At 43.6% G+C, this 60,948-nt stretch overlaps 1 protein-coding gene across 2 annotated transcripts; it reads right to left on the bottom strand.

Moving 5' to 3' along the window:
- Positions 1-3,003: 3,003 nt before the first annotated feature.
- Positions 3,004-41,329, bottom strand: SLC25A43 (solute carrier family 25 member 43). Of its 2 annotated transcripts, none has more exons than XM_068533612.1 (5): positions 40,991-41,329; positions 34,297-34,538; positions 30,715-30,887; positions 8,195-8,341; positions 3,004-7,375 (listed from the first exon to the last, which is right to left on the bottom strand). In XM_068533612.1, exons 1-5 carry the CDS (start codon positions 41,263-41,265, stop codon positions 7,175-7,177), a joined length of 1,038 nt encoding a protein of 345 aa, XP_068389713.1. In that variant the 5' UTR covers positions 41,266-41,329; the 3' UTR covers positions 3,004-7,174. The 2 variants fall into 2 exon arrangements, with proteins under 2 accessions (XP_068389713.1, XP_068389715.1); XM_068533614.1 differs by having other exon boundaries at positions 8,207-8,341.
- Between the last annotated feature and the right edge of the window lie 19,619 nt (positions 41,330-60,948).

The raw sequence follows: 60,948 nt of genomic DNA, 5'->3' as shown, positions 1-60,948 counted from the left end.
AGAGATAAACTGACACCAAGCATTGTAAATGGATGACCACAACAAAAGCAACAGTGATTTCAATTACCACACACGAAACACACTCATACTATGTCATAATATTGACATTCAGTCCAGTAATCCTCCACTGTAACAGCTCCTTTACTTTGCAGTGAAAACTGATTTGTATATTTTTTGCCTCTGAGTCCTTGTGGGATTTTTTTTTTATTCAAACAGAAAGTCACAAAATTTATAATCATCCTCATCAGTTCACTCAGTCCCATGTAATTAATTTTTTTTTCATCTTGATCTTTTGTTAGCACTTTTATGAATTCATCAGTTTTCCATTAGAGTTCTGAAAATGCTTATTCATTCAGTTCAGCAGTATAGTCAGTTACCAGAAACCTGTACTTGTCAGTCTTTTCCATGAATTCCTTGAAGATGAAACCCTTTTATAGGAACATTTTTGCAAAAGCATCAGAGTACACCCAGAACTGTCTGTAAATGACAGAAGACTTAAAAATGACCACGGTTAAAGATCTGATGAAAGTTCATAATAATGCAATTGACAAGGAAATTTAGTTATTTCTGAGATATACATATTAAGGTAATAACTAGAATTATGACTTATAACATTATACCAGAACATGTAAGATTTTTAGAAATTTCATGTAATGTCTGAAACATTTACATTAACATATTTCCATACAAATAACCCAAAGAAAGTTTAGTATTAGTTGTTTTTTTGGTTTGTTTGTTTTTTTATACTGCAGGTTCTTATTAGTCATCAATTTTATACACATCAGTGTATACATGTCAATCCCAATCACCCAATTCAGCACACCACCATCCCCACCCCACCGTGGTTTTCCCCCCTTGGTGTCCATACGTTTGTTCTCTACATCTGTGTCTCAACTTCTGCCCTGCAAACCGGTTCATCTGTACCATTTTTCTGGGTTCCACATACATGCGTTAATATACGATATTTGTTTTTCTCTTTCTGACTTACTTCACTCTGTATGACAGTCTCTAGATCCATCCACGTCTCAACAAATGACTCAATTTCGTTCCTTTTTATGGCTGAGTAATATTCCATTGTATATATGTACCACTACTTCTTTATCCATTCGTCTGTCGATGGGCGTTTAGGTTGCTTCCATGACCTGGCTATTGTAAATAGTGCTGCAATGAACATTGGGGTGCATGTGTCTTTTTGAATTATGGTTTTCTCTGGGTATATGCCCAGTAGTGGGATTACTGGATCATACGTAATTCTATTTTTACTTTTTTAAGGAACCTCCATACTGTTCTCCATAGTGGCTGTATCAATTTACATTCCCACCAACAGTACCAAGAGGGTTCCCTTTTCTCTACACCCTCTCCAGCATTTGTTGTTTGTAGATTTTCTGATGATACCCATTCTAACTGGTGTGAGGTGATACCTCATTGTAGTTTTGATTTGCATTTCTCTAATAATTAGTGATGTTGGGCAGCTTTTCATGTGCTTCTTGGCCATCTGTATGTCTTCTTTGGAGAAATGTCTATTTAGGTCTTCTGCCCAGTTTTGGATTGGGTTGTTTGTTTCTTTAATATTGAGCTGCATGCGTTGTTTATATATTTTGGAGATTAATCCTTTATCCGTTGATTCGTTTGCAAATATTTTCTCCCGTTCTGAGGGTTGTCTTTTCGTCTTGTTTATGGTTTCCTTTGCTGTGCAAAAGCTTTGAAGTTTCATTAGGTCCCATTTGTTTATTTTTGTTTTTATTTCCATTACTCTAGGAGGTGGATCAAAAAAGATCTTGCTGTGATTTATGTCAAAGAGTGTTCTTCCTATGTTTTCCTCTAAGAGTTTTATAGTGTCCAGTCTTACATTTAGGTCTCGAATCCATTTTGAGTTTATTTTTGTGTATGGTGTTAGGGAGTGTTCTAATTTCATACTTTTACATGTGCTGTCCAGTTTTCCCAGCACTACTTATTGAAGAGACTGTCTTTTCTCCATTGTATATCTTTGCCTCCTTTGTCATAGATTAGTTGACCATAGGTGCGTGGGTTTATCTCTGGGCTTTCTATCCTGTTCCATTGATCTATATTTCTGTTTTTGTGCCAGTACCATATTGTCTTGATTAATGTAGCTTTGTAGTATAGTCTGAAGTCAGGGAGTCTGATTCCTCCAGCTCTGTTTTTTTCCCTCAAGACTGCTTTGGCTATTCAGGGTCTTTTGTGTCTCCATGCAAATTTTAAGATGATTTGTTCTAGTTCCGTAAAAAATGCCATTGGTAATTTGATAGGGATTGCATTGAATCTGTAGATTGCTTTGGGTAGTGTAGTCATTTCCACAATATTGATTCTTCCAATCCAAGAACATGGTATATCTCTCCATCTGTTAGTCTCATCTTTAATTTCTTTCATCAGTGTCTTATAGTTTTCTGCATATGGGTCTTTTGTCTCCCTAGGTAGGTTTATTCCTAGGTATTTTATTCTTTTTGTTGCAATGGTAAATGGGAGTGTTTCCATAATTTCTCTTTCAGATTTTTCATCATTAGTGTGTAGGAATGGAAGAGATTTCTGTGCATTAATTTTGTATCCTGCAACTTTACCAAATTCATTGATTAGCTCTAGAAGTTTTCTGGTGGCATTTTTAGGATTCTCTACGTATAGTATCATGTCATCTGCAAACAGTGACAGTTTTACTTCTTCTTTTCCAATTTGTATTCCTTTTCTTTATTTTTCTTCTCTGATTGCCGTGGCTAGGACTTCCAAAACTATGTCGCATAACAGTGGTGAGAGTGGACATCCTTGTCTCGTTCCTGATCTTCGAGGAAATGCTTTCAGTTTTTCACCATTGAGAATGATGTTTGCTGTGGGTTTGTCGTATATGGCCTTTATTATGTTGAGGTAGGTTCCCTCTATGCCCACTTTCTGGAGAGTTTTTATCATAAATGGGTGTTGAATTTTGTCAAAAGCTTTTTCTGCATCTATTGAGATGATCATATGGTTTTTATTCTTCAATTTGTTAATATGGTGTATCACATTGATTGATTTGCGTATACTGAAGAATCCTTGCATCCCTGAGATAAATCTCACTTGATCGTGGTGTATGATCCTTTTAATGTGTTGTTGGATTCTGTTTGCTAGTATTTTGTTGAGGATTTTTGCATGTATATTCATCAGTGATACTGGTCTGTAATTTTCTTTTTTTGTAGTGTCTTTGTCTGGTTTTAGTATCAGGGTGATGCTGGCCTCATCGAATGAGTTTGGGAGTGTTCCTTCCTCTGCAATTTTTTGGAAGAGTTTGAGAAGGATGGGTGTTAGCTCTTCTCTAAATATTTGATAGAATTCACCTGTGAAGCCATCTGGTCCTGGACTTTTGTTTGTTGGAAGATTTTTAATCACAGTTTCAATTTCATTACTTGTGATTGTCTGTCCATATTTTCTGTTTCTTCCTGGTTCAGTCTTGGAAGGTTATACCTTTCTAAGAATTTGTCCATTTCTTCCAGGTTGTCCATTTTATTGGCATATGGTTGCTTGTAGTAGTCTCTTAGGATGCTTTGTATTTCTGCAGTGTCTGTGGTAACTTCTCCTTTTTCATTTCTGATTTTATTGATTTGAGTCCTCTCCCTCTTTTTCTTGATGAGTCTGGCTAATGGTTTATCAATTTTGTTTATCTTCTCAAAGAACCAGCTTTTAATTTTATTGATCTTTGCTATTGTTTTCTTTGTTTCTATTCCATTTATTTCTGCTCTGATCTTTATGATTTCTTTTCTTCTACTAACTTTGGGTTTTGTTTGTTCTTCTTTCTGTAGTTCCTTTAGGTGTAAGGTTAGATTCTTTATTTGAGATTTTTCTTGTTTCTTGAGGTAGGCTTGTATTGCTATAAACTTCCCTCTTAGCACTGCCTTTGCTGCATCCCAGAGGTTTTGGATCGTTATGTTTTCATTGTCATTTGTCTTTAGGTATTTTTTGATTTCCTCTCTGATTTCTTCAGTGATCTCTTGGTTATTTACTAACATATTGTTTAGTCTCCATGTATTTGTGTTTTTTACGTTTTTTTCCTTGTAATTGATTTCTAATCTCATAGCATTGTGGTCAGAAAACATGCTTGATATGATTTCAATTTTCTGAAATTTACTGAGGCTTGATTTGTGACCCAAGATGTGATCTATCTCAGAGAATGTTCCATGCGCACTTGAGAAGAAAGTGTAATCTGCTGTTTTTGGATGGAATGTCCTATAAATATCAATTAAATCTATCTGGTCTATTGTGTCATTTAAAGCTTCTGTTTCCTTATTTATTTTCATTTTGGATGACCTGTCCATTGGTGTAAGTGAGGTGTTAAAGTCTCCCACTATTATTGTGTTACTGTTGATTTCCTCTTTTATAGCTGTTAGCAGTTGCCTTATGTATTGAGTTGCTTCTATGTTGGGTGCATATATATTTATAATTCTTATATCTTCTTCTTGGATTGATCATTATGTAGTGTCCTTCCTTGTCTCTTGCAACATTCTTTATTTTAAAATCTATTTTACCTGATATGAGTATTGCTACTCCAGCTTTCTTTTGATTTCCATTTGCATGGAATATCTTTTTCCATCCCCTCACTTTCAGTCTGTATGTGTCCCTAGGTCTGAAGTGGGTCTCTTGTAGACAGCATATATATGGGTCTTGTTTTTGTATCCATTCAGCGAGCCTGTGTCTTTTGGTTGGAGCATTTAATCCATTCATGTTTAAGGTAATTATCAATATGTATGTTCCTATTACTGTTTTCTTAATTTTTATGGGTTTGTTTTTGTAGGTCCTTTTCTTCTCTTGTGTTTCCCACTTAGAGAAGTTCCTTTAGCATTTGTTGTAGAGCTGGTTTGGTGGTGCTGAATTCTCTTAGCTTTTGCTTGTCTGTAAAGCTTTTGATTTCTCTGTCGAATCTGAATGAGATCCTTGCCGGGTAGAGTAATCTTGGTTGTAGGTTCTTCCCTTTCATCACTTTAAGTATATCATGCCACTCCCTTCTGGCTTGTAGAGTTTCTGCTGAGAAATCAGCTGTTAACCTTATGGGAGTTCCCTTGTATGTTATTTGTCGTTTTTCCCTTGCTGTTTTCAATAATTTTTCTTTGTCTTTAATTTTTGCCAAGTTGATTACTATGTGTCTCGGTGTGTTTCTCCTTGGGTTTATCCTGTATGGGACTCTCTGCCCTTCCTGGACTTGGGTGGCTATTTCCTTTCCCATGTTAGGGAAGTTTTTGACTATAATCTCTTCAAATATTATCTCTGGTCCTTTCTCTCTCTCTTCTCCTTCTGGGACCCCTATAATGCGAATGTTGTTGCGTTTAATGTTGTCCCAGAGGTCTCTTAGGCTGTCTTCATTTCTTTTCATTCTTTTTTCTTTATTCTGTTCCGCAGCAGTGAATTCCACCATTCTGTCTTCCAGGTCACTCATCCGTTCTTCTGCCTCAGTTATTCTGCTATTGATTCCTTCTAGTGTATTTTTCATTTCAGTTATTGTATGGTTCATCTCTGTTTGTTTGTTTTTAATTCTTCTAGGTCTTTGTTGAATTTCATTTCTTGCATCTTCTCCATCTTTGCCTCCATTCTTTTTCCGAGGTCCTGGATCATCTTCACTATCATTATTCTGAATTCTTTTTCTGGAAGATTGCCTATCTCCACTTCATTTCATTGTTTTTCTGGGGTTTTATCTTGTTCCTTCATCTGGTATATAGCCCTCTGCCTTTTCATCTTGTCTGTCTTTCTGTGAATGTGGTTTTTGTTCCACAGGCTGCAGGATTGTAGTTCTTCTTGCTTCTGCTGTCTGCCGTCTGGTGGATGAGGCTATCTAAGAGGCTTGATGGGAGGGACTGGTGGTGGGTAGAGCTGACTGTTGCTCTGGTGAGCAGAGCTCAGTAAAACTTTAATCCACTTGACTGTTGATCGGTGGGGCTGGGTTCCCTCCCTGTTGGTTGTTTGGCCTGAGGCAACCCAACACTGGAGCCTACCTGGGCTCTTTGGTGGGGCTAATGACAGACTCTGGGAGGGCTCACACCAAGGAGTACTTCCCAGAACTTCTCCTGCCAGTGTCCTTGTCCCCACGGTGAAACAGAGCCACCCTCCGCCTCTGCAGGAGACCCTCCAACACTAGCAGGTAGGTCTGGTTCAGTCTCTCCCGGGGTCACTGCTCCTTCCCCTGGGTCCCGATTCACACACTACTTTGTGTGTGCCCTCCAAGAGTGGAGTCTCTGTTTCTCCCAGTCCTGTCGAAGTCCTGCAACCAATTCCCACTAGGCTTCAAAGTCTGATTCTCTAGGAATTCCTCCTCCCATTGCCGGACCCTCAGGTTGGGAAGCTTGATGTGGGGCTCAGAACCTCCACTCCAGTGGGTGGACTTCTGTGGTATAAGTGTTCACCAGTCTGTGAGTCACCCACCCACCAGTTATGGGATTTGATTTTACTGTGATTGTGCCCCTCTTACCATCTCATTGTGGCTTCTCCTTTGTCTTTGGATGTGGGGTATCTTTTTTGGTGAGTTCCAGTGTCTTCCTGTCGATGACTGTCCAGCAGCTTGTTGTGATTCTGGTGTTCTCGCAAGAGGGAGTGAGAGCAAGTCCTTCTACTCCGCCATCTTGTTTTCCTCCTCGACAGTGGTAACTTTTAAATGTTAAATGTTTTCATTTAGTTTCTGATAAGGCATAATTTACACCATGGTGTGTGCACTCAGAAGTCAGCAAAGATTATGAGTTCCAGGACTGTATCAGGAATTCACTCCAGGAAGCCTGGAGTGAATCTGGGTGAAACTAGGCTGCTGTGGGTTGGTGTAAGCTGTGAGCCTGTGGCGGAGCTCCCGGCGTGGTATCTGCCCAGCCACTTCAACTACATGTTGCTCTGAAGAGTCATGGCAATGCCCTTCCTTTGGTGTTGTGTAAATTGCCTACTTACATTCAGAGTGTAGATTGCACATTTCACTACTGCTAGGTTTTGTTGTAAAATCTGGTGGAATGCCATTGTGCGACGGTCATGTTGGGAAACCCTCGGTGGCGTAGGTGTTTACAGGGCCATCAGTTTGGAGCTCAGGTATGGCCGAATCTTCTCATTTCCAAGAGCAGCAGACAGGAGCACCCTCTTGTCACTCCACGCGTGCACAATTCTGAGGCTACATTTCTCTCTGATTGCAACACACCTTCAGTCAGTGCACTTCTAGCTCCATTCAGTTTTAAAGAGTTGGTTTTTTAGACTTTAGTTGTCCAGTTTTGAAAAACTTCTTTAATTCCCGTAATTCCTGGGGCTTCAAACTCTGATCCACCCCTGGGGTCAATTTATAGCTCAGAGGAGACATGATGTAGCCATTTTGGTAAAGACAGATTCTCTTGCAGAACTCAAAGGTGCCAAACATAACTCCAAAATATGGAACTATCTGTTTAAAAAGAAAATGAAAATCATGTTAAAATCTTAAAACATCAGTGTGTCTGCAATCAACTTGGATCAGGGTAAACTAAGATAAAGGCTGTAGACAATACAACATGGTCATTCTTTTTTGGAATCAGGGAAGATGGCAAAATGCAAGCTGGCCCAGTGAGTGTTGGGGAGAGGAATGGCAGAACCATTGAAGGGCACGCCCTGGGGAAGCCTGGGTCTGGGTTGATATGCATGTAGGCAGCCTGACACTGCCTGTCAACTTATGCTTGTCCTTTTTTTGGCTGCGCCTCGCGGCTTGCAGGATCTTAGTTCCCCAACCAAGGATCAAACTTGGGCCCAGCAGTGAAAGCACCGAGTCCTAACCACTGGACAGCTGGGGAATTCCCAACATGTGCTTGTCTTGATTGGAATCAGGAATCACTTGGCATCAAGGTTAGTCCAAGGTTAGTCCACAGTTCTTAACTTTTTTTTTTTTTGGTCATGGAGTTCTTTGGGAAAATGATGAAAGTTATGGATCCTCTCCGCAGAGGGATGCACAGATGCCCATATAGACATATTTTTGCATACAATTTTAGGATAGGGGGTTAAGTTCCCTTTGGAGTCCATGAACCTACATGTTGGGAACCTTTACACTAAATGCTCAGCTCCTCTGGGATGGGGTGTCAGATGCCCCAACACTGCACAGGGTCCCCACTCTTCAGGGCTGACAACCAGCCTGCATTGTGCTAGAGGAGATGTTTCCACGCAAACTGTAGGGGGAGCAGCAAAGGCACAGAACAGGGTAGAAGTGAAAGAGGCAGACAAGCAGTAGACTCACCACTCCTCTCACCTTCAGTAAGTTGGCTGCCAATCCATTCCAGAGCCCCAGGACCCCTTGGGCTTTCACTATCTGCCGGAAGCAGTCCACTGCTCCTGAGAAATGGACATCTACTCCTCCACAGTGGGGAAGGTAGGGGCTCTGAGCCTGGCAGGAAACAGAAGATGGGATGAGGTGATTTAGTCACTGGGAAATAACGGTTCTAGTCAAGTAGCCAAGGTCTCAAGTCTGGGCTCTGGATGCAATGTCCTGGCCAAGATGATGACAAAGAATGGTTGCCTCAGGGCTCTACCTGTTCCGTGGGCTTAGAATGAATATTTGCATGCAGTAAAGCCATGACACCCCATTCACATATTTGTGGCTATTTTTTCTTGGAAGGAAGCAGCCATTTGGGATGGACTCAACTTCACACTTAACATTGCCTCCCAAACTATGCCCTTTGGATGTGGTAGACACCTCTCAGGCCCTTCATCTTTTTTAAGTGCCTTCTGTTTCCTTGTCTTAACTGATTCCTCCTCTGTGAAGTTCTCAAGTGGGGGCTGCTCATCTCCCCACATCACAGATGTCCCAGGCTGGGGAGCAGAGGGCAGGGCATTCTTCCAGCTCCCTCTTTCTGTTCCCAGACCCTGACTCTGCTGCTCTCATGCCAAAAGCTCTCAGCTGGGGCTCGTGCCACTGAACCACACTCCTGGTCCCTGCTCTGAGCTACTGGCCTCCTGGCCACTCTTCCACATTCACTGAGGCCTGTGACACCTGGTAGCTCCCCATCTTCCACACTCACCACCGTCGTAGGGAACTTTGGCATCTGTAGTCACAGGCCATCCCATACCTAGTTTCTGGACCTCGGCTTCAGTGATCCTCACCTTTACACCCCTTTGGCCACCCCATGGATTTCATCATCACCCCCAGTACCATCCTGACTGACCACCAAAATGCCCCGTCTTTGAAAGTAACTCTTTTGTCCTTTAGAAAAACAATTTTACGATCAGATGAAATAACTGTTCAGTATACCATCTATATGCAAATGGACTCTATTTGTTCACTGTGAGGGGGACAGCCCCTCATAGCTGGCTTTCAGAAATGGTGACAAGTTTACCTCAAGCTACGCACCTACTTTGGTTCGTTTCTGAAATGTCTAGCTGAGGCTAGTATAGCATTTTATTGCAATGGAATCAAGCTCTTCCATGTGGGAGAGGCAGTAGAGTATAAGAGTCGGAAAAGCATAAACTCTGGCGTCGGACAGGCTGGGTTCTAGCCCACGGCTGCCTCACTTACTTACTGGCCATGTGACCCTGGGCAACTCACCTAACCTTTTTGAGACTCAGTTTCGTTATTTGGAAAATAAGAATAGTATCTGCTGTGAGAATGAATGAGATGTGCATGCAAAGCACTCAGTGGTGTCAGGCACATGGAAAGGATCAATAATTATGAGCCAGTGCTGCTATTACTATTATGTAGAAATTATTCTAAATATCAATCAAATCCCTTACGTGACCTATTAGTCCTCTGTCTCCACTTCTGAAATCTTACACTTGAGAACTGCTCGGACCCGTGTCCTCATCCACCCAGCTCCCCCGCTCCCTGGTGCCTCTTAACCGTCAGCGTTCAGATCACTAACCCCTCTAGTCACACGCCCTCTCCCTTGTCTCCCAGGCCACCACTTCCCTGCTGACTTCACGGTCCTCCTTTTTTGTCCTCCCAGCACTTCTTTTTGTTCCTAGTCTCGAAGTCCTTTGTCTTTCAGCTGATCTCCACGCCCCCCTCCCCACCAACCCCTTCTCTGCTCCAAGCCGCTGAACATGAATCCACAAAGGGGCAGGTCGGTGCCACCAAAGCTTTGAGGTCTCTAACCTCTGCTGGATCCTCATACTGGAGAGCGAGCCCTGGAAGCATCCTTTCCCATTCCTCACAGTGGCTCTTCCCAACCTTACCACACCCCTCAACGCCCCGCACGCCACACCGTGTCCTCCGCCCTAGACAGGCGACCCTGCCTCCCAGTTCGTAGGGAAAATAGATCATCTTTTCTTCCCACTGGTGCCCTGGATCTCACACCTTTGAATTCCTCTTGGGCACCTTTCCCAAGAGACCTGATTTTCCCCCCTAGCAGAGGAATAAACTCAAGTCCCTCCCAAATTAAAAATGACTCCTTCCTCCAATCTTTGTCCTATAGACACTGCCCAATCTCATTCCCAAAGTAACATACAGTAAAGTTACCTTGTTTTGGTGTAGAGTTAGTTGTATGAGTTTTAACACATGTACAGATCTGTGTGACCACCCTCACAATCAGGATACAGAACTGCTCCATCAGCCCCCAGAATTCTCCTGTGCTGCCCCTTTATAATCAAGGTCACCCCCAGCCCCGGGCAGCCACTGATCTGTTCTGTCCCTATAGTTTTGCCCTCTGAGAATGTCATATAAATGGAAACATACAGCATGTAACTTTTTTGAGACGGGCTTCTTTCACTCAGCACGATGCCTTTGAGAGTCACCATGTTGAGTTCATCACTAGTTTCTTCTTCTTTATTGCTGAGTCGTATTGCATTGTGTGGATGTTTGGTTATCCATTCACCTGCTGAGGCACAACCCTTCCCACCTCCCCACTCACTGCTCTACCCACTCACTGTGGCATCTGTCTCCATGACTTCACTGAACTGATTCTGACCAGGCCTATATCTTTTCCCTGCCTTTTAATAGTTGGTGTAATTATTTACTTTCTTTACTGGTCTGCTCCTACCCCCAACTAGAAGTTCAGCTCTGTAGGAAAAGGGATTTCTGTTCCCCATCAGGGCGAAGGGTGAACTTTGGGGTTTGGCCTTCCCTTTGAGGTACAGTAACAACCAAGCACAGACCAGAGTATGAGAAACAGGATATGAAATGAACAAGCTGAGTCTCCAGCCTGGAGTTACAGGAACCAAAATGGTCAGGGGGTTTTAGCGAATGTCTTATTTTAAAGCGTTTACCTTAGCACTGTTCCGACTCGGCCTCCTTTCCTTGTTATCCCATCGAGAAAGAACTGCTGTCAAACAGATATTAAGCCTCCTTTCCCTTAGAAAGAATCAGCCTAATCACAAGACTTGAAGCTCCTCCTGCTACTGTAAGACTGAAATGTTGAAAAAAGGAGATTGTGTTCATGTAGGAAATTAACTGTCTTATTCTGCTATGAGATAATATTATTGATTTATTATTTTCTGCCGGTTTCTGGTAAAACTGCAAAAAGCCCCCAGTCATGAGTCAAGGTAATAATTTTGCAACCTGAGAGCCCCTACCACAACTAAAACAGAAGACACTAACCAAGTGTCTAACTCATGTATAACTCATATACATGAGTTATATGACAGGTCAGTTATAATCAACTTGTGATGAATTGGGGGCCATCTGTAGTCAATCTTAGGACCCTAACAATCTTCCAAATGTCTTTCCTTCACTCCACCTTCACCACCAAGCCACCATCAGTGCTCACAGGGACCACCGCAGCAGCTTCCTTAGTAGTCTCCTTGGGACATAAAAGGTTTGAAACTCCTTACCCTCCCTCTCTATAGAGCGGCTAGAGTGATTAAAAAAAAAAATCAACTCATTTTATTCACCTGCTTAAAATATTTTAATGGCTTTATTAAAGCCACTTAGGATAAAATATAAATTTCTCACTGTTGTCTGTAAGCTGCAGTGGTAATATAGTGATAAATATTTAACAACTGGTTCTGTGGGCGGGGGAAGCCCTGAGTTGTAGCATTTGCTGACCTCGATGGTGTAAGTACTCCCACCGTGGCAGATTGCAGGCTACCAACTGTGAGGTCAGCCAGCTCCCAAATTTGCTGCAATTTAATAATCAGCTCTCCTGAGCCAGTAGGAGATGGCTGTAGCACACGACTCAGGCTCAGGCCCTGAGTGACCTGCCCCCGTACATATTTTCAGTTTCATTTTGTGTCACTCTCTTGCTCACATACTACACTTCAACTGCACTGGCCTTCTTTCTGTTCTCCTCTGCCCCCCTCTCTCCTCTGAGCCACAGGATCGTGTAACCAACTATCTACTTGACATCTCCACTCGAAAGTCTAACAAACACCTCAAACTTTATATGTCCTACTCAGAACTCCACCCCATCCCTGACTGTCTCTAGTTGTCCTCATGTCAGGAAATGGCACCGCCATTGACCTATTTGATCAGGCCCCAAACTGGAGTCACCCTTAAGTTCTCTTCATCCCTCACCTTCTGCTATCTCATCTCTCACCAGCTAGTGCTCCAAACGTATCCCAAATCTGTCCACTTTTCTTTCTTCCCACTATCATCGCCCTTGTCCAAGCCACATCATCTTTCACCTTCACCACAACCGCTGCTAGCTCGTCTACCTGCCCTTATTCCCCACAGAGCGGCCAGGGTGATCTGATCTGGTTACTCCTTGACTTCAACTCTTCAGGGTGCCCCTGTTGCCCTCAGAATGAAGTCCAGACTCTTTCATCTGGCTTACCAGGCCCTCCATGACCTGGTCTCTGCCTGCTTCTCAGTCTGATCTCCTGCTCCTTCCTGCATTACATTCTATGCTTCAGACACTTTTCAGTTCCACTGCCAGTACCTCTCATCTCTCTTGAGTGAGGACGAGACTTTGCTTACCCATCCCTCCGTCTCCAGTCTCTGCCCTCTCCCTCCTGCACACAGCGGCCAGGTACCACTCAAAACTCATCAGGTGCTGTCATTGCTTTGCTTCGAAACCTTCACCAACCCCCAATTTTCCAAAGAAACACTTCCAGAAGGAGTGTTTTCCAAAGAAAACTTAACAGAATTCGAAACTCTCTACAGTTTGGCCCCCACCTGTCTTCCCAGTATCATTTCCCACTATCACCCCGTGATGGTTAGTTTCATGTGTCAACTTGGCTAGGCCACCGTCAGTACCCAGCTATTTGGTTAAATACCAGTCTGGATGTTACTGTAAAGGTATTTTGTAGATGAGATTAACATTTAAATCACTAGACTTTGTTAATATGATAAATTAGGAGTTGGGGATTAACATATACATAGTACTGTGTATAAAATAGATAACCAACAAGGAGCTACTGTATAGCACAAGGAACTATACTCAATATTTTGTAATAACCTATAAGGAAAAAGAATCTGAAAAAGAAGATATATAAAATGGAATCACTTTGTTGTACACCTGAAACTAACACAACATTGTAAATCAGCTATATTTCAATTAAAAAAAAAATGAATCACTAGACTTTGAGTAAAGCAAATTACCCTTCATAATGTGGGTGGGCCTCATCCAATTAGTTGAAGGCCTTAAGAGGCAAAAAGACTGAGGTGCCCTGAGAAAGAGGGAATTCTGCCTGCAGTCTGCCTTTGGACTTGAACTGCAACATCTCCAGTCTGCTGGCCTACCATGCGGATTTCAGACATGAGCCAAGTAACGAAAATCCATCTCTCTCTCTCTCTACATATATACATCCTATGGGTTCTGTTTCTCTGGAGAACCTTGACTAATACCTACCCCCACCCCAGGAGCCCTACGTCCAGTCACACCCATTACCTCCTGAACATTACGTATACTTTTTCTGATGGGCAAAATCCTCCTCACCCAGGTCCAGGTCAGATGCCACCTCATCTTGAAACTTCTTGATTCGGCGATTGGAACTGCTTGTTTCCTTGCTCCCTCTTCCTTTGTCTCCCTCCCTCCTTTTCTTGAAATTTACCTCTCTCTGTGTTTTTTTGTTTGTTTGTTTTTTGGCTGCGCCATGCGGCATGCAGGATCTCAGTTCCCCGTCCAGGGATCAAACCCGCGCCCCCTGCAGTGGAAGCGCAGAGTCCCAACCACTGGACCGCCAGGGAAGTCCCTGTTTTTTTTAAAATAACACTTTTTATTGTGGAAAATATCAAACATATACAAAAGTGGAGAGGCTAGTAAAATGAATGGAAAGTTCCACCACCCAGCTTCAACAATTAGCAGTGTATTGACAATCTTTTTTCATCTCTATCCCTTGCAAGACATCATTTTAATTTATCTGTTTAATTTAAATTTAGTTATGTTTCTCGAAAATACAATGGCTTCTTCTCTAAAATATAAAATAAAGTATATTACATATATAGAAATATATGATACCATTACTACACCTATGATATTTCCTTAATATTATCATGTATCTAATCAGTGTTCACATTTCCTGGATTGCCTTATAATTAGTTTATAGCTTCTTCGTTTGAATCGAGGTTATTTTCCTGTTTTGTGCTCCCTTAGTTATTGGTTAGACCTCTGCTGTGGTCCAGGCTACCTGGTATGAGTTATCTGGATGCAATCTCTGGGCTGGCAGCCAGCAAGCTCATGGGAGCAGGCACTAGGCCTTCCTCACTGTCCTAGCTCTTTGGGGTCTAATACCCTTCATTGCACATACTGGGCACTCGTTAAATGTCAAACAAAATTCCCCTTAATATCAGTGTCACTAGTAGTTTTTCCCAAATACAACTGTTTACCCGTGACCAGGCTCAAGTAAGCCACATGGACGGCCATGAAGTAAAATAATGGCCAATATTTACAGAGTGTTAGGTGCCAGGCATTACACTGAGCATTTGACATGTACCAGCTCGTTTAATCCTCACAGAAGCCCCATGCAATAGGTAGTATTATCTTATTAGCCTAATTTTATAGAGGGCAAAATGGAGCCCGAGACAGGATAAATCTCCCAAATCACAGACTGTATGAAAAAAAGCATCAACCTGAATTTGGGTCTGTTTGACTCAGATTCAAGCTCTACCCCACTAAGCTACACTGGTTCCTGATGCCCAGGACTGCGATGACTACCTCAGCCCTCGACAGACTTGTTTCCACACATCGTCCTTGAATGTGGGTGCCACAGCATGCACACCAAATGAATTCTTTATGCTAAGACTGGAGCTCATGGTGTGGTATGACTAAATACCTCTACAACTGTCATACTAAACAGATACCCAGATCACAAAGGCAAACCATATTGCTGGTTGCCCCTTGGACTAAATGTTTGTGCGCCCCCAAAGTTCATATGTTGAAGCCCTAACCCCCACTGTGATGGTATTTGGAGGTGAGGGCCTCTGGGAGGTGATTAGGTCATGAGGGTGGAGCTGTCATGAATGGGATTTGTGCCCTTATAAGGAGACACACAAGAGAGATAATGTCTCTCACTCCACCATGGGGGAAACACAGCAAAAAAGTGGCCATTTGCAAACTGGAAGTGGGTTCTCACCAGACACCAAATCTGCTGGCACCTTGATCTTGGACTTCCCAGCCTCCAGAACTGTGAGAAATAAGTGCTTGTTGTTTAAGCCACCAAGTCTATGGATTTCTGTTACAGCAGCTCCAACTAAAATACCCCCAAAGAAAGAAGGAACGGTAAGGCTATATAGCAGTGCTTTTCAACCTTTAGCTGCATGTTAGACGAAACAGGGAAGCTTTTCAAAACCATCAGTGATTGGGATCCACCCCCAGAGACTGAGATTTAACTGACCTAGGGTGAGGTCTGGACGTCAGCATTTTTGGCAAGCTCCTCACATGAGTCTGATATGCAGACAGGTTGAGGATCACTGGTGTAGGCCCTCCATAGCACAAGGCAGCTCAGGCTGAGACCTGAGCCCATCAATCAGCTGCTGACAGTGAGAACGCCTGGGGAAAGCACATGGGTCCTGAGGCCAGACTGCTTAGATGGAGACCTCACTTTGCCACTCACTAGCTCTGGGACTTTGAGCAAATGCCTTGACCTTCCTGAACCTCAATTTCCTCATCTGTAAAATGGGACAATAATAATAACACCTACCTTATAGGATTGTTGTCAAGATTAAATGAAACATATGTAAGGTGCTTAGAACAGCATTTGACATATAGTAACCACCATTATCATTATTATTTAGTATTTAAACTTGGAGAAGAGGAATTCCCTGGTGGTCCGGTGGTTAGGACTCTGTGCTTTCACTGCCGAGAGTGCAGGTTTGATCCCTGGTCAGGGAACTAAGATCCCGTAAGCTGCTCAGCAAGGCCAAAAAAAAAAAATAAAAATAAAAATAAAAATAAAAAATCGGGCTTCCCTGGTGGCGCAGTGGTTAAGAATCCGCCTGCCAATGCAGGGGACACAGGTTCGAGCCCTGGTCTGGGAAGATCCCACATGCCGCGGAGCAACTAAGCCCGTGAGCCACAACTACTGAGCTTGCGCGTCTGGAGCCTGTGCTCCGCAACAAAAGAGGCCGCGACAGTGATAGGCCCGCGCACCGCGATGAAGAGTGGCCCCTGCTCGCCGCAACTGGAGAAAGCCCTCACACAGAAACAAAGACCCAACACAGCCAAAAATAAATAAATAAATAAATTCATTTAAAAAAAAAAAATCCCCAAACCCCCCAAAAAAACCAAAAACCAAAACTTGGAGAAAATTATGCTGAAGACTAAACCAACCCAGTAGACTAGAACGCTAGACCGCCATTTGCCCGAACCGTATCTTCCTAGCAAAGAGACACAAAACATGTCAGGTTACTAGCTACAAGGCTCTGAAGTTAAATCCTCCCTCCACAGAAACCCAGGCAACTATCCCATGGCGTCTAGTTCAGATCTGCAGCTGCCAGGATGGGCATGCAGCATTCTGCAGCAGACATCATCTGAGAAAGCCGGGTCCTAGTCCTGACTCTGCCACTATCTGCATAACCTTGACCAAGTCCTTTAGTTCTTTGAACCTTAGTTTCCTCACACGTCAGGTAAGGAGACTGGAACTAAATGAACTTGAAGGCCCTTTCTTGCTCCTCTAATCCATGCTGTTGGTCCTACTCAAGGCTCCTTCCTGCCCCTAGGACTTCAAACCTGCCGTTCCCTCTGCCTAGCTAAGTCTCTCTTACTAATCAGACTAAACACCACTTCTTCAGAGAAGTCTTCCCAGATCTCCAGCCTAAGTCAGGAGCCTAGTAAACACTTTTGGTCACCCTGTACTTCTCTTTTCTGGCACGTGACACAGTTTGTAATGATTTAGTGTATAATTATTTCTTTCATGTCTCCCCCACCTCACAGACTATAAATACCATGAGGGCAGTGACCATGTCTATCTATCTTGTATGTGGTTGTAGCCCCCAAATCTACCAATATGCCAGGCATCCAGTATGTGCTTAATACATACTGAAGAAAAGGAGGAACGAACTTGCAGTTGATAGAAATGAAAGGTAAATGCTTCAAAGCAATGTGCGTGATTGTTTCTGTGATAAACTCCATAGAGGCCTTCCAACAGAGGCAACATTTTAGGTTGTTCATTCTTTCCATGAGTTCTGAAATAATTAAACAATATTTATGAAGATGTAAAACTCATATACCCTCGACCAAAGCAATCCTATTTCTAGGAATCTATCCTACAGATATATTTGCCCCTGTGGGAAATGATGTGTTACGAGGATTTTTGTTGCAGCATTGTTAGTAACAGCAGCAAATTGGAAATAATCTAAATGTCCATCAATAGGGGGCTAGTTAAAGAAACAGTACATCAGACTATGGAATACTATGTCACCATTTAAAAATATGTGGCAGCTCCATCTGGACTGATAAGGTGCCATCTCCAAGATACATTTTTAGGTGAAAAAAGCAGCGCAGAAGAGTATATGTAGCATGCTGCTGATTATCTAAAAACAAAAAGAACATAAATGTGCACGTTTATGTGTATCTTTGCATGGACCACCTTTGGAACGACCAGGTAAGAAACTGGAAACAACCAGTGTTTTCTCTGCGGTGAACTGGGAGTCCCAGGGACAAAGGTTGGGGAAGGCTTACTTTTCAATGGACACTCTTTGTACCTCTTGGATTTTGTATCATATGCATATGTTACCTATGCAAAAGGTAGAATATTAATTTTAAAAGAGCATTAATTAAGACAATGAGAAGACAAGCCACAGACTAGGAGAAAATATTGGCGAAAGTCATATCTGATAAAGGACCGTTATCCAAAACATACAAAGAACTCTTAAAACTCAACAATAAGAAAACAAACAACCCAATTACCACTACACACCAATTAGAATGGCCAAAATCCAGAACACTGATAGCAACAAATGCTGGTGAGGATGTGGAGTGACAGGAACTCCCATTCATTGCTGGTGGGAATGCAAAATGGTACAGTTACTTTGGAAGGCAGTTTGGTGGTTTCCTACAAAACTAAATATATTCTTACCATAGGAGCCAGCAATTGTACTGATTAGATTAGATCTTAGTACTTACCTAAAGGAGGTAAAAAAAAAAACTTATGTCCTCACAAAAACCTGCACATGGATGTTTAAAGCAGCTTTATTTATCATTGCCAAAGCTTAGAAGCAACAAGATGTCCTTCAGTATGTGAATGGATAAATAAACTGTGGTATCAGACAATATCATTAAGCATGAAAAAGAAATGAGCTACCAAGCCACAAAAAGACACAGAGGAAATGATGGATATACATCATTATACATTTGTCCAAACCCACAGAATGTACACCACCAAGAGTGAACCCTAAGGTAAACTACAGACTTTGGGTGATTCTGATGTGGTGATATAGCTTCATCCTTGGTAACAAATGCACCCCTCTGGTGGGGGCTGTGGGTAATGGGGGAGGAGGCCGTGCACGTGTGGGGAAGGGGTACGTGGGAAATCTCTGCACCTTCCTCTCAATTTTGCTGTGAACCTAAAACTGCTCCCAAAAACCCCCAAAGTCTTAATTAAAAAAAAAAAAAGCATTTAAAAGGAGAGACCAAAGAAAGAAAACAAAAACAAAAAAAGAGAGTCTGCTAGTTGGAGCAAACAGGAGCTCAAAACCTTTCACTTGGTATTTGGAAACAACTTTTATCTTCTGTAGCCATATGGGACGCAACCTGAAGACCAAGTGGTCCACTTCCCAAGCCATCTGAGGACATACATGCATGGAAGGCAGTTGTGGTAGGAGGCTTTTGTCCTTTGGCAAATCCCCAATAGTCAAACAAGCCAAAAAAAAAAAAAAGCCAATGGTATTGAAGTAAAAGGACCTTTATGTCCTGTGAGCCACAGGGCCCAAGTTTCTCTGGGCAGAGCTAGGTCCCCAAGAGTTATCCTCATACAGCCGAGACGCACCCTGGCTCTGTGGTGGGGACGTCCACACAAACGGGTGCAGGCGGCTGCCCCCGGCTTGGCAAGCCTACAAGTCACCCCCCCATCCTGGCCGAGGTGCCCGAGGACCTGCTCGGAAAGCCCGCAATGACATGGGGGAAGCGACTAAATGGACAGCAGGTTAGTATTTTGCTTGGGAAGAGAAGGGAAACAGTTCCCACGTGCTGATTGGGGGCGGGGGCGGGGAAATCAAAAGTGCAGCTGGGCCAGAAAGCAATTGAGATGCATGCAAGCGACAGCAGCAGAGGGAGGCCGTGGGAGCGCGTGCTGAGCAGCAGCGGCCCAAGAGCCAACTTTTAGTGTCACCTTTTTAAATTTAAATTTTTATTTTTATTTTTTGGCTGCCCCCCACAGCTTGGGAGATCTTAGTTCCCTGACCAGGGATTGAACCCAGGCCCTCGGCAGTGAAAGCGCGGAGTCCTAACCACTGGACCGCCAGAGAATTCCCTAGTGTCACCTTGATTGGGAGTGAGACTGGGTAGGAAGGGTGCAGGAGAAGGTTTGGCAGATGCCAGTTTTCTGCAGGCTGGGAATACAGACATAGGCAGTACCTGCGCAGGGTGGCCTCTAGGTAAACGCCTGTTAAATTAACCCAACGAATGAATGATCCACTCCCCTACCATCCCTGATCACCATTATCTATAGAGACGGAAGATCTTTTGAGGTCTTGCGATGCTAGCTCATTTGTGTGTTTATAGCGATCATAGGAAACACACAAACACACTTGGCCCGGCTTTTATGGTTCTAATCAGGCCTTCAACGCCACGCGTAGATTCTGAAGAGATGCTTCAAGAATAAAAATAGTACCTCGGTTTTACTGAGTATTTATATTGAGTGTTTACCTTGTTCCTGGCTCTGTATCTGCATTAACCCAATTCAGTCTTCTCCATGGGGATATGAGCCAGGCACTAGGCTTCTCCCCGTGCCTTACAGATGAGGAAGGTGAGGCTCAGAGAGGCGATGTGGCTTTTACCCAAGTTCACGGGAAGAGTAAGGGACAGGGATGGCATCCAAAGCCCACACTCTGGACCAATGAGCTAATCTGCCCATGAAAGCTTTAAGATGAACACAGCTGTCAAAAACAAATGAACAACAGCTCTGTGGGGGAAAGGAGGTAAAAACCGGTGCTGCGTTTCTAAGGCTGGCTTGAGGCCAGCAGAGGGATGGGCAAACCCCAGTGTCCATCTCCTCCTGACAGCAGGAGCCGCAGATGACTGCTCACAGCTGCAGGCCTTTCTTGGCTGACAGCAGGCCTTTTCTGGGACCTTTCTTCCCCTTTCCCCTACCTCTCTCTTCACCCCCACTCTGGAGGCAGGGGGAAGGGGAACGCCTGTCTTAGCTGCTGTTATTGTTTAGCTGGAGCTCAAAGAAGTCTGCTTAGCAGAGGGTGGCCATTTTGATACCTAGACTTTATCTCTTGGAAGGAGTAAGCCAGCTCAGGTCAGGAGAAAGGGCAGAGTGATTTCACAATGAGTGGAATTAGGAAGGCTCCTCCCTACTCCCTCCTCGCCTGCCCTCTAGGGGAGAGTCTCGTTTCCATGATCAACAACTGCCATCCCTAAAGTATTTAGGGCACTCTACACCTTTGGAAAAAACAAAGGGGAGACTTGTCCTTTCCTTACACCTTAACGATAATGCTCAAACGAAGCCACCTGGCCTGAGGGATGTCCAGACATCTACCTGGATCCGAAAAGCATACTTTTTTCTCAGAATGCCAAGGCAATGCTACTGACTTAGGCAGAAGTCAGTCCCCAGAGGGGCCAACCCCCAGAGCAAGATGACGGCAAGGAGTTAAAAATGCAACGAACTAAAAAGGTAAGGTTCCCATCCTCTCCCATGACCCCGAGAGCTTAGAACCCAGCAGTGTTCGTACTTCAGGATCATCGGGCAAGTTGGCTGTGCTGGGGAAACAGAACTCTATTCCTACTGACAATAGACACGATGTCAACCAAGAAATGTCGAGCTAGGTGGAACATCTGAAACTCGCTTAGCGCTTCCTAGCAGGTGTGATGAGAACAATCTACTTTCCCCTCCTGGGGCTTTGCACCTTCTCTGCTAGGGGCTCGGTGAGCCGGAGGGGCTTTCTTCCCAGTCCGTCTGAGCGGTGTGGCCAGTCCGCGGCGGCCAAAGGTCCATGGCTGCTGAATGTTCTCTGCTTCTCATTCCAACCTGCCGGCTTCAAGCCTTCCACTGTCAGGCTGCCAGTGGCCAAAGAAAGCCAGAGCCGCCGACAGCCTGGTTTTCCAAAGGTTTTTTTTTTTTCTCCAACTTGAGTTAACCATTCCCTGGCCAAAGCCGCCCTCGTGCCTGTTTCTGAGCTTGCGCACCACTGTGTTTTTCGACTGATGCCGAGTGCTCCCAAATCTCAAGGTTAGGTTTCCCTCTCCCTCATCCTCTACTCCCACACCCGGGGCAAGGGAACTGGGAAAAAAAAATAACCTATTACCTAGCATCTAGGACCAAGCCCCTACAGTCCTGGTGGATAAAGCATGGGCCTGAAGGAGAGACCTAGGTTCAATCCCAGCCCCCCACCCCACTTGCTAGCTGACTGTTACCCTCTCTGTGCCTCATTTCCTCACCTAGAAACTAGGAATAATAACAATAGTTAACAGGGACGATAAAGAGGATGGAATGGGATAATAAACTGCCTGGTCTGTATCACATGACCAATAAATGGTAGTTTTATCACATTATCACAATTTCTTATTCCCAGGGAAAACCTTCCTTTCGTTACCTCCTCCAGACATATTTTGTCCCCATCCTTACCCCTGACGAAAGCCTCCCCACCAAAGGAGGGCACAGATTTAGACCTGTTCATTCATATCACATTTACTGAAGTCAACAAACTGACGAATACAAGTGCTATGACGCTGATTCATCAGGCACTTCCAGGCACTGTACAAAGCGGTGGGAGGTTGCCATGAAGAGGGGCGTGTACATCAAGACTGTTTTACTCTGTCCTTTTAGCATATTTACTTATCTTGAAATGGTAACAGCTGTTGGAGCTGCGATACACAACTGGAGAGCTAAGGTAGGGGGTGGGAGATAGTGCACTTTCAGAGCGAGGATTGCAGGCAGTTTGAGACAGGGGACAAGCCGAGGTTTCCCTAGGTCAGCAGGCCGGGGAAAGGGCAGGCTGTTCTTACCTTCAGCAGGGGTAGGGACGAGCACACAGACTTGGGGCTCACCCAGCAGCAGCTAAGGTTCAATTCTGTACTCACAAGGCAGTGAGATCTCAGAAGCCGGCCCTGAACTTCATTCATTTTTAAACAAGTATCGAGTGCCTGCTACATGAGGCTATGTGCTGTGGGGACATACAAATGTGCAAGACATACGTCCCAAAGGCAAAGAGCTCAAAGTCTAGAAGGAATAATGGACACAGAAGATTACGATACAAGGAAGTATGTGACATGGGCCTGAGAGCTATAGCGAGAGGGAGCTTTGGGCGTTCAGAATGGGGAGACTTCTTCCTCTTGAGGAGGGGAGAGAAGGCTTCAGGAGGGGGCTCAGACAGGGTGGAGATGTGCTGCAATGGTGGAGAGATGGCAGAAGGTGGGGCACGCGGAGAAATGCTGTGGAAAATAAACCAGCTGGACCAGAGCGCACATACAGGCTAAGAGCATCATTTAAAAGGGGTTGTTCACCCACAAAGCTTTTGGAACAAAATATGCCCTTGGGGGTGGGGTGGGAGTGACAGTGAAAACAGCATCTGCAGTTATCGGCAGAGAATCCTGTTAGTTAACCTGGATTCTCCTACCCCGGAATCCCCTCCGAGGCCGTAGGGAACACCCCCATTTGTGGTTCTACAGAGGCAAAACACCTGCCTTTATCCATCACGATAGGATAGCTGTTTGAGGGGTAGGAAAAGCCAACTCCTTTATCAAATGAAAGCAACAGATGTGTGCTGTTGTAGGTCAGAAGAGACAGCCACGACGAGGCAGATGTCAGGTGAGATGGAGGTAGATGCTCCAGGCAGAGGGGACAGGAATGTGAAATACACTTATTCTTCAGGGGGATGGGGGAGGGGGGCTAAGATAATTTTGATTGAATTGGAAGCTGGAACAGAGCAGAGGTCAGAAAAAGGCATGTTCTGTTTAGCCCTGGCAGGATTTAACAATTTTTATTTGCCAACATTGAAAAATTGGGATCTTACATAAAAATCTGGATTTCAGGCTCCCTTGAAAAGTGGGCCCACATTTCTAAATGGCATCTATCCTTTGGAGAAGAGGAACTTGCTGCAGCCTCCCCTGGCCCACTTTGTTCCACGCTGCAATTCATATTTAGATGCTGGTCACATTTTGTGAGCACAGTGCAGTTAGCGCTCCAGAATGCTTCTGAAAGCCAGGATGGCTCAGACTGCATCGGAATCCTTATTCTCTAGGGGGTGAGTGTTATGTTACCTGCATTTCCCTACTTTCTCTTTTTCCTGTTACTTCCAAGTTCCTGCCAGCATCTGATTTTGCGACTCCTGATATAGGGGGCCTCTGTGCGACGAGCGCGGCAAAGTTGGTAAGGGCAGCCTGCCAGGCCAAGGGGCTCAGCCTTTATTCCCTCAGAGCAATAAAGGACACAACGCAGGCAGATATTAAGAAAATTCATCTGGCAGAAGCCTGGGCTGGAGGGGACTGAAATGAATATTGGCCCTGGCGATAAGTTACATCTCAGGTTACTCAGTGACTGAGTGTGTGAACTTGGGCAGGCTACAGAACCTCTCAGTGCCTTGATTTTCTCCTCTGTGAAATGGGCTTGATAAGCACAGTGCCCACCTGGCAGGTTTGTTGCCAGGATTAAATGAGATAATGAGCATAAAGCCCTTAGCACAGTGCCTGGTACATTAGTACCCAATGCTTATGATCAGTTTCAGAGTTAATCCTGAGACCAATTAGAGGATTACTGCAGTAGCCTAGGTATGAGCTGATAAGGTCCTAGATTAGCGCAGGGACAGTGACAAAAAGAAAGACCAACGTGGGAGCGTTAGGAATGAAGACCCAACTGGGTTCAAGGTTGACTGGGGGAGGGGGAAGAGAAAGAGTCAAAGACAGCTTCCGGGTCTGCAGCCTGGGTGGCTGGGGGAATGACAGCACTGAAATGCAGAACCTTGGGAAGACAGTTTGATACATACTTAGTGGTGACCCTGGAGAGGCGACGGCCAAATGGCAGCATCCGGCAAACAGTGAGAAGTGTGGGACCAGGGCTCGGGAAATGTGGCTCAGGGCGGAGGATGTGGATCTGAGCAGGAGGAACCACGAGAGGGGCGGGGCGCCCTGGCGGGAATGGATGAAGCTACGTGCGCAGTTCAGCATCTCAGGCAGGTTCAAGCATCTGTCTGAACAGCTGGGGCCCTCTCTTCACTCAGGGACCGTGCCTTTTCTGCTCAGTCAGCTGTGCCCCTTGGATACTACCTCTGTCCTTCATCTTATGTGCTTTCAGTTCAAATGCTGACCTGGCCTAATCCTGCTTGCCTTGTGAGCCCTGATGGGGTCGAAGTCCCCTGGGTAGAAAGCAACAGGCTAACACTTGGTTTTATGTTTAATGAAACAGAGACACCTAATACGGGCTGCAGGGAGGGGGGTCAGGCAGAGTTGCGGGAGACTGAGCTTGTGCCTGGTGCCTCCCTCCTGATCCTCTCAGAAGGCCCACCAGATTCCAAAGCTCCACCTTCTCAGCTGCTCCCTGGATTTTCCGGGCAGCTTATCTTCCTCTTTTTTTTCCACATGAACTGTCCAGAGAACCATTTGCTCAGGACTCCCTGGTCCTTATGGAGAGCCCACAGATTCATCAGACAAACTAATCTCCATCAGTATTTTACTGTTCTACTTGTCCTCTCAATACACTAAGTGCTGCCAGCCTCTTTGGTCCCAAGCTCAGGGCCAGGTGTGGGAGAGACAAAAGTGGAAAGGCTGGGTATATACCTAGAAGAGCTTGAGCTGAAATGTGCTGAAGTGTGGCCAAGGGCATTTCAGGCAGGGTGGTCTTGGGGGCCATGAAAGCGCCCCAGGTATGGGGGCACCTCATCCTATCTGTGCGCAGGGCTGACTCACCCCCTTCCCACCAGAAACCATCCCATCAAAACATGCACATGCATAATTTATTTACCTCTCCAGTCTCTAGCATGCCAGCCAGGAGCCGGGGTGAGAAAAAGAAAAAGGAATAAAATGAGTGTAAGCACGGTGAAGGAAGGGCTCAGCTGGTTAAACGAGACTTATGATTACTGTCATTAGTGTTCAAGAGACTTCCAACCCGATGCGGCATTAAACGGACAGATTTTGTGTGTGTCTGGATAAAGCATACATTAGGAGAATGAGACATTCAGACAAAGTGGCCAGTCGGTATGGGGGTTCAGGAAATTCCCTGTCCAGCTTGTTATCTAACAGACACCTGACATTGATTTGCTTCCTGATGGACAATGTGAGGAGGAAAGCCGATGGAATGCAAATGCTACCATTAAGTGTGTTCAGGTCAGAGCAGCCCGGCTGCCCCGCAAAGCTCTCTCCTTATAAATTCTGCGGGCAAACCCTGCCTGCTCCCACGGCGGGTGGTGGGGAGACTGTTATTAAAGCTCTCTCTTCTTGGAGAAGTTGGATTGAGTGCTCTGCAGGAACAAACAACAGCCACAACAGAATTTAGGGTTAGCCTGTTGTTTCTAGGTTCCTTACTCTCCGAACTGAAGATGTATTTTGAGCAGGGATTAGGGGGTTGTTAACTAGTCGGTGATCACCAGCTGCAAGGCTCCCATACCCTCAGGTAGTGCTCAGATAAGCTCCGTTACTGCAGCGACATCTAATGGCCAGAGAAAGCAACGCACGTTTGCATTTAAAAGCAGCCTGTGGTTCTGTTTTGGGGAGTTAATTTTTTTTAAGTAGGCGGGACAAGGTATTAGTGTTTATTAACTCCTGTAAAATAACACTTTGATCGCAACCCTAAGATTTCGCTTCCCGTATCTTTGGATGACATTTATGTTGTCATTCGTAACTGGATGCTGATCATATTTTGTGAAAACCATGCAATTGCCTCTTTGGATTTTTTTGGGTTTTTTTACAACCATCATGACTTTGCACTTATTTGAAAGCTTCTTGTTGAAGCTCTGTGTATGCATTATGCATAAGGCTTCCATACAAGGGAAAATATGATCAAATTTACCCCCAAATACCCACTTCTAGTGTACAGCATATTGTTGTGGTAGGTGTATATTCTAGAGTAGAATGTAGTGGTGGCTAGATTACCCCATAAGAGGTCATTGTTCTAGCTCTCAGGTGGAAAAAGGAAAGCTAAAAGTTTACAGAGAAGACTGAAACCTCCACCCTCACATTTAGATGTCACTGAATTTCATCTGAAACCCTTTGTGATATTGTGATGTATAATAAAAAATATATACTTGGTCTTCGTCCCCATTTCTGGCATAGAGCTCCTATAATCCTTGACATTACCTAAGTGAAGAGAGCAATAAAGGTGCCTTGATATTCATAACAAACCCCTTTCAACCACGCCTGAGTTTATGTTAATGCAGTGACTTTTGGAAAGCACCTAAGGATGGGGCCTGGTTGCCAGTAATCTAGTGAGTCAACTGGTTTCCTGAGTTCTGTGAGCCACTGTAGCAAATTAATTGAATCCAAGGATGGGGCTGTGGGAACCTCTAATTTATACTTCAGAAGCACAGGTGACAACCTGGACTTGACACCGGCATTTGAAGTGGGGGGGCAGTCTTGTGGGACTGAGCCCTTGGCCTGTGGAATCTGACGCTGTCTCTGAGTAGAGAGTGTCCGAGTTGAGTGGAACTGTAGGACACTCAGCTGCCGTTGGAGACTTCCTTGGTGTAGGGAAAAAACCCACACACCGGAGTTGGTCCTAGACTCTTACCCTTTCTCACTGACTGCTCCAACCCCCAGGCTCAAAGCCCTGGGTTTGAGCAGGCTTGCTATGGGGAGGAAGTGAGCTCACTAAACCTTGAACTCTGCATAAGGAACACTAAATTATAAGAGGTGCCAGAAAGTGCTGGCGAGACGCCTCTGGCTCTACTATTTCAAAAAGCAATCCTCAAAGCATGGAAGCCAGTGATATAAGCAGCCTTAGTTTCATCCATCTTCTGATGGCCAACCAGCGAGAGCCCATTCTCACTCCTGACAGGAAGATAAATTCCTAGGGCCAGGATGTTAAAAAAAAATGAATAAAAAGCTTGTAGTATATCATACCTCCTTCCCACTCAACCTCACCCTGGATTTTTTTTAAAGAAGCTATCTTTTTTAGAAAGAGCATAATTATCATATGAAGAAATCAACTTTTATAAGAGTTAACCATATGAAGTTGCCCTTTGGGTATGTCAAAAAGGTAGGATGTTGGCAATGTCATATGGTTCAATGTAAAGAAAGAAGACTGAAGCTATAGGAGAGATATACAGTATTCCTGAATAAAGATAGAATATTTTACATAAATTATTCCAAGTATATAGGTTGAACATAACTCCAGTCATAATCACAAGGTAGTTCTAAAGTTCATCAGGAAGAACAAATGACTGAGAATAATCAAGGAAATGTTGAAAAGAAGAGTGGTGAGGGGGTAGACGCCCTGTCAGACATTACAAGGTATTATGAAGCTATAGGAACTGAAATAGTGTGGCACTGGCACGAGGACAGGCTGACAAATCTACAGCTCAGAATACACAGCCCCAAGACAGACCCTAGAACATATACAAATATCTAGGATGTGGTAAAAGTCGCAGCACGGAGTAGTGGGGAAAAGAGAGTATTCCAAAAATGGTGCTTAAACAATTGGTAAACTATTTTTTTTTAAAAGTCAGATGATTACCTCACATCATACCTCAGGTAAATTCTAAATAAGGTGATAAGTGTAAAAATTACAACAAAAATATTTAAAGAACTATATAAGTGAATAGTCATATGATTGTGGGACGAGGTAGGCCTTTTACACAGAAGAGCAAAGTTAGAAACCAAAAAATAGTAATATATATATATATATATATATATATATATATATATTTGCATAAAAATTTAAAAATATGTATAATAACAACATAAACAGTATTAGAAGCCAACTGTCAAACTGGGAAAAATGCATGCAGTGTATGACAAAGGGTTAATATCTTTAACATATAAAGACTTCTTACCAATTAGTAAAAAAAGCTGAATAGCCTAGAAAAATAGGCAATGGACACAGAAAATTTACAAAGAAATACAAAGGACAAATTGATATATGAAAAACATACAATTTGCTTATAATCAATGAAATTCAAATTAAAGTAATCTGCCAGCATTTTTCAGCTATTATTAGGTTCACAAGGATTTAGAAAGTGATAGTCATTACTGTTGATGGGAGTTGAGATGAACCACCCCACTCACTGCTGGTGCAGGCGTAAACTTACAGCCTTTCTGGGGTGCAAACTTCATTAAGAGCCTTAGAATTATTTTTATCTTGTGGCCTGTATTTCTAGGAATACAGCTAAAGGGAATCATCACAAATGTGAAAAAATACAAGGGCTTTCACTGTGGTGTTATCATACTGAAGAATTAGAAACAGCCTGAATATTAAAAAACAAAAATTGTTATTTATGGCACGATGGAGCCAGAGATTGAAGTTGTATTGCCACAAACCAAGGAATGCTTAGGGCTACCAGAAGCTGGAAGAGACAAGGAAGAATCCTCCCCCAGAGCCTTCAAAAGGGGCATGGCCCTGCCAACACTTTGATATTAAACTTCTAGCCTCCGGAACTTTGACAGAATAAATCTGTTTTTTTTTTTTTTAAGTTATGGCACATCCATATGGTGGAATATATGTGATAATTAGAAAAGATGCTCTTAATATTTGATGGCCTGAGGCACTATCCATTATAAAATAAGTGAAAAAACCAGATATTAATTTTTATATACAGTAGGAATGCAATTTTGTGAAAAATAACTTTCCATATGCATATATTATATACTTACATTTATGCACACACACATACGCATACACATATGAACATACACAGAAGTAAAACTATTAATCATTATAATGCATAGGTGTTGGGCTTAGAGGTAATTATTATTTTCTTTTTTGTATTTTTCTGTATTTCCCAAATTTTCTATAATCTATGTGCATTCCTTTTTTTTTAATTGTGGCAAAATAAAACACACAACATAAAATTGACCATTTTAACCATCTTTAAGTGTATGTACATTACTCTTGAAATGAGGAATAATGGCTTTTATAAATAAGCACACACTAAGCAGGCTTTAAACTTGCATCTACGTTAAAATTACAATAACGTGACAATTTAAAAAATGTGTTTGGACAAAGGACAGGAAAGGAACACAACCCAGACAGATGAAAAGTTTGATGGATTGGAGCAGCAGAACTGGGTGTAATTGTGATGTGTATTGTTCTGAAGGCAGCTTTTCTTTATAGGTTGAGATAAGTACTTTCAGCCTTTTTAGTGCTGAGGTAAGTGAGGCCTGGCCTGGCCTGGCCAAGAAAGCCACGTGGGGAAGCCGGGGGCCACTGAGATAGCAGAGGGACAAGTTAGAGACCTGGGGAAAAACAAACTCAGCGGGGACTGAGCATTTAAAATTGGATTCAACTCCCCCAAGTTAATATCCAAGCAGCTCTTCAGGAATACATCGATTGTATAAATCAAGATTTGCCCGGAAGAGGCCAGGGAGGCAGGCAAGCCTGTGGATGTGGAGTCTGGAGGGAGGCTGGCGGAGAGTGAGCAGGGTTCAGGGCAGATGCGAAGCCTTGCTTGATTCTGAGTCCACCGACTCCCACCCCTGCCCTGTGTGGATCTGCCTGTAACCCCCAACCTTACTTGGACTACTCTGATTTTTCTTTGATCAAAATTGGCTGATTCTAGGCTAAGCCAATTCCTCTCTTTGAGACCTCAGATATCAGGCTTTTGTCTCTGTGGTCTGTAGAGAAACTGTGAGTTTTCCTAGGTAACAATTAGGAAAATGCAGGGCCAATCCCACTAAGACACCGGCCCATTTCAAATGCAGTTACTTCCTCAGCAGGGGAATCAGGGACTACTGGCCCCTTGCTATTGATAGTTCCTGGCTTATTTTGGTTCTTTCCAGTCTGTTTCACTGAAGTAAGGACAGGCTGTGAAGGCAAGGGTGCCCTGTCCTCGCTGTGGAGGCCGCCTTGATGTAACGGGCGGTGGCAGCTATGAAGAGAGGAAAGAAAAGCGCTTTATAAAAGACCTAAAAAAGCAGAGGATGGGAATGGGGAGGCGGCTTGGGCTCGAGTCCATTGCCCTGAGGTTAGCAGCAGAAATGCCACGGAGTGAGGGTTTGCAGGATGTTTGTATGAGCAGTCATGGGCTCCTTGGAAACCTGGCATCGCTCAGGCTCCATGTTCTTTGCTGTTGTTACCCACCCACAAACACTGCAAGCCATCCCTCCCACATACTCACAAACCCCCCCAAACATAACTCTTCACCTGCATCTTTCTCTTCACCGTGTCGAAGGGAAAGGAGAGTGTCTGGGTCACTGCGGCAGCCAGGCAGACATTGGCAAAGTTCTGGAGGAGAGATAACCGATCTCGGGGTCCATTCCAGATTTTCTCCAGGTTCGTGTAAACTAGAAGGGAGCCAGCAGAGAAAGGGAGAGCACCTGAAAAACAAGGCCAGGGAGAGGCTGTGATGTCTCAGGAAACACTGGCTTGAGAACATAAATGCCTGTGGGGAATCCAGGGAAAGTAAACAGGACCGGCTCTGGGCTTGTTAAACAAGTCACTCCAACCGAAGCAGCAGGCACTTTCTTGGGTGATGATAATGTGCTATATTTTGATACGGGTTGTGTCATTGATCAAAATGCATGCATCAAAAGATTCCCTAAATATTTGTGTACTCTATGTCGATTTTACTTTTAAAAGAGCCATAAACAAATACTGAACTCTAGTTAATGATATGCATGTTGAAGGGTTGAGGGGTGAAGTGTATTGATGTTTGCAACTTACATGGAAATCATCAAAAAATATATGACTGATGAATGGTTAGAGGGACAGATAAAGCAAAACATTAATTGAAGGAGCTGGTATATGGTGGGTATATGGGTGTTTCCAATTTTTTTTAAATTAATTAATTAATTAATTTATTTTTGGCTGTGTTGGGTCTTTGTTGCTGCTTGCGGGCTTTTCTCTAGTTGCGGCGAGCAGGGGCTACTCTTCGTTGTGGTGCGCGGGCTTCTCATTGCGGTGGCTTCCCTTGTTGCGGAGCATGGGCTCTAGGCACGCAGGCTTCAGTAGTTGTGGCTCGCGGGCTCTAGAGTGCAGGCTCAGTAGTTGTGGCGCACGGGCTTAGTTGCTCCGTGGCATGTGGGATCTACCCGGACCAGGGCTCGAATCCGTGTCCCCTGCATTGTCAGGCGGATTCTCAACCACTGCGCCACCAGGGAAGCCCCTCCAATTCTTTTTTTAAAAATTTATTTTATTGGAGTATAGTTGATTTACAATGTTGTGTTAGTTTCTGCTGTACAGCAAAGTGACTCAGTGATACATATATCTTCTTTTTCATATTCATTTCCATTATGGTTTTTTACAGGATATTGAATTAGTTCCCTGTGCTATACAATAGGACCTTGTTGTTTATCCAGGCTGTTTCCAATTCTCTTAACTTTTCTGGGTGTTTGAATTTTAAAAAATAGAGTGTTGGGGAAAAAATCACTCCCATGAAAAAAAAGTTAGTGGGCGGTACTTAATCAAGTTTTGGAGACTAGGGGGGAACTGATCTCCAGCTGAGAAGGAAACATTCTGTGAAACCTGAAGAGTGAGATAGTAGTGGTGAGGAAGGTTACTTGCCCTTGCCCCTGGGAATGATGTGGCCATATCAGGGCTCAGTGGGTACCCTGCACCTTATGGCAGCCTCACCTTTCTAGGAAAAGATGGTGAGCAAGTAGTGCAGTAGTTGGCACTTTGAAACTTCCAGAAACTTTGGGAGCAATCTGAAGTTTACACAGGGACTAAATTTCTCCCTCAAAATGAGATTTAAAAGAGGGGCTAACACTAGTGGGGTTGCTCATCTTTAGAAAAATGTAATATTTATTTAATAAACACATTAAAAATGACGCACCAACCCTACATTTTCCTTCATTCAGAAAACATCTGTGGAGTTTATGCTATGTGATGTGCCCTATGCCAGGTGCCAGGAATATACAGAGGTGTAAGTAGGCTAATTCCTGGAGATGCTCACCACCTAGTGGGAGAGACAGACAGATGACATATGCCATAGTAAGGGGGCTATACAAAGTGCTTTAGGTACACAAGGATCAGAGGGATTAATTTTGCCTGGGGGAATCAAGAAGGACTTCACAGAAGAGAGAACTTTTCAACTGGGTGTTGAGGAATGAGTAGGAGTTCATCAGACATTGGGAGAGCAGGCAGAGGGAACAGCATGTACAAAGAGAGTGGTATTTCCAAGAAATGCAAGTATTTCTAGATGGCCAAAGCAGGAGTACAGGTAGAACGTGACAGGAGATGAGGTAGGAGGGGCTGGCAGGGCCAGGTCTGAAGGATCTAGTATGCCACAAGGAATCTGGGCTTTTCCCTGTAGCTCACAGGAGTCAGTGAAGGCTTTTAAGGAGGGCAGTGGAAAGAGGTTGGTGAAATGATCAACTTGCACTTAGAAAGATCATCACACCCTGGCAGCAGGGCACAGGGCGGACTAGGGCAGCAGAGACCCAAGACTGGGACTAGGTAGGAGCGTCTCATAAGTGTCTGCAGGAAAGATGATGATGAGAGTGTGACCTATGGCGGAGAAGATGGGGATGGAGAAGGGGGCAGACTTGAGAGTTAAAAGAGGTGAAATTGACAACACTTGTGGCTGAAGTGGGCGTGGAGTGAGAGGAGTTGAAGTGATTCTAGGTTTCTTCTGGCTTGGGCCACTGGGTGAAAGAAAGGTGGTCTCGTTCATTAGGGAACACAGGAGGGGGGGCAGGTGTGCGACTAACGAGGCCATCAGGTTTACTCTTGACTTCAGTGAGCCAAGGGAGCATCAAGTGAGGGTGTCCAATAGCAGGCATTTGTACTGCCATTGGGAAGTGGTAGTAGTCAGTGGTTAAGAGAGAGGGCTCTGGGGTTATATTGCTGGATTCTTCCACTTTCTATCTGTGACCTTGGGCAAGTCACTTAGCTTCCCCAAGCATCTATTTCATCTGTAAAATGAGGCTTAAGTGGGGAACTGTATGCAAACCATTTAGCACAGTGCCTGGCACATAGTAAACTGCACTAGATGTTAGTCATTGTTATTATAGAGATGAGATTGGGAGTCATTAGAGTATAATGATGCTTGTTCAAGCCACTGGCTTAGATGAGGCCACCCAGGGCGGGTATGGAGGGTGAGAAGAAAGCTAAGGCAGGAGCTGGGGGATAGTGACACACAGGGGGCTGGCATCGTCAGATGAGCCAGATAAGAAAGAGCTGCAGAGAGGTGGGAAAGACATCTAGGAGACAGTGGGGTCCTAGAAGCCAAGTTTCCAGAATAGAGTGATCGATCTCATCAAATGCTGCAACAAAGGTCAGATAAAAGGCAAAAGTCTACTGGATTGGCAATTGGGGGTCCTGGTGACCTGTGCACGTGTAGCCCTGGCAAAGGTTCCAAAGACCACAGAAGCTACAGTTGCTACCCTGGTTGTGCTCATACGTATACCGATGCACACAGAGACTCTTTCCTGCAGTCAGATGGGGAGTGTGTGGGACTGTCTTCCTATCAATTTGTGCTGAGCCACATGCACTCTGTCCTACTCCCTCCCTGGGATATAACAGACCAGAGTTAGGAGTGGGGTGTATGGCTATGGAACAGAATGAAGCTAATCGACTCTGTGTGGATTGAATCCATATGACCTTGAACTCGGTTAAATGGATTTAACTGGTTACAAACAAAGGTATACAATACATTCATATATATATATATCCCTTGAACTCAATAAAATGGATTTAACTGGTTACCAACAAAGGTATACAAGTCATTTGCATGTATCAAAGAACACAGTCTTTTCTTGGGCAAGGTGAAAAGTTCCATCTTACCTAAAATAGTAAGGGACACCCCTCGATAAAGGGCCAGGAACCCTTCCTGTTGATAAATAGTAGAAAAAGCATGGAGGATCCCCCTGTAAGATGGTTCCAGCATGTTCTGCACAATTAACCGGGTTTTGATGAGGTCTGTAGGATATGTCACGATGGTGGAAACCATGCCCGCAAGACTCCCAGCCATGATGGACCTCCACTGGGAGATGTGTCCCAGGTCATCCGTGAACAGCACAACAAACCTGGGAGAAAATAGGGAGAAAAAGTCCAAGGGAATCAGCCATGGATTGTGCTAGAGTGCTCGATGCTACTTATTGCAAAATTTCCCTGCATTTGAAAGTGCTTTACAAAATGAAAATTACTAATGTATTAGGATTAATGAATAACACATTCAATTCTACACATTCAATTATGTTCATATTAATGACTATGATTCTAATTATATAAAATTAGCTGTTATAATTTATATAACAGCTATAAGGAAGAGATACCTAACCCTCTTATTTCTATCTACCCTAAGTCCTCACTTCATTTCAAGCATTTCCCCCTTTTATCTGCATAACTGTCAACCCTGGCTTGCCTGTGGGGTGTAAATGAACAGAAATACTTGGTAAATACGGAACTGGAATGTGCTCCTTTGATTCTGTTGCAACGTAAATGAAATTGCTTGAAACGATGACTTTGAGCATCCCCAGTAATTGAGTTTTAAAAAATATATTGGTTTAATAATTATAAGAGAAGATGTGCCACCCCACCGTCAGGGAAATAACAAATAAAAACAATAACACAATACCACTTCTCAACCAGCAGACTGGCAAAGATTAAAAAGTCTGATAACATCAAGTGATGGTGAGAAAGTGTGGAAACAGGAACGCTCACCCACTGCTGTGAGAAATGTAAATTGGTAGGTCACTTTGCAGTATCTAGTAAAATTGGAAAAATGCCTACTTTCACCCCAGCAATTCCATTTCTAGGTGTATATCCTAGAGAAACTCTTGCACGGGTACATATGAAGACACATACAGCGTTGTTTGTAAGTGAAATCGAACCATCTAAATGTCCATCTGTAGGGGAATGGATAAATTGTAGAACAGTGATACAATGATACTTTAGTTAAAATGAATGTGCTTAGAACTATGTATTTACACGGATAAATCGTAAAAGCATAAAGTTGAGTGAAAATAGCAAGTTGTAGAGTGACCTATGGTGTATGATAACCATTTGCAGCCATCTCTGTATATCCACAGGTCTCAGGGCCCCATACGGATACCAAAATCTGCAGATGCTCAAGTTGCTCATATAAAATGGTATACTATTTGTCCTCTCGTATACTTTAAATCATCTCTAGATTACTTATAATCCCTAGTACAATGTAAATGCTAACTAGTAACTAGTTGCTGGAGTGTGGCAAATTCAAGTTTTGCTGTTTGGAACTTTCTGGAATTTTTTCCCCCAAATATTTCCAATCTGTGGTTGGTTGACTCCATGGATGCAGGACCCGAAGATACAGAGGGCTGACTACATTTAAATTAAGAAACACATCCACAAAACCATATATTATACTAATCATGGATAGATATAGATACTTATAAAAAAGTATAAAATAGACCCCCCCCAGGAAGGTGGAGAGTGGATGGGACTGGGAATGAGAATGAAGGGGACTTCAGCTTTATCTGTAATATTTTATTTCTTGTGTAAAAAACAGATACTTGAAGTATCTTTTAAACTAATTATCTTTCGTGCTGTCAATTCTGCATGGTGGGTATATGAATGTTTGCTAGACTATTCTTTGTGTTTCTCTGCAGTTTCACAATTTAGTAAACAAATGGCTTTGGGTGGACTTTTCTAAATGCAGAATAGAAAGCCACTCTGTTACAATCCCTCTTTCTGGAAGCAGTGCATCCCCAGTCATGAGGGCCTACCTCGGCAGAAATTGTTCTAAGGGGACTTTTACATGGTGCACGTTCCCTGGCCAGGAAGCAAAGGAATTTTACTCATTCTTGCTGATGAGGACAAAATAAAAAAAAGGGCTTGGAAACCAGGAAAAATAATATTTTCTGTCGGAGGGTGGGGAGGGGAAGAGGGAGAGGGATAGCAAGGATCTGAATAAAAAGAAAGTGAACAGAGCTAGGCTAAAATAAAAGTATTGTATCTTTTTAAAAATGAGAGCATCCCCAGTTCCTTGGCTTTCCAAGCTCCAGTGAAGTTGTGTATTTCCTGCTTTTTCAGTTTGGCAGCAGGCCAGGGCCCCCTCTCTGATAAATAAGACGAGCCAGAGTTCAGGTGAAACCACTGAAGGGGTTCTAGGACGGCTCCTTGGCTCCCAAGTAAACACTGGTCGATTAAAAACATCTCCTTCAAGCTGTAGGAAAGTCTGGACTTCATTCTGTCACCCTACCTTAACTGCACCAACTGAAACAGTCATTTGAGTGAACCAGCAACCTTTTAAAGATGCAGGTAACTAAGCTGGCATTCACCAGTGGGCCATCTGCCTCGGTTTCGCTGCCTGCACACTCCCTCGGTCCTCCCTCCTCCTCCCCTGGCCAATCAAGTGGCAGGGGAACCTTAGCCGGGGGAGGGGAGACAGGAAGTGGAAATGCTTGGCTGGGGGGGTGGTCTGCAGCAAGCGGGAACAATCTAGAAGAAGCAGGAGTTTGAATGCCAAAAGAAACACCATTCATTCTCATTACCTCCTCCTTATTCCCCATCCCGCGCGCCACTCCCAGGGCATTAATGCATTCATTCCCCAGTCACTGAACATCCACACTGTGCCAGACACTGCGCTAGCATTCAGCATAGATCTTAAGAGAGTTCAACAGCCCTGCCAAAGAGATGACTGATAGGGGCAACAAGAGAGGCATTAGGCCCTTGGTTCTCTGAATGACTTGATGAACTAGGAAGAGGAGCTCTGTCTTGTATGAGTTTGTTTTATAAAGTAGGGTCTTGCTATCAAATATACAAAATTTAAAAGAACCACCAAAGAAAGTCCTTCTCCTCAGACTTTTACTATACAGAGACAAAGACTACAAATCGTTCCTCTTACAATCAGAGTCAAGGCAGGGCACCCCTGATGGGCCATCAATTACATCATCCTGGTCCCCTCATCTTAAGTGCTCGTCTGATTGTGTGGAGCAGCAGTGTTCCCCTTTCTGCTCTTCCTCCCACTCCTACACACAGCACAGGAGCTTCTTCCAGCGAAACTGGATGAGCTGGTGAACAGCAGTAACCCCGTCCTCTCAGGCACATGGATATTACACACACCCTGGATGTATGTAGGTAGAACTGCCAACACTTCAACCTAACACAAGTTAGCAGCCAAACACAAGCTCATGAATCGATTACACAATAAGGAAATGGTGTTGGTTATGAACAATTTCAGAGTTTCAGGGACCCAAACCAATGTTTCTACAGCTAGACAAACAGTTGTGGCATAAAGTTGGGTGAGGGTCTACTATTTGATATATTTGAAAGCCATCCATTGTGTTAGGTTTTATTTGTTTAGCACAAGGACCTAGCTCCTAATAGACTCTACTGAGTGGATTCTTTTAACTGTAAATCCAAGTAAGGAGACACTTCAGCATCACAATGTTGGGCAGAGCCCTGCACTAAGGAGCTAGAAGACCTGGTTTCAAGCTCCAGCTCTGCCATTAATTGTGTTTGTGGACAAGTCACTGAACCACTCCATTTTCTGAACATTCTGGAGGTTTATGCTTAGTTCAAACCCATAATCATAGGCTGTACCATTACCCCCAACCAACTGTTTTGCAAATTCATGGTCAGGAGGGTAGAGATTAATCAGTATAATGATGGACCCAAGGTATTGTCTTTATGTAGGAAGGCTGGCACCATGATTAATCAACCACTTTGCTGTCCATCACTGAAATATTTCTTTTTAATTTCCAGAAAGAAACTAATCTTGCAGGAAAAAATTATTAGCAAACCTAGCCTGGGTAACTGTCTGTTCTTCCTCTCCCACACATCTCCTCTTCTCCACTCCCACTGTCATCAGCCTATTTCAGGTGCCCTCAGCCGCCACATGGACTAGTGCGACAGGTGGTCCTGCCACCCCCCAGCCTCCCTCCTCTTTAGCCGTCCTCCACTGCTACCAGGTGACAACAATTCCTGTTGAACTGCTGTAATCACAGTACTCCCCCATCAAAAATCCCCCACAGCTACCCTTGCATTCCAAGTAAAGTCCAAACTCCTTAATCTGGCCCTCCAAGATCTCATTCCAACCTGCTTTTCTGGCTGTACTTGCCATTACAGCCAGAGACACACCTTATGCTCCAGTCACGCTGCATGCCTTCCCACCTCTGTGCCTTTGCTTGTGGCATTATCTGCAGTATCTTTCTCCCCAGCTTTGCCAGAAAACTCCTACTCATTCTCCGAACACCAAACTCCGATGGTTTTTCTCCACTGTGACATCTTTACATCTTCTCCTCCTCCTCCTCCGTCATCAGAGGTGTGAATTGCTATAGCACTTTATCCTAGCAATCACATGCTATGGACACAGTAGTTTTATTCTTTTGCTCTGTAAGCTCTGGGACACAGGGACCATGCCCCTTTCATCTTGCATCATCCCCAGCATCATGCACACCATGGTCACTTAATGAAAGCAGAGAGAAAGGCAGCATGAAGTAATAGGGCATGAGCATTGGAGTCAGAAGGCCAGGTGGTGGAGCTCAGCTCTGTCACTGACGAGTGGCGTGGCCAATCTGAACCCAACTGTGCATCTGTAAAGTGGGCATACTTCGTGCCCTGTGGACCTTACAGGGAAGGAGGCAGGTGTTGTAAAAATCCAACGATTTACACACACACACACACACACACACACACACACAAAATGGTAACTAGGTAGAGGTGATGGATATGTTAATTAGCTTGATCGTGGTGATCATTTCACAATGTACACATATATCAAAACATCAAGTTGTACACCTTAAACATATACAATTTTTATGTCGATGATATCTCAGTAAAGCTGTTAAAAATCCAATGATATGCAGTCAGCCCTCCATATCTGTGGGTTCCCCAACTAACTGTGGATTGAAAATATTCAGGAAAAAAATTCCAGAAAGTTCCAAAAAGCAAAATTTGAATTTGCTGCACATCAGCAACTATTTACATAGCACTTACATTGATTTACAGCGATTTACATAGTATTTACATTGTATTAGGTATTATAAGCAATCTAGAGATGATTTAAAGTGTACAGGATGACTGTATAGGTTACATGCAAATACTACCCCATTTCCTACAAGAGACTTGAGCATCTGGGGATTTTGGTTGGGGGGGCGTGTCCTGGAACCAATGCCCTTCCGGATACGGAGGGATGACTGTATATATTCTAGATGGTTAGCAGCAAAGCCACAGTACTTAAACCAGCCTTTGAAGTTCTGCTTCCCTCCCCTTGGTACACATTCCAAAGGAGGAGTTCCATACTTTGTGGAGAGCAGAGTGAAGTGGGGAGAAACTGAGTCATTAAAATTCAGAGGAGAACTGTTTACAGACTGCAGGCCAGATGTTGCTGAGGGAAAGGGGGCTGGGGAGGAAAGAGAGCCTTGACAGAAATGCCCCACGATCTCACTACCCTCCCTTCCTAGAGAAAGAGAAGGCAACTCTATTCCCAGGCACAGGTGAAATGAGCACTGGCCTCGAGGACTCAGTGATAAGGAAGATTCCATCGGGCTTGTTTGTCAGCTGTCAGGTGAGACTGCCAGCTCTGGCCTACCAGAGCCAAAGGCAAAATCCTTTGACTGTTAGCCTCCAAGGCCGACCTACGTGGTCAAGACTGTGGGCTGTGTTTCTCTATTCTGAGCCAAGGCGTCTTCCGAGTTGGCAGTGTGCCCAGCGAATGAGGAACACGGGGAACATCCCCCCAGCTGCAGAAACATCTCCTCTACCTGAATTTGCATCATTACCGCTTCATTCTTTTAGACTTTGTTTCCAGTTAAAATGCAAGTATCTCTGAGTTCTTGAGGAAGCTTTTAAGAGTCATCTGGCATTACCTTTTTAGATGTTTTCCTAAAATGCAGCTGTTTTGGGGGGAGGTGTTAAAAGCCCAAAGAAGGAGTCCAGGGAGCAGCGAGGTTGGAGCTGCTTGCAGTTTGGGGAAGGGAAGCTGCAGCCTCTGTAGGACCCTAAAGTCCAGTTTCTTGGGGGGGTGGGGAGCACCGAACTCCGTGGCCTTTTTGTCGCAGTGGATTGGGCCCTGTGCCCCTACCAAGCACGTTCTTCTGGGGGCTCTGACACACTTCCATACACGCATCTTCAAAAGGGTCTCTCTCCCAAGCCAGCCAAAGCAAAATTTCCAAGTTGGCGGATGGTGGGAAGGATTAGGGGCCATCTCTCCGGAGATCTCTTCACTCCTTCCCCCCAAATCTCCTTTGGCCCCCTTCCACCTCCTCGCCCGTCCAACCCGGTCAACCTCTCTGGGCCAGAGCTGCGTCCCCACAAAACTGCACCCGGCGGGGCAGGAATCCCAAGAAAAGGTGAAAAGGAAAAGGTGGGGACTGCGCTTTGGAGGCCAGAGAGGTTGCCTTCTGGCCCGAGGGGCTCCCGCGCGCTTCGGAAGGGGGCTGTGGCGCGCCGCTGGCCGGATCCCGTGCACCCGGGCGGCGTCGGGCCGCGGGACGCCAGGCGGCGGCCTCCCGGGCCCCGGGCCCCGCCCACGCCGCCCGTGCCCGGCTCTTACTTGCGGTAGGCAGCCAGTTGAACGGCGCTGCAGGGGAAGAGGCGCAGGCAGGCCACCGCGTTCCCCTTCCACAGGGCGCGGGGCCCCTCGGCCCGCCAGACGCGGAGCCCCACGCCCCACGGCCCCCGGGCGCGGCTGCGCACGACGCCGACCTGGGCCAGCACGGTGGCGAGCTCCAGCGGCGCGGTGAGGCTGAGGCTGAGCGCCCCCGCCAGCCCCGCGCACAGCAGCCGTTGGCTGCCCGTCAGCCGGCCGTCCCGCCGCCAAGTTGCCATCGCGCTTCCCCGGCCCGAGCCCCGGGCGGCCGGCAGATCTTGTGGCTCGGGCCTGGGGCTCCCGGGCTCCGGTGCGGGGGGCGGGCCAAGCTCCGCCCGGCGTAGGGCGGACCCGCGGCCCGGACGGGAAGCAGGTCCGCGCCCCGGCCGAGCCGGCCTGGGGCCGGGGCGGGGTTGAGGAAGCCAGCTCGGGGCTGAGGCTGCGTCGGTTTAATGTCTGCTCTTCGGCGGGTACGTTTCTGTTTGCAGTTGAGAAAGAGTCACCGCGTTCTCTCAAGGCCTAGCCCGCTCCACTTCTTGCGTCCTGAATATTCAGTGCCCCCCCCACCGCCTTGTTTACCCCTTTTTTCCTTTCCACGTTCCACCTTGCCTCCTTCCTCCCCTCGCCTCTGTTCTCATCCCTCCAACCTTTTTTTCTGCCCCAGGAAAAAGCCTTACAGATTTCCCAGTGCAGAAGGAAAAATAACCTTCTTTAACATACACACGATATCAGACACTTGAATTAGGTTTTTCATACATTTACTCCTTTAATCCTCAAAACAGCCCTTAGTAGGTGTGTCCTCATTTATTGCTCTCAGTTGGAGAGGCTGTAGGTGTGGTGGTTAGGGCCAGGACTCCAACATGCGTTAGAATCTTGGCTCTGCAGTTTACCAGCTGTGTGACCTTGGGGAAGTCACTCAACCTCTCTGTGCCTCAGTTGCTTCATCTATAGTTTCTTCCTCTAGGGGTTGTTGTATTAAATGAAAAATGATGCAGGTAACACTACAGATGTGCTAGCCATGATTAGATGTTATTTTACAGAAGTGGAGACCAAGACAGAGAGATTGACTTGCGATTGACTTGCTCTAGGCACAGCTGCTAGACGCCATCAGGATTCAAATCTAGGTCGGTTTTATGCCAGCATCCACTACCAGCTACACTAACACGTCCACGGCGACTGCAGAGTGTCTCTCAAGTAGAGACATTTTCAGTGGTTCTGCGAGCTAAGGGGACAACAGAGGCAAAGAAGGGTTAAGAGTGACTTGGCCAGGGTCTAAGAAGGATTTTGATAAGTTAAAAAAATTCCAAACTTCTCCCTGTTTTCTCTTCTTAAAAAGCCATATCAGTAATAATAGTGAAAAGGCAGTCTAGCAGTACATTAGTAGAAGACATTACAGGTACACAGTTGCTTTTAGGCTTGTATAGTTATTTTCTACATTTACTAACACACATGATGATAAAGGATCCTTTTCTAAAAGGCATTGCACGGCTTAGATCAAGAGGACTTGTTCTACCTATTTATGAAACAAACAGGCAGAGAATATACTTGTGGTTGCCAAGGGGTATGGGGAGTGGGGGAGGGATGGGTTTGGGAGACTGGGATTGGCAGATGCAAAGTATCATATATAGAATGGATAAACAATAAGTTCCTACTGTATAGCACAGGGAACTATATTCAGTATCCTGTGATAAACCATAATGGAAAAGAATATGAAAAAGAATGTATATATATAACTGAATCACTTTGCTGTACAGCAGAAATTAACACAACATTGTAAACCAACAATACTTCAATAAAAAAAAAAAAGAAATGGAAAAAGAGGACTTGTTCTAGTTACAGAAGGCTTGCTCTGCTCTCAACCACTGGGGATGCTTATTTTTCTTGTTTTGTGAATTCGCCTGTCTTGCTGTAAGCTAATTTCACGGCTGTGGGAGGTTGGAGAAAGTAGGTTTATGACTCTAAAGACCAGAGGACACTGGACTTTAAGAGGGTTTGAATTGGAATTTGGGGGCTACAGTAAGGGAACCTTCAGTTACCAGTTCTGTCCTAGAGCACTCTGTTGGACAACAGGACTAGATCCTAAAGGTCCTTCAGGGAGCTCTGCCCTGGGAATGGAACAGTTGATGCAATAACCACATCGTATGGAGATTGGCTCAACTGGGTTGTATTGGTTTTGTTTGGTTTTAAGGCAACTTGTGTGAGCTTTCAACTTCATCCACCTTGGGAACCAGGTATACCCTTTTCTTTAGCACTGCTGTTCTTTTTGTCTTCAGCAGGAATAAGATGTTCAAGTGAGCCAGAGGCAGGAAGAACCAGTTTAGTCTTCACAGCTGTGAGCCAGGAGAGATCGTGAGTTGATGGTATATTTTAACCTCGAAAGTAATTTTTCACAGCAGGAACCTTGCACAGTAAAATGAGTAACAACAAAGTATTTATCTGCTGCCTTCTGTCTTTTCATGATAATGTGCTAACGTAACAAGGTTTGTTCATATTTTACTCAGCCAGAGTCTCATTCATTTGCTAAGCATTGGGAACATTATGTAGATTGATCTTAAACATAAATCAGTCCTTGAGGGTGTCCTATATTTGGATTGTGACTTGTAGACTCAAGCTAATCTCATTGCCTCTTTTTCATACTTGTTGAAAAGTCTGTGAAGAACATAGTAAGTTCTCCAACTTTGGAAAAGGATCTCCAACTTTGGAAAAGGCACACGATGTGAAACTGGAGTGCTGTGTTAAAAATAAATTTATGATAACTAAAAAAAAGAAAAAAGAAAAACAGGAAAGAGGCAGTAAGCAAAGTAATCTTAGAAGTAGTATTGTAATATGAGGAAAAAGGGTGGCTGGCTGATTCAGGCCAGCAGGCAGCCTCCTGTCCTCCTCATCAGGCCTTGGGAGATGCTCACAGTTTTTGATTCTCCAACTCTCACTTTTTGTTTCTCTTCTCACTGAGTTAAATCTTCTGTTAGTACATTACCTTAGTTTAACTTGCTGATGTTTCTAAGATTATAGTTTATCTTGCTATATTTATACCAATGTTGGTTGATTCCTGCTCTCTTAATTTGTATTTTATTCTTTAACCTTATGGAATTTTGTAAATTGCAAAAGTAGAATATACCTGTCATACCAAAAAAAACAGTATAGAAGTGTATTAAAGAAAATTAAGTCCCCCTGCGCATCCTCTGAGGTAACGTTAGAGCAACCAACCTTAAGAGCTTGGGGGGGGTGTGTGTGTGTGTGTGCCTACATCTTTCCTGCAGTCAAATGCTCTACCACTGAACTATACCCCCTCTGCTGTGTGCATCTTTCCTCATCTTTTTTTTTAATGCACAGACAAATATTCATTTGTATGGATTTTCCCCCCTCTCACTCCCTTCCTCCCTTCTAAAGAAAAAATATAATTCCATTGGAAGGATATAAAAAAAACCCTGATAATCAGATTATCTCTAGGGAAGAAAACTGGGAGAGGTAGGAACAGAGGTGGAAGGGAGATTGACTTTTGACTGTGTGCCCTTTTGTACTGTTTGCTTTTTCCCCTCTTTTCTTTTTACCACCAGTATGTATTATCCATTTAAAAAAAAAATCTCTCCGCCATCATCAATTTCCCCTGAAACATTCCCATTAGCTGCAGTGTTTCTGGTGATATTTGCCTTGCCATGAGGGAGGTGTTGGTTTTGAAATGTTGAACAACTCTTGGTGAAGTTCTGAATGAAACAAAATACAATCTGCTTTCTATTTACATGGTAATTGCATTCTTGGGAAATTCTGTGTACATAAACACTGTGAGAAAAATGTTTTGTATTTTAGAGTTAAGCAGAGTTAAGTTTTCAACTCTGATAATTAGAAACAGCTTTTCCACCTACATGGATGCCTGGTGGGATCTTTGAAAGCCATGAAGGATGCAGGACAGTCTGGTGCATTGCAGATACGCAACATCCTTGCCCTGCCCATTAAATGCCAGTAGGGTACCCCAATCACTCCGGCTCCCCTCTCCCCGGTGTCCAAAATGCCCTCTAGGAGACAGTGCCATTCCTTTTGAGAACCACTGCTCTAGCTGCTCTCTCTGGAAATTTCTTTCCTCAGATATTTGCAGAGCTGGTTCCTTGTCATTCCAAGCTTAGCTTAAATGTTATCTCCTGTCAGAGGGCTCGCCTGACCACCCAGTCTACACAGCCCCCATTCACTCTGCCACATCGCCCCATTTCACTTCTCTGTATAGCATTTATCCCTATCTGCTCTTTTTCTTTTCTTGGTTTATCGTCTGTGTCCAGCTACCAGAATGTAAGATCCATGAGGGAAGGGATGTTGTCTCTTGTTCACAGCTGTGTCCCCTGTGCCTGGAACAATGGCTGGCACATAGTTAGTGCTCAGTAAACATTAGTTAGATGAATGAAGGATGAAAGGAAGGAAGGAAGAAAGAAAGGAAAGAAGGAAGGAAATCTTCAGTTCTACAAGTTGGAAAAGATTAGCAGAACATAATGTCTTCACGAAATTATTTATTTAGGTCATATATGATAAATAGCAAAAGATTAACTAGATTCACAAGATTGGTAGATTTATCAATTCCCAGTGAATAATATCAGCTTTGTCAGAAATTGGATGTTTGCCATTTTAAATTTCCAGCCACATCTGTAATTCTAAAGTGAACTGTGATATCTGACAGAGACTCTTTGTCCCCAGTCATCATTTTCACCATGTCTTGAGCAGCAGTTTTGGCAAGTGTGTCAACAATGACTTCAGCAGCTCTGACCTTTACAGTTAAATATAACACTATAAAGTGTGGCTTCCATAGCTTTTGCATTTCTCTCCCTTGGCACACTGTATTTAACTTTAAGCAGTGTTTGAATTTCCTTCCATTCCGCTTCAAAATTTTTGATGATGTTGAGGCAGGAAGGGTTCATATCAAAATGTGTGAGCCTTCTCCTTCTTTCATTCTCTCACTCATTTATTCATTCCACAAATGTTTATTGAATACTTACTCTGTATCAGGAACTATGTTGGGGATACATATTTCACATAATGGAATTTAATTTGCTCCCGTTACCAGGCTATGGTAATCCAAATTTCAATGGTTTTTTATGGCAGTCACCTAATACTTTTAGTTTCTTTGCAGCTGGTATTTTTAAAACACTAAGAGATGGTCCAGGTGATGAAATGATACACCTTTAATATCTATCTGAAGACCTAGGGCTAAACTCGTCACATTTTTTTTTTATTTTGGCCGCATGGCATGTGGGGTCTTAGTTCCCTGACCAGGGCTCGAACCCCTGCCCCCTGCAGTGGAAGCGTGGAGCCCTAACCACTGGACCTCCAGGGAATTCCCTAAACTCATCACATTTTAATCACCAGCTCCACCTCTACACTTTTTGCCATTTATGTACAGTAAAATTACCTTGTTTCCGTGTAGAGTTAGTTATATGAGTTTTAACACATGTATAGATCTGTGTGACCACCCTCACAATCAGAATACAGAACTGCTCCATCAGCCCCCAGAATTCTCCTGTGTTGCCTGTCTGTAGTCAAGGCCTCCCCCACCCCCAGCTCTGGCAGCCATTGATCTGTTCTCTGTTCTCATAGTTTTGCACTTCGAGAATGCCGTATAAATGAAAACATACAGCATGTAACCTTTTGAGACCGGCTTCTTTCACTCAGCACAATGTCTTTGAGATTCACCCATGTTGTTGTGTTCATCAATAGTTTCTTCCTTTTTATTGCTGAGTCATATTCCATTGTGTGGATGTACCACAATTTGGTCATCCACTTATCCATTGGTAGACATCTGGGCTGATTCCAGTTTTTTGCTATTATGAATAAAGCTGCTATGAACATTTGTGTACAGGTGCTTGCATGAAAATATCTCCTTTTATTACATGAAAGGTAATATTCTATAGATATAACTTTGGTACTTTGCTTTTTTCACTGTATACTCTATCCTAGGGGTTACTCCAACTCAGTTCATAGGTATTGTTCTCACTCTTATTTATAACCACATAGTATCCTATTGTATGGATGTACCATAGTTTATTTAGCCACGCTCCTAGTAATGAACATTTAGGTGGTTTCCAGTATTTTGCAATTATAAACAATGTTACAATGAACAACCTCCTGCATGTGTATTTTTGTATTGTTGGGGGTTTATTTTCATCCACTGTTAAACTTTAAAATCCCATTTGTAAACGCTGACCCATGGTGAGTTCAATGGAAAACAAAACAGAAAAGAATGAAGCACAGGCCTAATTCCTAGTAAATTATATGCGCCTTTACATAATTCCTGTACTAAAGGTTTGTCAGCTTCTGGAAATCATGTGTGGATGTGTGAATGAAAAAAATGCATTGATGTACATGGACCTTCAAGATACAGGGCCCCATACTGCTGCTCCAGATTGTGAAGTGCTCCGCAAAATGGCAGTGATCACTGGCAATGGGCAGATTGAGGAAGCAAGAGGCCAGGGTGCTGGGTGGTTGACCGCGTGAATGTCGAAATCACTGAGAATGATGAGAGAAGTTGGGACAAAGAGGACAGATAGTCAAGAACTAAAGCCTATATGAATGAGGGCAGTGACCAGGAAGGTGACAGAAGACTACCAGCAGGATGGGGAGAGGGTGAAATAACAGGATGGTGTGAGTCAAGGAGGAGCCAGAGACTTCTCAAGAGTGGCGAGGAAAAAAAAAAAAAAAAAAGAGTGGCGAGGAACGAAGATCAGGAAGTGGCCTTGGGGAGCAAGGAGAGCTCCAACTCCACCTCTTGGCACTCTCTAAGGCATTTAGCTGTGGGGAGATGAGAGAATAAACAGCCTGCACTTTAGAAGGGTTAGCAGACAGCCAAGGTTTCAGTTACAGCAGGATGTGGCGGGAACATCCCGAGGAGAGGCTCAAGGCCACTGGGACTTAGCCCATCACAGACGGGAAGTTCTAACCTTAATCCAACCCGAACACTAACTTAACCCTCATCCTCACCCTAACCTGCTGGTAAGGTCCAGCTGTTGTCGTGGAAAGTGTTCCTTCTAGATCAGCTGGTGTTGGCAGCAGCAATGAAAGTAGCAGCAGCTGGCTGCAATGAGCTGTGTAGCCCTTTGCCATTGGGGCACTGGGAGTGGTTTTCATTGTGTCTTCTGGAAGCTCTCCAAGATCGGGCCTGAGAGCCTGGTTGGAGGGTCACAGGGCTGAGCTCCTCCTGCAAGTGTGGCATGCACGGTTCTGGTGTTTAGTATCCTCAACCAGAGACTAGCCATACCTCCCACAATATTGCCATGCTGCTGCTATTTTGCGTATAATTTGCATGAGGTTTGTTGCATTTTGAAGATGGCAAAGGGAAAAGCTGACTGACTAATCAACCAGATTTCACAGGACAGTAGTACCTTGGTGGGAGTCCCTGCTATCTATTCCTTCACTTTGCGGATCCAGAAATTCAGCATTGTCAGTGTACCCTGCAATAAGCTGATTCCGGGGGCTGACTCTTGATAACTACTGGTCACTCCTTCTCAGTCTCCTTTGCTGGTTCTTCTTCATCTCCACAACCTCTAAATATTGGAGTGCTTCAGGCTCAGTCCTTGAGCCTCTTCTCTGTTTAAACTGATTTCCATGGTGATCTCATCTAGTCGTGTGGCTTTAAATACCATCTATGTCCTGACGATACTCAAATATGTATCTCCAGCTTGTAATCCTCTCCTGAACTCCAGATTCTCATACCCAGGTTCCTCCTTAATAGCTCCACTTGGACATCTAATGGGCATCTCAAGCCCAATGTGTCTCAAACCAAACCCCTGATCTTCCGCACCAAATCTGCCCCTCCCCTTGTCTCCCCCATGTCAGTAAATGAAATTTTTTTTTTTTTTTTTGGTAACTCAGGCCAAAAATCTTGTAGTTGTGCCTGGCACTCATTTTTCCCTTTAAAATTTATTCTCTCTCCCTTACATTATTGGAATTTCCTCCTAACAGGCCTTTCTATTCCCACCACTGCCCCCTTCTCTGCTTTCTTTTTCTCTATAGAATTTATCACTATCTGACATACTATGTATTTTCCTTAAAAACCTATCTTCCTTTAGCCCACTAGAATGTAAACTCCATGAGGGCAGGGGTTTTGTCTATTTTGTATACTTCTATATTTCTGGGTCTTAGAATGGTGCCATGACACATAGGCTAGTAGGCACTCACTAAATATTTGTTTAATATATGAATGAATGAATGAACCGAGTCATATGATACTGATATATGCATCAGAATGTCTGTTTCTTAATTGACTGTGAGAAGTATGACTGCTAAGCAGACCTGAATACTCACATTAGATATTCAAGGCACCCTCTTCCCTTTAGGGGAGTATTAATGGGCTATCACACTAGAATGAGAAGTTAGGGGAATATTAGGATAGATACTCTTTACAGGTAAATGTGATCAACCCATCTTCATTGTAGGAATATGCCTTCCTATAAGACCATAATATTCATGGAAGCTGCTTTGGAATCACCCCTGCATTGGGCTATTTGGCTCTCTTTTTTCTGCTTTTCATGTAGAAGAAACAAGGATAACTTCTAAATTTTTGACTTGAGTAAATGGGTGGATGGTGATGCAATTAACAGAGATACGGAAGGACATCATGAGAATAACTTAGACTAGAAGTGATGTATAAGGATAAAGTATGAAGGGTGTTAAAACTGTAGTAAATCCAACTTGAGGCCTTGTTTCAAGTATTCAAGCTGTTACACCAAAAGCAAAGTTCTATTATGGAAGAGATTGTACACCAATATCCATGTGCTCCTCTATATTTCCCCTTGGCTTTCCTTTTAGCCAAGTGGGGTCATGTGGTTTTGTTCTGGCCAATGGAATGTGGATGAGATTGGTAACTGCCACTTCCAGGCCTGGCCCATCCAATAGCCTTCATAATTTTTCATGCTGAAACTCTCTGCTGTTGCCGCAGCTGGAAGCAAAGGACTTGAGATGGCAGAGCACAATGCAAGGAACCTGGATCCCTGAGTTCATCACTTAGAGGAAACCTATCTAGGAGAGTTGTTTGACAGGAACCATCTCATAGGACTTTGTGTGAGTGAGAAATAAATCTTTGTGTTAAGTCAGTGAAATTTCAGGGTTTGTTTGTTACCACAGCAGAGTCTAATCTACCCTGACTAACACATCTATCTACACACTATTATCCACAGGAAAGCTCTCTCTACCTGAGCTACACATGGAGATTCAAGAGAAGCACTTAATGCTTGTCAGTTATGTTAAGGATTTTCTTCCTCAGCTTTATGAAGAGATGGGCAATGACTATAAATGACTACTTTTGCTCAAGAAAGTCACTGACTTTCATAAGGAAAAGTCACCACTTGACTATTTGAGTTTCAAGAAAAATCTGTGTCTTTCTGGGAAAAAAGCCTTCAATTTGAATGATCATAAGCATGGCTAGGATTGACTTTGAACAACCCAAATTTATGCTTTTTATGACAAGCTTCATCATTGTAGTACCATGCAAGAGAAACTGAATTGCAATGATTGCAAAAACTGTAGCTGTAGCACATATGCTTTGATGGAGATTGTGAGTTTGGGGTATTAAATGATTTTCATTGTCTAGATTACCTAGTTGTGAATTCAACTGAAGAACTTGCTGAAAACATTTTGATCATAATGAAGAGACTCTTGAAATGCTTGATTAAGTGTCTTCTGCAGAACTTCTCAAAGTGGATGGTAGTGGTGAGTGGCTAATTGTGCTAATTTGGGTCCTCCAGGAAGCAGATGCTAATATGGAGTTAAGAATACAAGATGTTGACTGGGGATAATGCCTGTGAAAGCTGAAAGGGCAGGGAGCAAGACTGGGCAAGGAAAACCCTTAGACCATAATGCAGATCTGACACATGTGAAAGGGTTGGGGGAGGAAGGGGAATTGGGCAGAGATGACTTAGGCTGCAAGGCAGATGTGACAAAGTCTTGATCAACCCAATGGAGAGTTCTGGAGGAAAGACGGCCTGTTAGAAGAGTCCGAAGTTGGACAGAAATGGCCAGGTCCTAGTATTGCCACCATGCTCCGTCATTGGCTGTAATCTTCCAAGGGAAAGCATGGTCTTGTCAAGAATGCTGCAGCTGATCTTGGAAGGTGCTGCAGCTGGAGGCTGTCAGCTAACTTCACTCCTTACAGATATATGGCAAATTCTTTCTTGAAGAGTGATCTAAGCCGTGCACCTCCATGCCTGCCCAGTTTTCCGTTTGTGTTGCCTGGATTCTCTTCTCCAAAACCACACAATTTTCCTGTGAGCCTCTCTTTCTGTGGGAAACATAGTAGAGGAGGTTAATGGGAAGAATTACACCTTGCTGCAGTTGGTCTCAGGGCTTCCACTGGTTGTCATCTTCTCCCTTCTCCACTATCCACTCTATATTCATATTGATTTTCTATCTGCTTGATCTATCAATTACTGACAAAAGGATGTTGAAGTCCCCAATTCTGATAGTGGGTATATCCATTTCTCCTTTCAGTTTTGTCAGTTTTTGCCTCACCTATTTTGATGCTCTGTTGTTAGGTACATATACATTTAGGATTGTTATCTCTTCTTGAGAATTGACCACTTTATCATTATGTAATGCTCCTCTTTATGCTTGATAGTATTCCTTGTTCTGAAAGCTACTTTGATAGAAATGTAGCAGCTCCAGTTTTCTTTTGGCTAGTGTTTTCTTGGTATATTTGTGTCTATCCTTTTTATTTTTGACCTACCTGTCTTTATATTTAAAGTGGGTTTCTTATAGACAACATATAGTGGGTCTTGTTTTTTTATCCACTCCAACAATTTCTGTCTTTTAATTGGTGCATTTAGACCATTCACATTTAAAGTGATTTATAGTTAGATTAATATCTACCGTCTTTGTCAGTGTTTTCTATTTGTTGCATTTGTTCTCTGTTTCCTCACCACCCTCTTTTTCTGTCCTCTATGGTTTTAATTGAGCTTTTTATATGATTCCATTTTATTTCCTCTCTTAGTATGCCAATTCTTTTCTTTTCTTTTTTTTTTGTGTTTCTTTATCTTTTTTTCCTGTTAGTGTACCAATTGTAATTGTTGCCCTAGAGTTTATAATATACATTTTAAAAAACTTACTCTGTTTTTAAAAAATATTTATTTATTTATTTATTTGGCCGCACTGGGTCTTAGTTGTGGCACGTGGGATCTTTGTTGCTGCGTGTGGGATCTTTAGTTGTGGCATGCAGGATCTTTAGTTGCGGCATGTGGGATCTAGTTCCCTGACCAGGAGTCGAACCTGGGCCCCCTCATTGGGAGTGCGGAGTCTTAACCTCTGGACCACCAGGGAATTCCCTATAATACACATTTTTAACTAATCTAAGTCTGCCTTCAAATAATACCATACTGCTTCATGTGTAGTACAAGTTCCTTATAACAGAGTATTTTTGATTCCTACCTCCCATCCCTCTGGCCTCCAAAGTGCACTGCTGGCAGCTTATAGTTCAGTGGGACTCTTGCTGTGCCCCTGGTAAGAGTGTGCCCTCTTTGAGGACAAGTACCTCTTACACTGCAGAGCTCAAAATTATGGGGGACTGAAAGCACAATGTCTCCCTACTAGTAAGTTATTGGGAATGACTGTGTATGTGGTGACTTCTGCTTCCACTCCTTGGTTCCTGCACCCATGTACTTCTCCTCTGGGGGAGATGGTGCCATATAGAGGTCTCTGATTTAGCATTTACTTTGTATCCTGGAGGATGGTACCACATCCTTGCAGAGTATTGCTTCTGAGCTGGTGCTTCAGCTGCACCTTCAGTAGGCCATTCCATTGCTTTATCAGGTCAGCTACTTCTGAATGGTGTGGAAGGTAACATGCCAGGGGGTCCTATGGTCACAAGCACACTCCCACACTTCCTTTGAAGCAAGCCCCTGGTCAGCTGCTACGCTGTGTCAGATTCCATGGTGTGCACAGTCAGGCACTCCTTAGGTCCCTGGATACTGTGGTGCTGGCTGAGTTTCTGTGGGCAGGAAAGTCAAAACCACACCCAGAGTAAATGTCCATTTCCATGAGAGTGAATTTCTGGTCTTTCCTGGATGGAAGAGGCCCTGTCATCCCTACTGCTAGTTATGAGACCAGTTCCGTGTTTGCCCCTCCTACTGTCTGCCCTGGCCTGCAGAGGAGAGCCACATGAACTTCTCGGTGATGCTGGTGCTCTTCGCGCCAGCACATGCCACATGGCCTTGGTGAACAGCGTGTCCCCTGAGCTGTTCTGTACAATATAATCCTCCGGTGGATATTCTGGCCTCACACAACACATCCATTGCAGCATGCCCACCTCCCAGAGCCTTCTAAGCCACTGTCTGTCATGGCAGTTCAGGCATTTCTACCCAAAGTTAATATCAACCAACATGTTTTCTGTGCTTCTAGGATCCAACCTTCAAGGTGTGTTTGTACCGTATTCCAGGGTCCTTGCCAGGGTGTTAAATCCTGTATCCCAGGAGAATACACCTATATTTAGAAACTATCTTTTATCCAAATTTGTGTTCTACCTCCCTATTTATTACCTGGAACCCCTTCCTAGAGAGACACTTTTGATCTCTGGGTATTAAATGTCTAGCAGTCCTCTAAATGCCTCCACTTTCCCCAGCATACACTCACCTAAGTAAATGGCCATAGATCCCTTTAGGGAAGGACTGGAACTATTATTATGGTCTATAATTACCATGGTGATGCAGTGTCCTTCCTCCTGGGGACCTAGCCACTTCTTCAGTCAGTGGGTTCTGGGTCTGAAAACTGACTCAGGTCCAGGAACTGGGCAGAGCATCATGGCTTTTTTGGGGGGTGTTAACCCTCAGCCTCTTTTCTATTGCTGCTTTTAAAAAATTATATAATTAAACAACATCCTTATTGGTTGTCCGTCTATTTGCCCCTAGGGGCACCATACTCTATTAATCCTCTTGACTCCCTGAGGGTCAAGCTCTCTTGGCTGCCCCTCTGACATTGCCAGTCATTATAGTAATTGTGGCCTCCTGGCTTTGGGCAGTTAAACACAGCCAAAGCTGCGGTCCTTATTACTTTGGCCTCTATTAATGAACCCAACTCTGTGATTGCCTCTCCTAGCATCTCCCCTGGCCTGCAAAGAAGAGCCACCACAGAACTTCTTGGTGATGCTGGCCCCCCTCTCACCAGTGCATTCCTCTTGGCTTTGGTCAGTGGTGTGTCTCCTGAGACCTCCCATGCCGCATTACTCTCTGGTGGGTTTTCTGGCCTCAGGTAACATATCAGCTCCAGCATGCTTACTTCTTTGAACCTTTGAATTCCTTTCTTTACCATCTACTGTGGCAATTCAGGCATTTTAACCTCACTCAGTATGGTTTATCACTTTCTCCAGGCTTCTAGGAGCCACCATAACAGTAGGTTTGTACCTACCCCTAGGGTCCTTGCCAAGGTGTTAAGACCTGTATTCTGAGAGTGCTCCCAAGTCAATAAACCCTTATCCCGTCTTAAGTTCTGGACCCAGAACTTGAAACACCCTTGAAATCCAATCCATGGGATCTCTCTGGCTCCTTCCAGCATATGTTGGCAAGGTCTGGCAGCCCTTTTGGTGTATATAGACCCTTTTCTTTCTTACCAAGTCCAGTACATCCCTGGCTGGGTTATACCCTAGTTATTGGCCTGATAACCAGGAGAAGAGGTGAAGGCAGATCTTGTGCCTTATAGGGGAGAGGCCTTTTTACCGTCTTCCCTAAAGAAGTGAGGTGAATGCTAGCCCTTAATAGGGAGGAATGGGTTACCGCTGCACGCTCTGAGGATTCAGAGCAGTCTGGGGAGCCAAAAATCTTTGGAGGCATCTACTTAGATGTTCTCATGCCATTTGCCAGGATCCTGGGTTTTCCCAACTAGAGCCCTGACCTTGGCATAACAGATCTGCTTTGGATAAGCATTCAGTCATCTTTGAAGCTTGGTGACTCTAATTATTAAGTTCTAAGTTTGGTCTTTAGATTTTTCTGCTCGCTCATTGAAGAAGATAAGGACCTCTTTGTGAGCTACCAAAGAGGCACCCTGGCTTTTACACTTAGTTTTCTAATGTTAGTTGCCCTCAGCAGTTCTATTATTCCTCCATAGGGTTTCAATGCAATTTAATAAGAGCCAGCCAATTCCACTGTCCTTGCAAACAATGTTATCCACATCTTCTTTTCATTGCATCTGCCAGAACATTTTCTTTCACCAGAACATTCTCCCAACTCACTACCAGTGAAAGTTTTAGCAGTTGGGCCTTGGCCCACATACCACTTGGGATGAGGTTCTCATTTCGTTTCATGTAGTAAATGATCCAGTCCCAAAGCCCCACCTTACCTCTGCTTTCTCAGACCAATCCTAGTACCAGTTGTTGTCAGTTCAGGTCCTCTGGGAAGCAGATACTGAGACAGAGTTAGGAGTGCAAGAGGTTTATTGGGGGTACTACCTGTGAAATACAAAGCGGGAGGAAGCAAGATTGGGCAGGAAGTGCCTCAGACCATGATGCAGACCTGACACTTGTCAACAGAGAGAGGCTAGGCAGGAGAATTACGAAGGGTGAGTCTCAGATGACAATGCAGATCTGACAAAGTCTAATCTCAAAATGTTAGAATGCTCCAGGACTCAGTCCTTGGTCCACGTCTGTTCTCCAGCTTCGCTTACTCCCTTAATAATCTCTTCCAGTCCCATGGCTTTAAATACCACCTATACTGATGACTCAAAATAAAAATCTAGCCCAGACATTCCCCTGAGCTCCAAACTTGTATATTCAATTGACATCTCCACTTGAAGATTTAGTAGGTTTCCAATTTAACATGTCCAAAATGGAACACTTGATTCTCACCCTGTTCCAATCTATTCTTTCCAAGGTCTTCCTCACCTCAGTAAATAGCTATCACTGTTCACCCAGTTTCCAAGTTAGCCATCTTTGATTGTCTCCTCTCCCTTATTTCCCATGCATATACATTTTATTAATAAGTTCTGCTATCCCTTCTGTTCTTCAAACATGCCAAGGTGTTTCCATATGCAGTTCCCTCTGCCAGAAATGATCTTCCTTTGTCTTCACATGGGGATCCTTCTACTTCAGCTCTCAGCTTAAAGATTCTCTCTCCAGAGAGAACTACCACAAACGCTCTCTTATACTCTCTCATAGTGCCCTGTATTTCCTTAATATCACTTATTTTGGTCCCTATATATTTGTTTCATGTCTTTCTCCCTCATTAGCACATAAGCTCCATGATGAGAGGAGCCTGCCTGTTCTGTTCACTACTGTATCCCCAGTAAGTGCCATATAGTAAGTGTGCAATATTTATCAGATGAAGAGATGGATTAAAAATATTTCCAACAATTTGTTGTCTTCTGTCACTGAATAAAATCATTTAAAAAATTGTGGGGCTTCCCTGGTGGCGCAGTGGTTAAGAATCCACCTGCCAATGCAGGGGACACGGGTTCGAGCCCTGGTCCGGGAAGATCCCACATGCCGCGGAGCAACTAAGCCCGTGCGCCACAACTACTGAGCCTGCGCTCCAGAGCCTGCGAGCCACAACTCCTGAAGCCTGGGCGCCTAGAGCCCGTGCTCTGCAACAAGAGAAGCCACTGCAACGAGAAGCCTGCACACCACAACGAAGAGTAGCCCCCTTTCGCCGCAACTAGAGAAAGCCCTCGCACAGCAACGAAGACCCAACACAGCCAAAAATAAAATAAATAAAATAAATAAATTTAAAAAATTTGTGGATTAGGGAAATAAAGAAGTACCCTTAAGGACATCTAGTTCCAGTAATATAGTGGACATGGTCAATGCTTCCCAACTGCATTAATAATATTAATATTAATATCACTAACACAGCAGCAGTAACAAAGTACCACAGACTGGGGGCAGACATTTATTGTCTTATAGTCCTAGGGGCTAGAAGTCTGAGATCAGGTGTCAGCAGGGTTGGTTTCTTCTGAGGGCTGTGAGAGAGAATCTTTTCCACGCCTCTCTCTTAGCTTCTGGTGGTTTTCTGGCAATCTTTGGTGTTCCTTGGCTTGGAGATGCATTGCTCCAATCTCTGCCTTCATCCTTACATGGCATTTCCCCTCAGTCTCAGTCTCTGTCTATGTGTCCAAATTTTCCCCTTTTTAAAGGATACCAGTTATGTTGGACTAGGGTCCACCCTAATGACCTCATTTTTAAGTTGATTACCTCTGTAAAGGCCTTATTTCCAAATAAGGTCACATTCTGAGGTACTGGGGGTTAAGATTTCGACAAACCATTTGAGGGGCTATAATTCAACCTTTAACTCCAACCCTTTTGAGGAGGGGGACAAAAATATGAGAATATCTATTTTTATTTTTAAATCAGGAAGTAAGGTATTAATATTTAACATGTGAATTTACATCATGAGCATGCTGACTTAGTCTTATGTCTGACAATTGGTGTCAGAAACAGGATACAAAGTTCGTATCCTGAAACAAGAATGGGAGTTCCACAATACAGAGGGTTTGGCAGTGGTGTCATACTCCTTCTTTTACTTCCAGTGTATTGCAAGGTTTTGCCATTTGCTGTGTCAAATTAAGTGAATTCATGAATGATATGATGATCTTGTTTTAATTAACCCTTACAAAATGTAAAAGTAGATTAAAATGATTCCTCTAAAAACAAATAAATACCCCTCTGCTCAACCTCCCCACAAACCCAGCCATAGATTAAAAATAACACTAATACTTCAAGCACAAAGAAGTAGCAAAAAAGAAAAAAAAGGAAAAATAGGGTAAGTAGAAAGCACAAATTAAAGTCGTAGAAAGAATTCCAATAAACTAGCAATGACAAGTGTAAACAGATGAAGCTTACAAGTTAAACAACATATACTGACAAATTGTATTTTTAAAGATCCAGCTATGCTGTTTATAAAATATATATCTAAAATATAAGGACACAGAAAGTTTGAAAGTAAAAGACAGAAGAAAATATGCCCAGAAATTAATAACCAAAAGAAAACTGGTACCATGATTTTTTTTTAAATTAATTAATTAATTTTTGACTGCGTTGGGTCTTTGTTGCTGCGCGGGCTTTCTCTAGTTGCGGCGAGCGGGGGCTACTCTTCGTTGCAGTGCGCGGGCTTCTCATTGCGGTGGATTCTCTTGTTGCAGAACACAGTCTCTAGGCGCACGGTCTTCAGTAGTTGCGGCACGTGGGCTCAGTAGTTGTGGCTTGCAGGCTGTAGAGCTCAGGCTCGGTACTTCTGGCGCACGGGCTCAGCTGCTCCGCGGCATGTGGGATCTTCCCGGACCAGGGCTCAAACCCGTGTCCCCTGCATTGGCAGGTGTATTCTTAACTACTGCGCCACCAGGGAAGCCCGGTACCATGATGTTAATATCAGACAAAATGAACTTTAAGGTAGAAAACATTAGGCATAAATATGGTCACTACATTATGATGAAAGGAACAATCCATCAGGAAGGTATAAAAATTCTAAACCTGTATGTAATCTAATTATATTATTGTAAAAAAGCAAAAATGGACAAAATTACAAGGAGAAAAGGAGAAATACACACAAATAGGAGAGACTTTAACATACTTCTCTTCATATTTGAGAGATTATGCAGACAAAAAATTAGTGTATAAAAGATTTGAAAGCACAATTAAGAGGCTTTCTCTACTGGACATATATAGAAACTTTCTCTACTGGACATATATAGAAACATTTATCAATTAGGTAATACATGTTCTTTTCAAGCACAAATATAACAGTTTAAAAAATTGATCATTAAATTGCAAACTAACAAATACCAAAGAATATTTATCATGGATATCATAGTCTCTAATCACAGTGAAATTATATTAGAAATAATAAACAAGAGGATAATTTTAAAAATAAATTTATTTATTTATTTTTGGCTGTGTTGGGTCTTAGTTGCTGTGCACGGGCTTCTCATTGTGGTGGCTTCTCTTGTTATGGTGCATGGGCTCTAGGCATGTGGGCTTCAGTAGTTGTGGTGCACGGGCTCAGTAGTTGTGGCTCACAGGCTCTAGAGCGCAGGCTCAGTAGTTGTAACACACGGTCTTAGTCGCTCCATCGCATGTTGGATCTTCCCAGACCAGGGCTCGAACCCGTGTCCCCTGCATTGGCAGGCGGATTCTTAACCACTGCGTCACCCAGGAAGTCCAAGAGGATAATTTTAAAGTCACATACACTTGGATATTTATAATCACCTATCACATGGGTCAAAGAAGAAATTGTACTGGAAACTAGAAAGTATTTAGAACTGAATGATAATGAAACCATGAAGTATCAGAGCTTTTGAGGGTGCAACTAAGGTGGTCCTGAGGGGAAAATGCATAGCTTTAAGTTCTTATATTAGAAAAGGTGAAAGGCTAAAAAGTAACTCAAGAAGTTAGAAAGAAAACAAGGAAGTAGAAGGAAAGAATTTCAAAACGTTAAGAGCAGAAATTAATAAAATAGAACACCAAGCCAAATCAAGAGGAACAACAGAATAAAACACTAGTTTTTATATAAATATAAAGATGACATATATACATGCTGGATATGCCAAGATAGGGCTTGATCTCATGTGCTTAACTCTTACGTTAACAGATAATTATTCTTGTTAAAGTTTGTATTTCTTCTTGTGTAATTTTATTCTAATAAATGTTATTGATTAAATAGAGAATTAAATGTGACTCAGCCTTTGCAAGTCTATCCTGTAAATGCATTTACAAATCAGAAAAAAATGAACACCTGGTCGTTTGAGAAAGATGAATAAAGCGCACAACTCTCTAGCTAGATGAATAAAACAGACAACTCTCTGGAAAAAAAGAGAGAAGGCACAGATAATAAAAATGCAAGAGTTGTAAAGTAGCTGACACAGTAGATGGGATATTGAAACAATAATAAGAGATCTTTATGAACATCTTTATGCCAATAAATTTGAAAACTTAAATAAAATGGATAATTTCATATAAAACTACAATTTACCATAATTGACTCAGGAAGAAATGGGAAAACTGAGCAAACTTGTGATTATTAATGAGACTGAAGCAGTCATTAAAAATCTACTAAGGAACCAACAAACAAGCACAATACACAACTCACCACACACCCAGTAAATAGTTGGTTGTACGGGTGAGTTCCAACAAACATTCAAGGAGCAGATCATCTCAATACTATATAAACTGTGGCAGTAAATCCTCTCCAACTCATTTTATAAGGCTAGCATAACCTTGATGCCAAACCAGGCAAGGCTATTGAGAAAGGAAAATTACAGGCTAACTTCATTTATGAATATACATGCAAAAATCCAAAATAAACTACTAGCAATCAGAAACAATAATGTATTAAAAAATACATTATGGGGGCTTCCCTGGTGGCACAGTGGTTGAGAATCTGCCTGCCAATGCAGGGGACACGGGTTCGAGCCCTGGTCTGGGAAGATCCCACATGCCGCGGAGCAACTAGGCCCGTGAGCCACAACTACTGAGCCTGCGCGTCTGGAGCCTGTGCTCCGCAACAAGAGAGGCCGCGATAGTGAGAGGCCCGCGCACCGCGATGAAGAGTGGCCCCCGCTTGCCGCAACTGGAGAAAGCCCTCGCACAGAAACGAAGACCCAACACAGCCAAAAATAAATAAATAATTAATTAATTAATTTAAAAAAATACATTATGGCCAAGTTGCGTTTATCTCAGTAATATAAATGTTTTAAGATAAGAAAAATCTATTAAATCACCACTGTAATAGAATAAAGGAGCAAAACTAGCACTTCTATTCAACCTTGTACTGTGGGTTCCAGTCAGTATAGTAATAAAAAGAAAATGAAAAGTATCAAAGGTGAAACAAAGATTATTAACAGATGACATGATTGTCTATATAGAAAATACAAGAGAATATGCAAACTATTGAAACAAATAAGGTTTGAGGATATAAGAGCAATATAAAAAAATCAACAGTGCAACAGTTAGAGCTTACAGTAGCAACAAAAACTAAAAGACA

The sequence above is a fragment of the Eschrichtius robustus genome, chromosome X (assembly GCF_028021215.1).
Source record: "Eschrichtius robustus isolate mEscRob2 chromosome X, mEscRob2.pri, whole genome shotgun sequence".
In the NCBI taxonomy this organism is placed as follows: Eukaryota; Metazoa; Chordata; class Mammalia; order Artiodactyla; family Eschrichtiidae; genus Eschrichtius; species Eschrichtius robustus.
The sequence above is the reverse complement of the archived record's forward strand: the minus strand, read 5'-3'. Positions and strand labels throughout refer to the sequence as shown.

Bases quoted from the DNA above. Each gene is read 5' to 3' on its own strand.
- SLC25A43 (XM_068533612.1), bottom strand. From the start codon at position 41,265: ATGGCAACTTGGCGGCGGGACGGCCGGCTGACGGGCAGCCAACGGCTG. The intron at 34,539-40,990 runs GTAAGAGCCGGG...ATTTTCTCCCAG, and splicing joins CAACTGGCTGCCTACCGCAA to GTTTGTTGTGCTGTTCACGG. The intron at 8,342-30,714 runs GTGAAGAGTTAT...GTTTCCTGCCAG, and splicing joins CGGTGAAGAGAAAGATGCAG to GCTCAGAGCCCCTACCTTCC.